The 72,089-nt window shown below is 40.4% G+C and overlaps 3 protein-coding genes across 6 annotated transcripts in view; all 3 read left to right on the top strand.

Moving 5' to 3' along the window:
• LOC109920625 (ribose-phosphate pyrophosphokinase 2) overlaps positions 1–11,220 on the top strand; it is a 34,032-nt gene extending 22,812 nt beyond the window's left edge. For both annotated transcript variants that reach the window (XM_020520667.2, XM_048602574.1), the window contains exons 6-7: positions 7,476–7,635; positions 7,713–11,220. In XM_020520667.2, coding sequence (XP_020376256.1) covers positions 7,476–7,635; positions 7,713–7,805 — 253 coding nt within the window. In that variant the 3' untranslated portion in view covers positions 7,806–11,220. The remainder of the gene's footprint in view (positions 1–7,475; positions 7,636–7,712) is intronic.
• A 28,344-nt stretch (positions 11,221–39,564) lies between these two features.
• On the top strand, positions 39,565–46,244 carry tlr7 (toll-like receptor 7). The gene is made up of 2 exons (XM_020520648.2): positions 39,565–39,612; positions 42,724–46,244. Exons 1-2 carry the CDS (start codon positions 39,565–39,567, stop codon positions 45,916–45,918), a joined length of 3,243 nt encoding a protein of 1,080 aa, XP_020376237.1. The 3' UTR covers positions 45,919–46,244.
• Positions 46,245–70,834: 24,590 nt separating this feature from the next.
• The window catches only part of LOC109920613 (toll-like receptor 7), a 24,750-nt gene continuing 23,495 nt past the window's right edge, over positions 70,835–72,089 (top strand). For all 3 annotated transcript variants that reach the window (XM_048602575.1, XM_020520658.2, XM_048602576.1), the window contains exon 1: positions 70,835–70,933. The gene's annotated coding sequence lies outside the window, so the exon portion shown is untranslated. The remainder of the gene's footprint in view (positions 70,934–72,089) is intronic.

Consider the following 72,089-nt stretch of genomic DNA (forward strand, 5'->3'; position numbering starts at 1 on the left):
ATTAATGGTGTGAATTGCCTTGTCATTGTGTGTCCGGTTAAAGAGATTGCTATGTAAAATCAATATGTAGAGTTAAAAGGGTTTAATTGAAACTACACCAAACTTGTAATTTATGTTTAGGCAACATTAACCTTGACACATTTCTTGAATGCTTTTCTTCACTTGTTCTGATGAACACCTCTAATAAGGAATAGCTTTTCACAACCATGTTTCTTCTTCCCTGGAGAGCAGGCTGCTAATCCAAGAATGGTATTCTTTCTCCTGCACAACCCTGAATATTACTTTCAAAGTGTGTTCTACAAAGCAAATAGTCATTCTTGTCTTTTCCACCACCATATTCAATACTTTTATGTGGTCCTTGATCTGTTTCAAAGGAGACACAATTTTGCTTGCATTTCATTGGTGTGTGGTTTTGGATCTATTCTTAATGAGACCACTGCACCTATTATCAATTTACCTAATTGCCTAGTAGGAGAATTGATTAATTATTTAAAATACATAGTCTTCTCAGTCTCTCTCAAAATCCATTTTGAATGCCCCTGAAGAGAGATGAAGTATGGCACTTATGATTTCACTGCTGCTGCACACCTAATGAGATACTGACCTTGAAATGTTTAAGATAGGCATCTGCTGCACTGCCTGTGTACAATGTGAGATGGAAGGTTAATTTACCCATGATGGAATCCCCATGGTGCCAATGGAAATAAAACTGATGGATCAGGTTTCACCCTTTAAACTTTCACTGTAACAAAGTATCTAAAAACAGCATAATTCAAACATCGATTAACAGCTAAAGGATATAGAACATAGAACATGGAACAGTACAGCACAGTACAGGCCCTTCGGCCCACGATGTTGTGCCAAACTTTTGCCCTAATCCTAAGGTCCATCTAACCTCCACCCCTACCTTATACTATCATCCATATGCCTATCTAATAGCTTCTTAAATGCCCCTAATGAGGCCGACTCTACTGCCATCTCCGGCAATGCATTTCACGCCCCGACCACTCTCTGAGTAAAGAATCTACCTCTGACGTCTCCCCTATATCTACCTCCACTGACTTTAAAACTATGCTCCCTCGTAATAACTACCTCCACCCGAGGCAAAAGTCTCTGGCTGTCTGTCTATACCTCTGATCGTTTTGTACACCTCTATCAAGTCAACTCGCATCCTTCGTCGTTCTAAAGAGAAAAGCCCTAGCGCTCTCAACCTTTCCTCATAAGACCTTCCCTCCGTTCCAGGCAACATCCTGGTAAATCTCCTCTGCATCTTTTCCAACGCTTCCACATCTTTTCTGTAATGAGGCAACCAGAACCGGACACAATACTCCAGATGTGGCCGAACCAGGGTTTTGTATAGCTGGAACATAACTTCATGGCTCTTGAACTCAATCCCTCTATTAATGAAAGCTAACACACCATACGCCTTCTTACCAACTCTATCCACCTGGGTGGCAGCTTCCAGGGAACTGTGGACATGAACCCCAAGATCCCTCTGCTCCTCCACACTGCCAAGAATCTTTCCGTTAACCGTGTATTCTGCTTTTGAGTTTGTCCTTCCAAGATGAATCACCTCACACTTTTCAGGGTTAAACTCCATCTGCCACTTCTCAGCCCAGCTCTGCATCCTGTCAATGTCCCTTTGTAACCTAGAACAGCCCTCTGCACTGTCCACAACTCGACCCACCTTCGTATAGTCCGTGAGCTTACTAATCCACCCTTCCAGTCCTTCATCCAACTCATCTACAAAAATCACAAATAGAAGAGGACCCAGAACAGATCCTTGTGGTACACCACTCGTAACTGAGCACCATGTTTAAAATTTTCCATCCATGACCACCCTTTATCTTCTAAGGGTCAGCCAGTTCTGAATCGAATCTGCCATATTTCCCCCTATCCCATGCCTCCTTACCACCTTCATGAGCCTACCATGGGGAACCTTATCAAATGCTTTACCTAAATCCATGTATACCACATCCACTGCTCTACCTTCATCCACGTGTTTGGTCACCTCTTCAAAGAATTCAATAAGATTTGTGAGACATGATCTACCCCTCACAAATCCATGCTGACTATCATGAATCAAACTGCCTTTCCAACTGTTCATAAACCCTATCTCTCAGAGCCCTATCCAATAATTTGCCCGCCACTAATGTAAGACTAACTGGCCTGTAATTTCCGGGGTTATCCCTATTCCCTTTTTTGAACAAGGGAATGACGTTTGCCTCTCTCCAATCTTCTGGCACTATACCCATGGACAGTGAGGACGAAAAGATCATCGCCAAAGGCCCTGTGATCTCTTCCCTCGCTTCCCATAGAATCCTTGGATAAATCCCATCAGGCCCGGGGGACTTATCTATCTTCAACTTCCTCAAAATTCCTAGTACATCTTCCTTACTAACATAGACCTCCTCTAGCTCCCAGCTTGTTTCACACTGTTCTCCTCTACAACCCGGTCCCTCTCAGCTGTGAATACCGAAGAAAAATATTAATTAAGGACCTCTCCTATCTCTTTAGGCTCCGTGCACAAATTTCCTTTACAATCCTTGATCAGCCCTATCGTTTCTCTGGTCATTCTCTTATTCCTCACGTACGTGTAAAAAGCCTTGGAGTTTTCCTTGATCCTATCTGCCAAAGTTTTCTCATGCCCCCTATTTTAAACAATAAGATAAATATCACTTTAAATAGTCAATACAGCAACATTACAGCTGACATCGTTGCAGCCACTTGCATTGTTTGGGCAAAAATGTGCTAGCATGAGCAATCTCTGTTTTGAAATCCAATTTTGTTTTGTACGATCTATTCCTCCTTTCCATCAAATTGTTTCAGTCCTTGAACCATGTTCACCAGCAGCTGTATTTTATCCAAAATCCATGGACATGGTAGCACCAACAAAGTACACAGCAAAGAGCCCTCTCTTAACAGGGAAATGGCATCATTGATCACATGAGTTCCTAAATAGTTCCTCTTTAACTTTTTAGTTGGTCTGATGGAGTTCACTGCCGAGTCAGTTTTGTCACCGAGTCTTATCCAATTTCCAGTTTCTTTCCACCTGTGTGACACAAAGTAACATAGACTCTATAGTCAATGACCTGCTTCAATACAAGGACCAAATTAAAATCTCCCAAACATAAAAGCTGTTTATTAAGCGAGAACCTTGCTCATTTTCTCTCGTGAAATTTGTGTTCTAAACTGTCAAACAGTAACATAGCTGAAACCCAACCCAACTGCAGTTAGCTTTCTATTTATCCTTGCTTCTCAAGCTCTTCATCCCCATGGCTACCTTGGGTCACATGGGTGTTTGTAACCTAAAGATGTTATAATCAGGAAACTTACCTTTCAATGTACTTCCCAGTCTGCCCTGATCTTAAAGGACATATTGCACAGAAAGAAAATGCAGGCCTTCCCGAAAGCACCTATTGTGAAGTGAATAAATGTTACAGAAACCTGCATTTACCTGACAAGTAGTCTTATTTCATAATGGATCTCTAGAGTCTAAAAGTGCCATCGTGGATCCTAAACAGAAGGAAAAGGAGCAAGATCTTGATTCTGGATATGCTGAAAAATCGAATCATTTGTTTAAACAAAATTAAATGAGTAGAATTTAAAAAGAAACACAGGACCCAATGTCTTACGCTTTCCCATGGTGACTGTCCTGTGCAGACAACTTCCTGGGAACCATAATGGGAAGATTGTTTTATAGTCACTGGACTATTACTCCAGAGGCTGAGGCTAATGCTCTTAGCATGCAAGTTTAAATCACACTGGCAGCTTGTGGAATTTAAATTAATTTAACAAAGTCTGGAATTCAAAGCTTGTCTCAATTAAATTAATCTCTCTTAAGGAAAGATATTTGCCATCTTGACATGTCTGGCCTTCACATGACTCCAGAACTTTGAACTTCAAGCTACTCCATTCAAGGTCAATTAGGAATCATTGGCAAGATAATTTTGAAAGTGATGGCTATTTCTGAAAGAACTTTTTAAAATGATACTTTACTCAAATGGTATCTGGTAAACAATGTGCTGTGGGATTTTTATAGGGAAGTCATATTATAAAGTTCTGGGAAGAGGCAGTAGAGAAAATTCTGTACTGAATTTTATCTGGAACTTCCTAAATCTAGTTTACTCCGATGGGGACAACTCTTTGTTCCTGAAAAGTAATTATGTCACTACAGAACTACTTGCTTGCCAAACGGCATAAGCAGCAAGTGATAGACAGAGCCCAAATGATCCTAAAGCCATCAGATCTGACATGAGCTTTGCAGTCATCCCACATCTAGTCATGAATGTTTGTGGACAATTAAACAACTTGAGGAGGAGGCTTCATGAATATCCTCATCCTCAGTGATAGAAGAGTCAGACACATGAATGCAAAACATAAGTCTGAAGTATTCGCAGAAGTCTTCAGCCAGAGGTGCTGAGTGGATGATCCATCTCGGCTTCCTCCGGTGGTCCCCAGCATTACAGATGCTAGTCGTCGGCCAATTTGATCCACTCCACACGATATCAAGAAATAGTTGAAGGCACGGGATACTGCAAAGGCTATGGACCCTGACAACATTCTAGCAATAGTACTGAAGGCCTGTGCTGCAAAACTTGCCACTCCCCTAAGCCAAGCCGTTCCAGTACAGTTACAACACTGACATCTACTCAACAATGTGGATAATTGCCCAAGTATTTTACCGTATGTTTAAAAGAAAAGAATAAATCAAACCAGCCGATTACTATCCCATCAATCTACTCTCAATCATCAGTAAAGTGATTGAAGGTGTCATCAACAGTGGTGTCAAGTGACATCCAGTTTGGGTTCCATCAAGACCACTCAGCTCCTGACCTTATGACCTCCTGACCTTGGTTCAAACATGGACAAAAATGCTGAACTGAGGAGTTAAGATGAGAGTGACAGCTGTCGATGTCAATGCTGCATTAATCTGAATGTGGCATCAAGGGGACACCCATTGATTCCAACTTTGCTAGGGAAAGGGGACAAATTCTCTGCTGGCTTGAGTCGTACCTGGCACATAGGAAGATGGTTGTGGTGGCTAGAGTTCAGTCATCTCTGCAGGAGTTCCTCAGGCTAGTGTCCTAGGCCCAACCATCTTCAGCTACTTCCCTGCATCGTAAGTCAGCGTGGGGACATTCACTGATTTGCACTATTTGATCCTTGAGATACTGAAGCAGTCCATGTTCAAATGCAACATCATCTGGACAATATCCCGGCTTGGGCCGACACCATGGCCAGTAACATTCATCCCACAAATGCCAGCCAATGACCATTTCCAGTATTCTAACGAACACCCCTGGACGTTTAATGGTGTTACCATCACTGAATACCCCTACCTGCCCAATCAACATTTGAGGGCTACACTACCACTGACCACAAATTCAACTAGACTTGCCACACTAGTCAGAGGCTAGAAATCTTCTGGCGAATAATTCATCTTCTGGCTCCCCATAGTCTTTCCACCATCTACAAGGCAAAAGTCAGGAGTATGATGGAATATTCCCCACTAGCCTGATAAGTGCAGCTCCAACAACACTTGAAACTTGACCCTATCCCCGAAAAAGCCAGTTTGATTGGCACTACATCCACAAGCATCCTTAATAGCAGCAGTGTACTATAAGATGCACTGCAGAAATTCAAAGATTGTTAGACAACACCTTCCAAACCCATAACCACTTCCATCTAGAAAGACAAGGGCAGCAGATATATAGGAACTGCAAGTTCCGCTCCAAGCTACTCACCATCCTGACTTGGAAATATCACTCTTCTTTCACCGTCACTGGGTCAAAATCTTGGAATTCTCTCCTTAACGGCATTGTCAGTCAACTTGCAGCACGTGGAGTGCAGCAGTTCAAGAAGGCAGCTCACTACCACGTTCTCAAGGGCCACTAGTGACTGGCAATAAATGCTAGCCACCCAGCGATGCCTATGTCCAAAGAGTGAATAAAATAAATTATATTCATGTTAAATTGGTCATTCCTGCTTTTATGGGTGAGGTATGGGCTGCTGTTGAAAACTTGAGCTGTCCAAAATGGTTATACTAATACAGATACTGAAATTGTATTTAAACAGAAGAATAGCGTTCCGGCTTGTCACTTCAGAAAATCCAGAGTTCTCATTCATAAGAGAATGATAGTTTGATCAAATGCCACTTTAAAAGGCGAAACTCCTGCATAAGTGGAATTTGAATATTATTTGTATTGTTATCAATAATTTTAGACTCCAGCTTCACTCATGGTTTGAATTTACTAAGATACTCTAACAGATTGCTTCTTGTGATTAGCTCATGGGTGACTTTTTTATTTTCTCTGACATGCCAGTCTGGAAAAACGAGGAGCAGGAGTAGGCCTTTTAGCCCTTTTGTGTTTGCTCTGCCATTCAATAGGATCATGACTGATCCTCTTTCTCAATGTCATATTCCCACCTACCCATGCCCCTTTATCTATCTTTTTCTTGAGTATATGCAGTGATTTGGCCTTGACAGCTTCTGTGGTAGAGAATTCCACAGGTTCAGTACTCTGTCAAAAAAAAATTCCTCATCCAAATCCTAAATAGTCTGCCCTGTATCCTGAGACTCCATCCCCTGGTTCTACATTTCCCAACTGCGGAAAATAGCCTCCCTGCATCTCTTCTGTGCAGCCCTGTTAGAATTTTATATATTTCAATCAGGTCCCCTCTCCTGCTTCTAAAACTCTAGTAAATACAGGCCCAGTTGAACCTATCTGTTCTCATAGAGCAGTTTTGCCATCCTGGATATCAATGTAGTGACCCTCTACTGCAGTGCTTCTACAGTAAGTATATCATTTCTTAAATAGGGGGACTAAAACTGCTTTCAGTACTCCTGATGTGGTCTCACTAAGGCCTTGTGTAAAGGCAATAAGACAGCCCTACTATTGAACACATTCTGTTGGACCGAAGGCAAATGATATATTGGCCTATCTACTTGAATTGACTGGTGTCCAAAACCACTCAGATCCCTGTGTACTTTGCACTTCGCACTTCCCAATATATCACCACTTAAATAATACCCTTCCTTTCTGTTTTTCACATCCAAGTGTAGAGCTTCACATTTAGCCACATTGCATCTGCCGTTTGTCTGTCCACTCACTCAACTTGTCTAAATCACTTTGAAACATCCTTGCTGCCTCCTCTCAATTCTCAATTGTGCTCAGTCTTGTGACATCAACACACTTAAATTTTGCATTTGGCTCGATCCAAGTTGTTTATATATCAGAATAGAAGCATTGATGGTTCTGGTAATGAAAGTGGAAATATAAATCATCTACCTTGTTGATCACTGCCTCAAAGCAAGTGCACTATTGTTTGTAAACAGTGTGTCTTGATTTCTGGTAACAAACCCACAAAATGTTAAACCTTATGGACGTTAATTTTTTGTTTAAATATCTTTGCAATACTTTATATTGTATTGTTCCTGTAGATTTTAGTCTCCTTTGTGTTTTGTTCTTCAGGTTGCTGTGTGCTGGTGCTACCAAAGTTTATGCTATCCTTACTCACGGTATCTTCTCTGGCCCTGCCATTAGTCGAATAAATAATGCTGCATTTGAAGCTATTGTTGTTACAAACACCATTCCACAAGAAGAAAAAATGAAAATTTGCTCAAAAGTTCGGGTAAGATTGATCTTTGGATTTAATTTGAAAGAATGTATTGAATACAAAACCACTTAGTCTGGTTTCTTTCCTTTCAGGTGATTGATATATCGATGATCCTTGCTGAGGCAATACGCAGGACCCACAATGGAGAATCTGTGTCATATCTTTTCAGCCATGTTCCCCTGTAAGGTGACGAGACTTCAGATCTACTGAGTAGTTCTGGTCTGAAAGTTGCTCTGTTTGCATATCTGAGGAACCCATCATTTACGTACTGGAATACTGCACACCCAATAAGAAAGGGCCCACTGCTGTATCAAACTGGAAGTTACATCCATATTTGCAAGTTGAAAACATAAAAACATAACTATTTCAAATGTCACGGACTGGATTTTATTTCTCTCAATGCACAGTGGAAGGATGGCCGATCTGTTTTTTGTACTTTTGAAAATATAATCTTTCATGAAGTGAATTTCTATGAAATCTCAAACTTGTTAATGGCTATGTGGCTTCCTTATACCAGTGCACAAGTCTGTTAAATATTTGTGGCTATGTGCTGATATTGTTTATTTTATGAGGAAACAAATTTTTGAGGTGCAACCATAGTAATAATTGCCAACAGACATTCCATAAGATATTAAAACTGATTTGAACTTTCAGACATGGTCAAATATTTGCATTCCGCAGCAAGAGCGAAACTGGCCAATGAACTTTTTAGTTGGTTAATAAGTGAATTCCACTACCAATATAATTTTGAAGTCTAAATACAGATCTTGCAGCCAAATTGCAGTGTGTCAAGTGGTTTAAATAAAATATCTCTGCAGAAACAGTAGCTCTTCAATAATGTGCTGTCTTTGTCCAGAATGCAGATGTGCAGAAGCTCATAACAATATAAGAAACGCATTCTTTAGTGCTGCAGCTTCATAGAGAGCAAAGCACAAGTCCAGCCTCTTCCCGTTTGCAATTGCTAACGTACAGCTGCTTCTGATAAACAGGGTGTTGATTTTAAAGAGCATTAGTCCCTTTAGAGAATAGGCAGCTTCTGAGCTCTTGTTTGAATTTTGCACATGGCCTTTTTTATCTTGGTGAGCAACCTCTTTCAAAAACTATTCAAATACATGATTTGGGATGACTCAAAATAAAGTTGAAGCTCTTTGTTTCACTGTATGTGCTAATTAACAATACCGCAGTGCTGTGGGTCCAGATGTCAGAGGAAAAGGTTTTCTGACAAATGCAAAGCTGTTTTGTTTTAAGTGTGGGGTAAGGGATATCTATGCAGCGAATGTGCAAGGCACTTTTGTCCTTTGTTGGCTTCCTCACCTCATTAAAGTAATAATGTACAATTCTGAATTCAACTCTTATTTTGTCTTTAACCTTGCAATGTCTACACAAGGTAAAATGCTTCAGACGACCATACCAGCAGATCACCTTTTGGTACTGTGTATGTTGGCTGGGGGTTTACATTCAAAAATATGTTACACTGCTAAAGTTCTGTGGAACTTTGTGATCCCTTCAAGGTCTCAAGATGTAACTGTTTTGTTCCTTGTTAGTGGCTATTTGCTCTTAGCAAATACTCAACTCCAGCAAAAATCAAACCAGCTTGCAAATTTTTATTTTTATGCTATGTAATTTATTAAGTTAGCTGAATAAGCGAAATTTTTGTAAAGCATGTTGGAATTGTTTGCTGTTCAAATTCAAATTATCATCACTATTTTGTGGGGATTCTAAATTGTCCTTGATAATTGTCTGTTTACGCATGTACTCCTGTTTTATGTTGCTATTTGCAGAATACAGAGGCAAAAGACAAAGGATGGTCTAAGCAGTTGGGCAAATGTGACATGACTCAATATTTGCCTCTGGCTTTTTTGTGACAGTGGGACAGGACTGATGGAGAGATGGCAAACCACTTAAGTTTTAGTAATCATAGTTTCTAGACATGCTCGTGATAAGTTTGAGCTGTGGCAGGAGAAATCTTGAGGTACAAACACTTTGGGAGGGAGATGAATTGAGAATGGGAAGTGAGGCTGGAAATGGAAGTACTAGAAAAAAAATTGGGAGAAATAGATGACATTCTAATATTTAAGGCCAATGGAAATACCTAGTGAGGTTTAGGAACAGTAGCTGCATTGTCAACGTGGAGCATTTGAAAGGAGGTAAAAGTATAAGATATAGGAACAGAAGTAGGCCATTCAGCCCATCAAGTCTGTTCTGCCATTCAATATTTTCAATAAAATCATATCTGATCATCCTCAAATCCACTTTCCTGCCTCTTCCCTATAACCCTTGATTTCCTTACTGATTAAAAATCTATCTCTGCCTTGAATACTCTTAGCAAGCAGTCCAGTCTCAACAGTCCTCTGTGGTAAAGAATTCTACAGATTCACTACCCTCAGAAGAAACTGCTGCTCATCTGTCTCAATTGTGACCATAAATCACCCTTTCTCCACCCGTCCCTGCTCCTGGACTCTTTTTCATGTTGAAGTAACTTGTCAGCATTTATCCTGTCAATTTCCCCTAAGGATCTATCATTTCATTACAGTCTCCTCTCATTCTTCTACATTCCAGTGTGTACAAGCCCAATCTGCTTAATCTCTCCTTATAAAGTTCCTCAATATGAGATCAATGTAGTGAACTTTTTCGATTTTGATTTATTACAGTCACGTACTGAGATACAGTGAAAAGTGTCTTCATGTATAGCAGGGCAATCAAACAATGCAGAATGTAGTGTTGAGGTGCATGGGTGTAGCATTATTAGGAGAAATATTCTATGATTTGGGAGCCCTGTCATGTAAATACTGTGGGTGGGGTTGTGAGGAGAAATGTGGAGTGTAGTAGTAGTCGAGGTCAGTTTTGGGAAGGTGATTTAAAGAATTTAGGAGGGTTGTTTAGAATGAGGTGGGCTGCTTAGGTAATAGGAATGAAGGTGCCTGCTTTTTTTTTTGGGGGAGTGGGTAGTAGAAAATTGAGTCTTTATGGGTAATCCTATCCCCACCAATGATAATTCCAGTACGTGAGCTCTAAAGGTTAAGTGTTGATATCTCTGACAACTTCAGATTATATATTGCCACTTGGCAATTTCAACATAAACTAGCTATGCACTAATTTAAATGCCACTATTTTTTTACTGCTCCTGACTTGAGAGTTATGAAAAATGTTTGCCGGAACCTGCTACTACTCGGGGAGGTGGCGGGGGGAAGAAGCTATACAGTCACTTCCCTGATCACCGGTCAGCAAGTGGTTTATTAAAATACTTTAATTACAATTTCAGCCAGGGATTTGATCATTTTCATCCTGGACACATGGCAAACTGTGTTAGAACAGTACAGATAATGTAGTGGCAACTGGAACAATTCAATCAAGGCTATATAGCTTTTGTGTGCCTGGCATAATTAAGTGTAAAAAGAGATAACCAATTATACTTCAAACAGGGCATGCATTTTTGCACAAGCTTTTTGATAGAGCTAGATAGGAGTGTTAAAGATGGATGTAACTCACTGTGGACAAATCTTAGCATTTTGAAAGCTACATGATGGATGAAGCTTTGTGAATTCACTGTATGATGCCATTCCAGGATATTAAAGTTGCAGAATATTGCTATGAACCAAATACTGGACTTTTAAAAATGTTTTTATTTGATCTAGCAACTAAAGAAGTTGCACATACATAGTTCCCTTTGCATCCTCTGAGGATCCAATGTGCTTTGCAGCTAATGAATTATTTATAACATACAAACAATGGTTTGTAGGCAACATCCAAGATTGCACAAGTAAGCAAGAAAATGAAATCACCTAATAGACTGTTGTTTGATAATAGATTAATATTAAGCCTGGTAGATTTCTTCAAACAGTTGAATGGGATGTATTCAGAGCAAACAGGACTTTACATGAAAAATATCATATTGACATCTGGGAGGTGTTAAAAGAACAAAAAGATCTAGGGGTACAGGTTCATAGCTCCTTGAAAGTGGAGTCACAGGGTGGTGAAGGTGGCTTGCAGCATGCAAGCTTTCATCGGCTAGAGCATTGAGTATAGGAGTTGGGTTGTTTTGTTGCAGTTGTACGTTTGGAGTACTGCATGCAGTTTCTGGCTGCCTTGCTACAGATGGGATATTATTAAATTAGAAAGAGTGCAGAAAAGATTTACTCGGATGCTACCTGAACTGGAAGGCTTGAGTTATAAAGAGATATTGGATAAGCTGGGACTTTTTTCCTGGAGCACAGGAGACTGAGAGGTCACCCTTTTATAGATGTCTATAATGAGAGGCATTGATATGGTAGGTAGCCAACAGCTTTTCCCCATGGTAGGGGAGTCTAAACCTAGAGGGCATAGGTTTAAGGTGAGAGGGGAGAGATGCAAAAGGGTCTAGAGGTGAGTGTCTGGAACGGGATGCTCGAGGTCATGGTGGCAGCGAGTACAATTTCATCATTGAAGAAACATTATGGAGGTACATGGATGGGATAGGTATGGAGCGATATTGACCAAACACAAGCAAATGGGACTTAGTTTATGAAAACTGGGCAGCATAGGCAAGTTAGGCTGAAGGGCCCATATCTATGCTGTAGACCTCTGACTCTATGTCATCAACATACCTTAAAGCACTTGCCGGGATCTGTATAGAGGATTTCATGAGATCTGTGAAAATTAACCAGATAATGTGCAAAATAGAATCATGCTGTGCTAAATAGACAAATAAGGATCTGAATTGGGACAAGAGATGCCTAAACTACCTTTTAATCACTGGGTGAAGTCAACTGAGAGTCAATCAGAGCCATATATACATGTTCACAGAGATTTTGGTTGAATTGGTTGGGATCAGCCATGTTACATGATAGCAGCAGTAACATTGATGTTTAGAAAAAGACACTGAGGAAAGGGATTGAAGTGGGACAAGGAGATTAAACTTGCATACATAAGACAAAGAACTGTGGATGCTGGAAATCTTTTAAAAAGACAAATTGCCAGAGAAACACAACAACATGTCTGGCTACATCTGTGGAGAGAATAAAAGCAATTCTGAAGGAGGATCACTGGACTCGAAATGTTAACTCTTCTCTCCACAGAAGTTGCCAGACCTCCTGAGTTTCTCCAGCAATTTGTCTTTTTATAAGATTTCCAGCATCCAGGTTTTTTTTGTTTGAAATATGTAAGTTTATCTCCTTGCCCCGCTTCAATCCCTTTCCTCAGAGTGTCTTTGCCCAGCTCAATTCTAAGTACTGTAGAACAATTAAATATTTATCTTCTGTAAAATTGCACAACTCATTTCAATAGTGTAACTTTTATTTTGCAGAAAAACATACTTAAGGAGATATCTGCTTTGATTTATAACAAGGAAAGGGGGGCCTCCAGCAATTACTGATGGGGTATTTTTGTAGCAAGATTTAGAGTAAGATCCTGCCTTCTGATTTAAGGAATCTGGGTGATGGCACATTTATTGCTCAGCTTCAGTTACCCTGAGAGATTGGTGGCATTGAATTGTTTGCAGTTCAGCTTTACAAAACGTTGCTCCCATCAATGAAGGAATGGCAAGTCGGGATGATGTGTGACTTGCAGCTCATGGAGTTCCCACGATCTTCCTATTTTCTTTTGGGGTGTTGATTAAAGGACTAAAAAGATGGTGAATAAAGTATGGAGAGTTGCTCCGGTCATACTGCTAACTAATTACTGCACATGATGTATGTGTTGAAAGAATTTTGAGTTTACTGGTAAGAAAGTAAAGCCAATGAATAATGTGCTTTATGTTGGATGGTTTTGAGGCTCTTGAAATGCCTCAGCCTCAATTGCAGCATTTATAATTCCTGTCCGGATATGTGGTGATCCACCCATGACGCCCAAACCAGAATTTGTCGCAGTCCAGACCATGGATTTCGGAACTGTGGGTCATAGTTTGGGATTCTGAGCTATGAGGCAGTAATGCACACCTGGAGCTCAGACCCAGTTTTGACAGCTGTGATATCTATAAATGTTGATGTTTTCTTCTGTTAGCTTGGCTGAATCATTTGTTTTGAGGATTGATTGATGCTGCTACCACAGCCAGTAAAATGGGGTGTGTCTGTCTTTTTAACCCTCTCCCACAAAAAAATAGTCACACAAAATGTGAAAACCTTAGAACAAGATCAACATGGCAAAAAGTTTGTGAAATGCTAGCCTCAGCCTTGGCTGCACTGATTTTGACCATTGCGTTAACGTAGAGATGTTAATTCTCATATGGGGAAAGATCTGAGCATTTATTATACCTCTGTTAGAGAGGTGTAAATAAAATTAGTCACTAATGGCTGTATGCTGTGAATCCACATGCCTCAATGCAACACAACAGTAATGGTCACAAGTCAAGGATTGAATTTGGTTTTGCATTTTTGTTTGAGAAATTACATGCTGAAGAATATTAAGGCACATTTTTGGAACTCGTGAAGTTGACTTTGAGGCAGTTTGAACAATTTGAAAGATTTCTGCTTGTGCATGTCATGTTCATGCACAAAATGAGTCTGTACAGTATGTAACTGAAGCAATAGGTACTTAAGAGACAACAGGGAGTTCAAGCCGAATGAAGAGGGCTGATGTAATCAAGAATGAAGGCTTCAGATTTGGTTGAAGGTGAATAAAGGAAATGTTTGTGTCTCCATGCTGTGGCCAAATACTTTTGATGTAGTTTTTAACCCATGCTGCCCCAGAAACCCTGGATCAATACAATATGCTGAAATTCTGAACTCCCCATGACCTAACTAAGAATGAGCATGCGCTAAGAGTTGTATTCCATCGAAAGAAACAGTTGTCATTTGAGATTGTTAGAGATTACATTCTCAAATTAATGAAACTCACAGTAGGTGATTTAGAAATCAACCTTAGTTTGTAGGATACTTCAAGAACAATAAAATCTAGGCCAAGTTTTTCAGCAAAGACAATAAGCTGGCACAGGAGGAGGTCATAGTAATGGAAATGGCAGAGGTGGTTCCAAGAGAGTTCATTCCCTGTTCCAACAGGGTAAGTCCTCCAGATTTCATTGAGTTCATGGCCATGTTTACAGTTTGACTCAGAAATGCAGTTGTCCATTTTTTGGCAGTAAATAACTAGTTAAATGTCACCATGTCCAGTCCATGTGATATGCCCATGGAAAAGTTAGTCAGGTCCAGGCAGTTTGCAAGGAGTGTAGCAGACGATAATATTCCAGTTTGTGGTAAAACTCTGGTTCATCACCATGTATAAAGTCGCAGTCATAGTAGATCCAAAGGTAGTTTGGAAAACCTTGAGTGTACATAGGATTTGGAAACAGAAATTGATTTATTGAGCATGAAGATCTGACTGAGGAAGAGCATAAGTAACTTTGTCGTCCAAATTCCTACCAAATGGAAGTAAGAAAGAAAGTTAATGAGAGTCACAAAGTACTGAATGATATCACGGGATCCATCAGTAGAGCAAAGTGAATCAGGGTCTTTGAATTAAGACCAAACAATATCACTGTGCCAACCGTTAAGTGGAATTGATAGTCAGAGTTGGGAGTTGACACAGTTGGAGATGTTGAGAGAGAAGAATTAAGCAGAAGCTAATAGAAATTGAAGGAGAGAGCCAGACATAAAGAGAAAGAAGCCAAATAGGTTAATTGAAAATAGGAAGGAAAAAGAAATAAACTCTTCTCATGAATAAAAATATTATTATTTGGCAAAAAATAAAGACCTACTGATGTCAAAGTGAAGCAATTTTCACTTGAAAAATCACAATCAGCCATATGTCTGGTTGTGATTACAGTAAAAACAAATATGCAAGCAAATTTGTAATGTTTTCAGGTATTGTTGATGGTTTAGGCATTATATTCTAGGAACCTATGTACATGTATCATTTTACATTTTAAAAGACAAGTTTTTTTAAACAGGGGAGGAAGTGTAGTATATTGCAAGTTCTGACCATAATGTTATATTGTTCTCTGTTGCCCTCTAGGTTGTAGAGACGTGAATGAAGTTATTCATTAATGGCTGTCTGCACTGCATCCATGTCTTTTTTTTCTCTCGGTGCAATCTACAATATTACTGACCGCTTTAATTAAAGCAGTGTCGATGAACACGTTCTCCAGTAATTTTGCAGAAGGGAAAAGAGGCTGGTATGGGTACAAGATGAATGTCCAGATTTGTTCACTTAAATTATTGACAGGAATTTTGACCTTTTTTTAGTTTGTCAAATGACTAAATTTAGTATTTGATGCAAAGAAAGTTCATTAGGATTGAGTTTAATGTAACATATCATAGATCAGAAAGCACAGAAGACCATTTGGCTCATCATGCTCATGTATGTTCTTTTAAAGAACAATTCAGTTCAGACATCAAGAGATTCCCCATCTCATAGATATATACAGCAGGGAAACAGACCCTTTGGTCCAAATCCTCCATACCGACCAGATATCCTATATAAATCTCGAATTATTTGCCAGCATTTGACCCATATCCTTCTAAACCCTTCCTGTTCATGCACCCATCCAGATGCCTTTTAAATCTTGTAACTGTAGCAGCCTCCACCATTTCCTCTGGCAGCTTGTTCCATACATGCATCACCCTCTGCGTGGGAAAAAAGTTGCCCCTAAGGTCCCTTTTATACCTTTTTCCTTTCATCTTAAACTTATGTCCTCTCGTGTTAGACTCCACCACCATGGGAAAAGACCTTGCCTATTTACCCTATCCATGCCCCCCATGATTTTATAAACCTCTATAGAGTCACCCCATCAGCCTCCGATGCTCCTTCAGTCCCTCAAGCAAAATCCTTTTTTTAATACTTTCACTGAATCGTTACAGAGTTGAAATCTCAACTTCTGTCCTGGTATCTGTATCAGGATGTGTACAGCATGTTCAGGGAGATTCAGACTATCGGTCAATCTTTGGACCAAAAGGGTCACAACAATAGAAAATGATAGCACTGACAAATAGCACAAACCCAAATGGACCAAGTATTTTAATAATGTTCTGGTCAGGGAAGCAGCTTTCATTTCTTTATAACATTGCAAGGTTTAATTTTAGAGAATTGATTCTTGTGCATGGCGGGCTAAAAAAATACAATGGGAGAGTAAATTTTGCTAAGTGTATTTACATTGACCCAGTTCATAGTTTCACAGGCTGTGGCACAGAATTCTCTTTGTATTGAATGCTACTCTGTTTAATAAAATATGTTCATGCAAGATGTTGGTATTTGTTGATATTTCGCAGAAAAATAATTGCCTTGCGTAGAATATAAAATTAAAGACAAATGGCTTTTTTATTCATTCACAGGATGAGGGCATCACTGGCTAGGTGAGCATTAATTACCCATCCCTAATTGCCCAGAGGCATTTAAGAGTCAACTGCATTGCTGAGGGTCTGGAATCAGACCAGGTAAGGATGGCAGTTTCCTTCCTTAAAGGATATTAGTCAACCGGATGGGTTTTTCCCCCCCAAAATTAGCAATAGTTTCATGGCAATCATTAGACTCTTAGTTCCAGATTTTTTATTGAATTCAAATTATATTATCTGCCATGGCAGGATTCAAACTCAGGACCCCAGATCATTACCTGGGTCTCTGGATTAACAGTTCAGCAATAATGCTACTCGGCTGTCACCTCCCTTGTAATTTTATTTGTAATTGTAATCAAAATGGAATATGCAGATTTAAATTTAGACAATTAATGAGCTCTGTTTATAAAGTGACTTCCCAGATGTATTCATATTATAGATAAAGCATATATACAAAGTTAAGGAAATAAATACAGTTCATCAGAATTTGTAGGTAAAAGATCCTTTTGCAAGAGACTCAGGCCATCAAGTATTCTTTCTGACTCTGTTAGCAGTTGACTTTGTTACAAGTCACATTGGTTTTAGTTATGTCTGAGTTGTAATGAGAATCTGATCATTGATTCATCTGAATATGAAACAGTAATCTATTTAGGGCTATGTAATTTTATTATACATTACCATCATCTACTGACACTGTGTGGAAATAATTTTTTAAAAAATCATTCATGAGATGTAGGCATCACTGGGTGGGCCAGCATTTATTGCCTATCTTTAGTTGCCCTTGAAAAGGTAGAGGTGAGCTGCCTTCTTGATCCACTTCGTGTAGATAGACCCACATGCCATTAGAGGGGGAGTTCTAATGAACAACGTGAACTTATGAACAATAAATGAACAAAATATCTTAAGAACACTTATCTTACTCATCATATACACTATATTCTATCACATCCTTTTCTTTGATAAAGTTGCAAGATTTTCACTAACAAATCAGTCATATGAATAAAACTAAACAAGTATCCGACAGGGTTGATGAGGGTATTGCTATTGAAATGTATGTGAACTTTCGAAAGGTATTTGATGAAATACCACATGATAAAATTGTTCACAAAATTGAAGCTCATGGGATTAAAGAGACAGTGGCAATGAGGACATAAAATTTAAAGGTTAGGAAACAGAATGTGGTAAAACGTTTGAGAGAAATATGCAGTGGTGTTCCTTAGGGATCAGTGTTACAGTTACTGCGTTATTTATGTATATATCCACACATAGATAAATGACATGAACATGAAGATAATTTCAACATTTTTAAGTGACACAAAACTTTGAAGTGTAATAGTAGACTTCAGGAAGATTTAGTGTGGTGAAATAGGTAGATACATTGGAAAATTAACAGCTTGCATTTATATAGAATCTTTATCATAATGAAATGCACTGGGCTGAGGTGATATATATATCATTCTCAATTTAAGAATGTAAACTAATTGATACCAATTGAAATAGGGTGTAAGAACAGAGAAACCTGGCAGTGCACACTTGAAGGTGTTAGGACAACTTAAGAAGACAGCCATGATAATTGTTTTTATTGCTAATAACAACTCACAGCACCTTTAATAAAACATTGTAAGATGCTTTACAGGAATATTATAAAACAAAGTATGATACCAAGCCATAAAGAGATGTTAAGTCACATGACCAAAAGTTCAGTCAAAAGGTGCAGTAAGTTTGTTAGAGCTTCTCAAAGAAGAAAAATAAGGCACAGAGGTGTAGGGAGGGCATTCCTGAGTTTAACTTCTGGGCAACTGAGGATATGGCCACCTATGGTGCAGTGATTGAAATTTAGGATGTTCAAGATGGCAGAATGAGATGAGTGCAGAAAACTCCCAGGATATCTGGGATATCTCCGATATCTGTGGGGCTGGAGGAGATTGCAGAAATGGGACGAGGTGGAAATAAAGATGGATTTGATAACAAGGATGGGAAGTTTTAAAATTAAGACATAGCGTATCCTTGATACTATTATGTAATATCTGACTTGACAGCTTTTACAGAAATATATTGCAAGGTGACCAAGACAGGAAACTTGATATTGAAGCCTTTTGATGTTCCAGCAGGAAAGGCAAAAAGGTAAAGTAGGTGTGGTAGTTTGGTAAATGAAATAAGTTACAGTGCTGTAGTGACTGGTTTTATAGGCACAATAGGCGTAGGTGAGGTGACGGCCTAATGCTATTAGCTCTGGTCTGTTAATCCAGAGACCTAGTAAATGTTTTCTCAGGTTTGAATCCTGCCATGGCAGATAGTGGAATGTGAATTCAATAAAAAATCTGGAATTAAGAATCTAACAGTGACCATGAATCCATTGCTGATTGTCAGGAAAAAAAAAATCTCGTTCACAAATGTTGTTTAGAGAAGGAAACTGCCAATCCTTACCTGGTCTGGCTACATGTGACTCCAGATCCATAGCAATGTGGTTGTCAATTAACTGACCTTTGGGATGGGCAATAAATACTGGCCTAGTCAGTGATGCCCCCATCCCATGAATGAATAAAACAAAGCCATGAAGTGGAACTGTTTGCATGAAAATAAGTGAAGGCAAGGAAATTAAGTCATGGGTAGGAGTCATCTATATGACCTTGAAGAGTTGCTGCACTATAGGACAAAGTATACATCAGGAATTAATGGAGACATACCAGAAAGGCACTAACAATAGCCATGGGTGAATGTAATTTGCATATTGACTGACTGGACAAATTAGATGGGCAAGGAAAACATGGAAGACAAATTTGATCAATGATTCAGGAATCGTTTCTTAGTGCAGTATGTTGCAGAAGTGACTTAGAAATAGGTTATTTTAAAGGTTATTATCTAGTAATATATAACGTGGTAGGATTAACAGGAGATCTCATAATTGAAGATAACAATCATAACACTGTAGAATTACAAATTCAGTTTGAGGGAAAGTAAATCAGATTTCAAAGCGGTGTTCTCAACTTAACCGAGGGCAATTACAGATGTATGATAAAAGTTTTGCCCAAAGCAAGCAGATAAAGTAGACTAAGAGGAAAGTTGGTGGATGATCAGTGGCAAGTATTTTAAGTAGATAAATTCACAACAAAAGTTGCTAAGCAAAAGTTTATTCTGATCAAAAAGTTGATGAGAAGGTTGAACCACCTGTAGCTAACAAAGGCAGTCAAGGAGAGTATCCAATTAAAAACAAAGGCATACTAAGTGGCAGACCAAAGGATTAGGATTTTTTTAGAAACAAGTGGCATATGATTAAAAAATTAAAATAATGATAAAGGGAGAAAATCGATTATGAAACTATCATGAAGTATAAAGAAATGAGAAAAGCAGTTACAGCTTCCACAGTTTATATATAAAGAGAGTAGCCAAAGTAAGTGGAATCCTCAGACGATGCAACCAGAAAACTGACAATGGAGAGCAGGGTAATTGTAGATAACTGAAACCAATATTTTGCATCAGTCTTCATCATGGAGGACACTATAAAAATTCCAAAGATAATAGATAAGCAGGATGCTAATCAGTGAAAAGATTTTGTAGCAGTTCTAATATGAGGAACAAAAGATTTGATAAACTAAACTAAATTAGTGGGGGAATTTCAAACTAGTTACAAAACAAAAGGGTCCTCATTTAAAATTGAAATGTGAAATAATTTCTTCCAGAAGGTTGTAAATGACTGGAACTCTACTCCAGAGAGTTGTGGAGAAGATCACTGAAAGGATTTCAAGAGAAAGTAGATAGATTTTTGAAATTTTGAAAAGTTGAGAGCTATGAGGAGATGGCGTGAAAGAAGGGTCAAAGCTTGGGGTAGATCAGCCATGATCTTGTAGGAGCAAATTACTACAGATGCTGCAGAACTGCATGTCCTTCTCAAATGACTGAAATGAGAACTGGTTGAATTGTTTAAATGTGCAATTCTTTGAGTCTAAAGTCAGTTGCTGTTTGACCTCTCTGGACTTGTTCTTTCTTTGTGTACATATATATCCTCTGATACTGTTCCCTTGTCTAATGTGACAGCATAGCTGCGGAAGTAAATTATAAAGGAAAATTTAGAATGCTGTCCTCGTGTGGGAAAGACTTGAAGGACATGTACTGATTCCCTGTGCTTTGGCCCAGTCTTGGTTCGCAATGGTACCAATCCAACAAATTTCTAAGTCAAGAAGCTGTGATTGTTGCAAATGTTTTAAAGTGTGAATGCAGACATTAACTTAAGCAATTTTCACAAGAATGATGAGTTAAATCAAGATCAACATGCTGTCTGAAGAAAATCACCAATAACAAAGGTGAAGAACTGCAAACGGCAAAGGAATTTCAGCAAAGGTTGTGGATAAAACTTGAAGGAATAGTCCAAGCACGAAATGGTGAGTTTCTTTTATTCGTTCACAGGATGAAGGCATTGCTGGTTAGACCAGCATTTATTGCTCATTCTAGAGGACAGTTAAGAGTCAACCAAATTGCTGTGGGTCTGGAGTGACATGTAAGCCAGACCAGGTAAGGATGGCAGTTTTCCTCTCCAAAGGGCACGAACAAACCAGATTTTTTTCCCCCCAACCATCGACAATGGATTCATGGTCATCATTCTACCATTTGCCATGGCAAGACTTAAACCTGGATCCCCAGAACGTTAACAATCCAGTGATTATACCACCAGGCCACCACCTTCCCTAATAAGTACCCCTTTAAATACAGCCAGAAATTGGCATCAACACTGCATCTACTCCCTATCAGTCGGTCACTGGTACAAGTGGATGTCAGGACAGCTGACAGCCATCAAAGTGATGTGCAGCCTAATGAGCACTAACAGGATTCTAAATGGAAATCAATCCCTTTACAAGCCTTCAGGTGACTGCTCTTAGTGCAAGTATCAACAGTTTTTCCATGGTCCTGTTGTGGTACAGTGATACTGTCCATACCTTTGGACTAGGAGGCCTGGGAATGAGTCCCACTTGCTCCAGAAGTGTTGATAGCAACAGGTTCATTAGAAAATGAAAGATATCAGTAGAAAATAAAAGCTATCAATTCCTTTTTCCAAAATGGTATATGCAAGCTAAATCAGTGTTTCAGCTATGATGACCCACCTGGATCAAATATTAGTACCTGACCTCCGAAATGACTTTCTTTTTAAAATATCAGTTCATCTTTATTCCACTCTGTATTTTCTCAGGAGCAATAAAGACCCATTTTAATTGACAAGCGGGTATGCTTAGTTTCTGATAGTCAAAAATGGAATGAATAAAGAAGTTAATGAAGAGCAGAGTACCCTTGTAATCAACCTCAGGAACACCTTAACTTTAATGTCAGCAGATCTCTAATGGCTTTGGTTCAGATTAAATAAGGCCTAGTTATGATGTTCAGATGTAATCTCTGTCTCTTTAAGGCTAACCAACCGAAAACAAAAAGAGGAAGGGTATACAAGACAGTGCACTTAATTCCAGACAAATTCAGCCTTGCAGGTACTGGAGCATTGGGTTTCACTGCCATTGATAGATTACCCCAAGTGCAAGGCATCATTGTTTGTACCCAGTAACCACCCGGTCATATTTAACAACAGGAAGTGTTCCATTGCCCTCAATGTTCAGCTGGTCTGCCATCACAGCAAAAAATTTTGTGCTTGCTTTCCTGGCAGGTACCATGACTGCTTCATTGTCTGCCTATTAAGCATGGCACAGCTCTTCATTGCACCATCATCCCCAAACTCAGTAAATTCCAAAGCATAAGGATTATCCTTTAAGAGATGGTTATTGACCCCTCTGAGACCCTAATGGAAGAGCAGAAGCAATATATCAATGGCCGTCTACTCACAAGGACCACCATTGAGCACAGCATTGGTTGATGCTGTTCTGGTGCTAGGAAACATTGGGTAGTGCCCTGCATTACCCTCCTGTAAGAAACTTAGTCATTGTGGTTCTCTGCTGAGCTGCCCATAGAATGGCCCTGTAGAAACCTGTGCATTTTCCAGTGGGTGAGGCCTTGTGACATTATAGATCAGCAGAGGAAGAACAGGTAGAGGGGAAAGACACTGAGGTGCCCTAGGTGACCAAGTCTAGCATGTGCTTCAAGATCTTTTTAAATTGCTATAAACACTTCAATTCAGGATCAATTCAGGATCATTTGAACAGAGCCATTCTGGTCCATAATAATCAATATGGTCTTGAAGCCACTTTGAGCTGCTTCTCTGAGTACTGCTACTGAAGACTGTAATTGTGAATGAAAAATGCACATCTCAGAGATGTTTCAACATCATCAGTGATGAATCCTTACTCTCCTCCACCACCTCATCATCTTATTTTCCTATTAGTTCATTGTCCTCATAAACACAAATAGTGCCCAGTTACAGGCTGGAAAACACACTCTCTGTGCAACCTTAGCCATTTGACCCTCTTCACTCATCCACTCCCACATGATGCTCCTCTTGTGACCTTGGAGGTGATGAAAGCACCCTTGTGTTTGCTTGCAGCTGATATTTAGGTGCTGGCCACCCTCTTCATGGAGACTCCAATGTAAGTATCTTCAGAGGCTGGTGCACCAGAATCATTGCAGAGCCAGCCTCCATCATTGCTGCATAAATGCTCCCTCCATCAAAGGGATAATACTATCTTATGAGGAGTGGCACCTTCCTTCTCTTTTGTGACATCTTTAGCCCTTGTTTAGTCCTCCAGACAATTACTGGTGTGGTTCAATTGGTACCTGCTCCACTTATCTCTTCAACATCTCTGGCATTGCCACTGTCTGGCCCAAGTAAGATAGTGTGACATGCATCCTGCAAACACCACTGTGTAGTGCCTGCATGAACTCCAAGTGCTGCTCCTCATAAGTGGCGCCTCTTTCACAATGGAGAGTCGTATGTGCTCATAGTCCTAAGCAGTGGTGGTCACAAGAGCTGGATGGACTCCCATATTCTGAGCCACGACCTTAGACTGAATTCTGACATGTCATAGAATCAAAGAGTCCCTACAGTGTGCAAGCAGGCCATTTGGCCCATTGAGTCCACACCGTGTACCTCCGAAGAGCATCCTACCTAGACACACCATCCTACCAGATGTGGAGCGCATCTGTTGTAGCTTGGCTAAGTTGGATCTCCTTTTCAGTGGCTTCTGAGATCTTGCATGTATGCCCACCTGAGCAGGGCTGTGTTTCCTGTAAGAAGGCTACTCAAAGCTCCATCTGACTCTGACACTTCCTCCTGCATATCACCCCACCAACATCCATTCCAGCCCAGCCCAGCCCATCCCTTCACTCAATGCCACCCTATCTAATCACTCACCAGAATCCACTTGAGGTGAGAAGTGCACTTCTTTGTTGAGATGACCCTTTTTCACTCTTGTGCTGTTACACTACAGCCATGGACAAAGCAGGTGTCCTTGATGGTTGACTTTCTGCTGCCATCTGCTAAAAAGAGAGTCTCTTACAGCATTCAAGATTACCTTCAGATTCAAGGTGTAATATAATGGAATAAGAAAATAATAGATGACTCAACTGAAGATGTTACTCTGACATCAACAGAGTGGAAAAGAAAATATCAGATTAGAAAGAAGCATGTTAAAAGAACTCCTAAATACTATAGTTCAGAGCTGTATTCAGTGACATGTAATGCATAGATATAAATAAAAAGTGTTTCCAAAAGGAGTGAGAAAGCCATACTTTAAGATAAGTAGCCAATAGCCTCTAATAGTGTAAATGTGGACATCTACATTCAAGAAGGTACTAAGGAGAAGTATCTAACTATGCTAGAAGCAGTGCTAGCCTAAAGCATTGAATAGAACATGGATGACTGCCGTGTCCCTGGTTTCAAGTTTTTGGCTTTCCTGAGACAGTCCTAAATTGGTTCTAACCTAATTTTTTTATGACAAAGCTCTTGGCAAAGTTCCACAATTTATTATGATTCTAGACAGAACACCCCAAATCGTTAAGCTCCCAAGTGAGACAGGACGTACTGGCTCACATTCTTCATTCATGTTATCCTCAATTGATCAGAACAAGCTTGATGTAAAAAGCATCCTTTCCCTTTCCCTTGTGGATGCTTTTCTCCCAGAACAATTGAATTCATATTTTAAACCTAACTAATTTGACCAGGCTTTCTTGACTTAATAAAAAAGTAAGTTTAGTCATTGTGAAAAATGAGAAAAAATAATAACACAACACATACGTGCAAATTAGAAATAAGTGACTTGAAAAAAACCGTGAAGTGGAAAGATCCGTGGAAAGGTCTGCAGGTTGTTTGTGAAGAGTAAATAATGAAATGTTTTGGCTGATAAATTAGGTGGTACAGCAGCGTTAAGATTTGTAGTCAAACAGTTGATTTTCAGATTTTTTGCATTGCAGGTCAGCTGAAATCCTTTTGTCTTGTTTCTTTTCAATGTGGGCTACATTGCAGCAAAGAAAGTGAGAAAGTTTGATTTGTCAGGGTTCTGATCCTTTATCATAATGGCCTTCTAAACTCCAGCGACTACACTCTCATGGCAAATATAGTAATTGCTGCTGTGGACCGATTAAATCAAGTCTGCATTTGAGTAAAACTTCCCACCTTCTCACAACATGTCAAACCTCTTTCCACGTCAATTAAGTGGGTGCCATTATGAAACTTTTGGGTTATCACTGTTTCCCTGTGGGTGGGATAAAGAAAGTGAGACAATCGTAGAAATGATCTTGATTTCCATTTTCTCTCCCAGCAGCAAAAACTCTGCCTTCTTCATATTTCCATCCCATTGTATGGAATAATGTATCTGAGCCTAACTTAATGTGGTTCATTTCTTTTCTGGTTTATCAATCAAATTGAGCACAAATTAATATCCACAATACTGTTGTCTTTTAGTTTCCAACTTAGTTTCTGATTTAGGAACAGAAAAAAAAAGCAATAAAAATTTAGAAACTCCTGTACGTAATGTGTAAAACCCATAATGTGTATTATAATCAGCCATTATACCCATGACTACAGTTTATTAACCAAGCAAAACGTTTTGTTTAATGCTATCTTTGGAGAGGTGGAACTAATAATTCAGTTTCAATTTCATTCTTCTGATACAAGTGAAACTTTATTTGACATGAAGTTCATACTTACTCCTGGATATACCTAATCCTAGATCTACAGTAGGTAATACACTGTACACACTCTATTTTAAAAAAAAACTTTAATTGCTGATAGAATGAGATAATGTTGAAAACATTGTTATTCCAACAATATTCTATCAGTTTCTTTTGTAAGAAGATGGAAAGTTACTGAGACAAACGTGGAGACTCTTAGCTACAGCAGAAAAAATGGTAGGTGTTGTATCACTTCCACTTTTTTTTAACCATGTGTTGTTCTTTGGAGGTTTTTAAGTAATCTAGTACATTTTATTTTCTTTTACATCTCACGTTTATATGTTGGGTTTTCAGGAGATATTTTGTACTTCAATTTCAAAATGTTATACTTGAGTTTAGAGGCAGCCTAGCTTTCAGCAATGAATATTTTCTTGGGCTGTGTGGGTCTTCAATATTGCATTGAGGAGAATCTATTCAGTTTTGCATACAATGTAGAACAAAACGTAAGTTTTCATCGCTGAACAGAAACACAATGGATAGAGGAGTTATCTGAAAGGATGCTCACTTCTCTTCAGTGAGGAGAACTTACATTAAGTAAGTATTTGCTGAATATGTACTGTTAAGAAAGTGGTTCGAATCGATGTTTTTGATCTCACTGGTGCACTGCATCAGACAGGATTGTACTATATTTGTTGTCCCTTTCATCAGGGCTAGGGAGCTGGAAGACAAGCCGAGTTTTGAATACTTAATCAGATCTGTATTGGAAATATTTGTGGAAGACAGGTTCAGGTCTAACTGCAATGTCACCAGAAACAGACTAGCTCGTCATGTTCAATGCCTAGAGGGCTGTAATTCTTCATAAATGAATGCTTTGAGAAGAGGAGGCAAAGAAATTAATTTTTCTGGAGTTAAAAGAAATATGAGTATTTGAGTTTATCTTTCATAAAAATTCTTGTGTAAAATTAGATTTTAAGGTTGTTCTAAAACTGTAACATCTGTGATTTAAAAGAATGGTTTGCAATCTTAAAAACTTACCAGTACATTATGATGCGGTCATTAAAACATTCATTGTGGTTTCTTTTTCTTTATTTGGGGGATGTGGGCATTTCAAGCTAAGTCAGCCTTTATTGCCCATCCCTATTCGTCTAGAAGGCAGGAAGAGTCAACCACATTGCTGTGGGTCTGGAGTCACATGTAGGCCAGACCGAGTAAGTATGACAGATTTCTTTCCCTAAAGGACATTAGTGAACCAGACTGGTTTTTATAGCAATCAACTAAAGTGGTTCCATGGTCAGCATTAGGCTATTTTTTTTTCTTTATTCCATATTTCATTGAATTCAAATTTCACCATCTGCTATGTTGAGATTCAAACTCAGTTCAGCAGAACACTGGCCTAGGATTCTGGTTATATCTAGAGGACTGAAGTATAAGGATGCAGAGGTTATGCTGTAGCTATACAAAGCTCTAGTTAGACCCCAGTTGGAGTACCATGAGCAGATCTGAGCACCACACCTTAGGAAGGATATATTAACCCTAGAGAGAGTACAACACAGGTTTACAAGAATAATACCTGGACTTCAGGGGTTAAATTATGAGAAAAGATTATAAAAATTAAACCTGTTTTCTCTAGAATTTAGAAGGTAAAGGGCTGATCTGATTGAAGATTTCATGATATTAATAGTAAAAGACAGGATAGATAAAAATACATTTTTTTCCAATGATTGGAGATTCTAGAACTAAGGCGTATAGTCTAAAAGGTAGGGGCAGACTGTTCAGGGGAGATGTTAGGAAGCACTTTTACACACAGAGCGCGGTAGAGGTTTGGAACTCTCTTCGAGATCTGTTGTTAATTTTAAATCTGAGATAGATAATATTTTTGCTTAACAAAAATCTAAGGGATATAGGTCAAAAACAGGTACATGGAGTTAGCCACAAATCAGCCACAATCTCATTGAATGGCAGAACAGGCTCAAGGAGCTGAATTGCCTACTCCCATTCCTATGGATTATTAGTCCAATGACATTACTACAATGCAACTGTCTGCCTTCAAGAGATTTTAGCAATAAGAATGTTCACAATCCCAAAACAATGTTAAAAATAACCTGAAAATATTGGACATGCAGAAAAAGTATTTCCAAGAATGGTGCACAAAATATAAACACGTGTGTTCATTTGTAATCACTAAGCAATTTATTTAACATTAATTTTTTTTAACAGGAGTCACTACAAATTGTTCATTAATAGTAATAATATCAGGAGAATATTTTCCCTGGTTTATGAGTTAGACACATTGGAGGTACACCTAATAGAAAGATCTTCCATGTTCTCTATTTCTAAAGTCAAAACGGATTTGTGATTTTACCAAAACTAAAGATCATATGCAATCTTCCTCATAGTTGGTTTACTGAGTCAAAGTCATAGAATCACACAGCATGGAAACAGACCCTTTAGTCCAACCAGTCCGTGATGACCATAATCCTAAACTAAACTAATCCTACCTACCTGCACTTGGCCCAAATCCATCCATTCCTCATTCATGTACTGAGCCAAATGTCTTTTAAACATAGTAACTGTACCCACATCCATCACTTCCTCTGGAAGTTCGTTTTGCACACGAACCACCCTCTGTGTAAAAAAAGTTGCCCCTTTTAAAACTTTCTCCTCTCATCTTAAAAACATGTCCCCAAGTTTTGAACTCTCCACCCTCAGGAAAAGATCTTTGCTATTCACCTAATCTATGCCCCTCATGATTTTGTCAACCTCTACACGGTCACCCTCAATCTCCCATGCTCCAGCGAAAAAAGTCCCAGCCTATCCAACCTCTCCTTATTACTCAGGTGTGTAAATAGATTACCAGATTGTAGCATTCAAGTTGAAATATAGTTAACAGCTAATCTTCTGGTTTATGTAATCTGGAACTAATTCAATATTTATATCGTTGTGGTATTTTCTACTATAGCTGTTGCCTGACACCATTGCAAGCAGTATTTTTCCTAACTGCACTGTACAGTGGCAATGGGATAGATCTTCATAAAGCATGCTATAGGAGAAAAGCAATATGGTCAATTGAGAAATAATTACATTTACTTTAGAAAAGAATGATTCTGTATACATTTTTCTGAAGAATAAAAATGCATTCACAAAGCTCAACATAATTCCATGTTGGAACAATTTACACACTTTAACTGAAATTAATCATGAGTCTCAAATCGCTGTTTTTGTGTGGGCCCCTTTACTATACACTTATTTTGGAAGTGAACCAGAAATTGGAAATAATTGCAGCAATTTAACCTGGTTTGAAACAGAATCCACCATGAATTTTCTGTGTATATGGAGCCTACCTTTGTAATTGTGATGGGATAAATATTGGTAAATATTCTGTTCAAGGTGAAGGATGTCACCACTTGAAAATGGAATCATTTCCACTGTCGATTTAGGGCAGTTTTTGTTTTTATTCTGGGCTTCTATCCAATTTGAATTGGTTTTAGACAGCCTTTTCACAGCAACAGACTTCATCCCATCAAAGTGAATTAGTTTTAAAACCCAATCATGAGCAGGAATGGGCAGATTATCAACAGACTGTACTACCACCCTGACATAACTTTAACTGTACCAGGCAGCATACATTCAAGCAAACTCAGATCATTCAATGGATATTAAATAATAGGGAATGAAAGATTTTTAAGGGGATTTACCTGGTAGAGGTTTTCATAATTACAAATGGCTACAATAAGGTGTGGTAAGGTCTGTGAGATGACAAAATAGGGAACAAATCTAAGATAACATTAAGAATTGAAGGGAAGTTAAAATATTTACTTTATGTATATTTGGAATGTAAAATTCTCTGCCACAAACAAGGAAGTAGATACCTGATAAAAACAGAAAGAACTGTGGTTGCTGTAAATCAGAAACAAAAACAAAAATTGCTGGAAAGGCTCAGCAGGTCTGGCAGCATTTGTGGAGAGAAATCAGAGTTAACATTTCAGGTTGAGTGACCCAGTTCTGAGGAAGGGTCATTCAACCCAAAACATTAACTCTGATTTCTCTCCACAGGTGCTGCCAGATCTGCTGAGCTTTTCCAGAAATTTCTGTTTTTGTTTGTGAAGTAGATACCTGCTTAGATTTCAAGTAAATTATAGGTTTGGGGAGCAGACTGTGAGATTAGATTTAGTGGCTCATGCAGACAAACAGAATTGCAGACTTCACGAGCCAAATAGCCTGTTTCTATGCTGTAAGCTATATGATGCCAAATGTCAGAATCACAACATCTCCAATCTGTTGGTGAATTCCCAATTACATAGAAACTGCAGAGAAGTATGAAGAACTGCATGTAAAAGCTGAAAATGGATAGAAGAATATTAATAGCCTTAGCACTCAACATATTCGACATTTGCAAAATAGCAACCTAGCAAAGCCTACATAATAATGAATCGTGCAGCCAAAATCATAGACAATACTTTGCAGAAAGTTGTGATCAAACTAAAGTGTTCCAGTCCTGTTACATCATGAATATTCCTTCCCAATGTGTTTGTTAAGAAGCAAAGAATAGACTCAAATGCTCTGAGATGTGGAAGAAAGCTTCTTGGCCTCAACATTATGAATTATGATGAATGGGATAACCATAGATTTCCCAACAACTCAAGAGATTATTTAAGTAGAGGATAGAATGGAATGGTAAAGAAAAGAATAATGGACCAGACTTTGCTATGGGGGTGATGAAGGATAAACTTCAAGTGATAGCAATTTCAGGAGTCCACTCATGTACAGAATACTAGGGAAATTGAGATGTTACTGTGTGTTAGCACTCTTCTATGGGTACATGAGAAAGGTTTCCACAGACTATCAAATGATAGCAAATTGATAAGAACATCTACTTCAAATGTGCTGTAGAACTCCTTGAACGCTGTGAAGAATTGAGGTTTGAAGAGTCATACTGTACTCGAAATGTTAACTGTTTCTTTCTACACAGATGTTGCCAGAGTTGCTGAGCTTTTCCAGCATTCTCTCTGCTTGTTTCAGATTTCCATCATCCATTGCATTTTACTTTCAGAGTTCATCACAGTCATTAGGCTATGCCTCGTATACCACAGTTAATTTACATAGCAGATTCTTTGACTGTGAGACTGTGTGGTTCAGTGGTAGTGTCCCAAACCAGGAGCCCTATGTTCAAGTTCCACCTGCTCCAGAGATGTGTGTGCAATAACATCTCTGAACAGGTTGATTAGAAAAATAGGTAAAACAGCCTGTGGAGGTAGAAAGTGGTGGGAGATGACAACAGTTCTTTTCTAGTCAAGACTGTGCTTTTTCTGAAATGTCATACAAAGATGTGCCAGTTGCCCCGATCACTCCCATTGAGTCCCTAAGGGACCAAGAGTCTTGGTCAAAATCTATTTTTGTCCTGCTATTTGGTAGAAATTAGGTTTGGAAAGCATTATTGAGGGAAGCTTGGCAAGTTCCTGTAGTCCCACTACACACTTTTTTTTTGCTTTTAATTGTACTCTGAAATGAGAAAAGAACTGTTTAAAACTAAGAATTGCTGGAGGATTGGTGCATGTTTTGAAAGCAAGTAATCTGACAAATTGCAAGCATCATTTTTACTCATGCTTGTGTAAGTAGTAATTGAAGTATATCTTGCAGGCAAGCTAGAGTTGAGGACAGTGTACAAATGGAGAAATAGCCAGCAACAAGCAGATGTAAACTAGTGACCAGTTATCAGTGACAAAGGCTTTCTGCCTGTCAGCAACTGTGTGATTGGTTCTCACTTTTCTGTGGGTGCTGTGCTGGAGAGGCATGATGTTCCATTGATCCCAAGGGCGATGGCATTAGGAGTTCTCAACGCTTGGAAGGGCTGCCCAGGACAGTCAGGTCAGAGGGGAGGACTTGGACAGAACTCAATAATCAAGTTCTCATTGGCGATCCAGATGGAAGATATTCATGTGATATCTTGGCTGTGATATCTTAGCTGCAGCAGTAGAGCAATATCCTGTCAACCAGTTTCCCTTTCCACTGGAACTGGATGTACCTTTTGTCGAGGACCATGTGTCTTCCAATGTGGAATGGCATTCCCAAGTTAAAAGATGTCCCACTCAAGGCATCTACCAATAGAAAATAAAGTGTGGTTGGAGATGTGGCTCTTGGATCAGACACATCAGCCATGCAAGTACTCACAGAACTCATGATCAGTGACACAGGATTTCCGAAGTGAAAATCATCCTAGTTAGCCAGTGATTGCCACCACTGCCAACAATTGGTTCTCGGGTTAACAAGATGAGTGCAAGCCTTCAGACCTTCATCAGCTTAGAAGCTGTCTGTTGTAAAAACCACTCAAAGCCTGAAAAAAAAACTATAAGTGGTGCTAATGTGTGAACCAGTCTTCTGTGCTCTGCAAACTTCTGAAATCTTTCAGACAAAACCAAGGAAGTGTTCAACCAGCACAGGAATAATTTTATTAAACCTATGCACAGAAACCACTGACCTGCTTTCTCAGTCTTTTCCTCTGTCACAACACCTTTTTCTGCCTGTGTCTGTGTGCATGTGTAAGGGAAGTTTATAATGGGATTAGACTTTTAAATAGTAGTTATATGCCTATAGCTCATAATTGTTTACCCATAGCGAGAGTTTAATTACTTACAATAAATAATAATTCTTGTTAAGTACAGAAAACAGATCCATCCATCCACATCTTTAAAAAAAAAAATCTTTTTTGCGATAACTCTGGAAATAGCGACACTGGATTTGTAATGTGTTATTCGAGTGACATGTGAGAACATAGTGCAAAGCATGCATGTTTAAGGTGGGGAAAATGGTGCCAATCAAGGGGCTATTTGTCCTACCTATTATGGAGCTTAATTGTATTGGTCCTGTACCCATTTAGGTAATTGGGGAGTTTTCCATCACACTTTTGATTTGTGCCTTCGTAAGTGATGAATAGGCATTGGGGGTTTAAGAGGCAAGTTACTGCTGCAGAATTGCTAACGTCTGTTACCACTCTATTTATATGGCTGGTCAAACTAAGTTTCCAGTCAATGGCACTCCTGAATGTTGATAGTTGGGGATTCAGTGATAGTAATGTCATTAATGTAAAAGGATATTGGAAAATTCTCTCTTGTTGAAGATGGTCATTACCTGGCACCTGTGATGGGGCCCATGTTGTTTGTCCCATTAATAATTTGGAATTAATGTGAGAGGTATGACTTTTGCAGATGACATGAAAATTGATAGTGTGATAAATAATGAGGATGCACTGAATACTATCAATTAACTGGTCAGCTGGACAGAGCAGTGGCAAATGAAATTCAGTGCAGAGAAGTCTGATACAATGCACCTGCAGATGGTTAACAAGGAATCACACAGTGAATTGTAGGACTTGAAAAGTATTTAAGAACAGAGAGACTTTATTGTGCATATCTAAAGATCTCAGAGGAAGGTAATGTAGCAGCTAGATAAGGTAATTAAACTATATGGAATTATTGCCCTTACTAGACGAGATATAGAATACAAGAGCAAGGAGTCTATTAGAACTGGTTAAAATATTGGTTGGGTCACAACTGGAGTACTGTGTGCAGTTCTGGTCACCACATTATAAGGAATGCAGCCTGGGCTGGATATTCCGAACTAAATTGAAAGATTGGATAAGCTAAGGTTATTTTCCTTAGAGTGGGGAAAGTTTAGATGTAACATAAGGGCATAAGATTGAGAGAAACACAGTGGATTGGAAAGCACTTTTTTCCATTAGCAGGACAGTGGGCACAGATTTAAAGGGTATAAGTCTAAGAGGAGCGTGGAAAATCTTTTTTCACTGATGATGGAAATTTGAAACTCATTGCTTGAAAGGGTGCTTGAATCATAATATTTCGGTATTATTTAGATCTTCACTTGGGGGTGTGTTGCCATAGCATCCAAAGTTATTTTCCAAAAGCTGAAAAATGGGATTAGTGTAGTCAGATCTTTATTAATTAAGATGTGGAGGTGCGAGTGTTGGACTGGGGTGGACAACGTCAAAACTCACATAGCTCCAGGTTATAATCCAACAGGTTTATTTGAAATCACAAGCTTTCACAGTGCTGCTCCTTTGTCAGTGCTTTGAAAACTTGTGATTTCCAATAAACCTGATGGACTATAATCTGGTGTCATGTGGCTTCTGATTTTGTTTTTTAAAAATTAGCACAGGACCGGGGTTTGCTTCTACCCTTGGGCAACAGTCTGTATGCAGTTTGCACATTCTCACCATGTCTGCATTGGTTTCCTTGCACAGTCCAAAGATGTGCTGATTTAGATAGATTAGTCATGGGAAATGCAGGATTATAGGATGCTCTTAAAAGGTGTAGATCCAATGTGCCAAATGTCCTGTTTCCACACTAGGGATTTTATGAACAAAACCTGCCAAATGGTCTCCTCAGCACTGTTAACATCATTTCTTCTTCAATAATCACAGGTGTCTTCCTTTGAATTAAGTATTACTCCAACCAAATGGAGAGCATTTACCGATTTTTTTTCTTTTTTTTTTTCTTTTCTTTTCTTCTTCTTCCTCTTCTCTTCTCTTCTCTTTCCTTTTCTTTCTTTTTCTTTTTTCACTGGCCTCACATTTATTGAGCTCCATGATGCCACGTTCAGGCAATGCTGCCATGATATCAAAGCAGTTACACTCATATCAGCTCTGAAATTCAGCTCTGCTGTCTTTCAAACAACGTTGCAATGAATTTGGAGAAGAGTTGCCAGGGGAAAGTGTCACTTAATAATACAATCTATGATATTTTCCATCACTTTACTGATGATTAAAAGTTGACTGATGGAGTAGTAATTAGCTATGTTGGATTTGTACTATTTTGTTTGGCAGGTTATACATCAGTGAGAGATTCGGTTAGATGCAGAGTGGAGCCAATAGCATAGGTTCAATTCCTGCACTAGCTGACATTACCATGAGGGCCTTTCCTTCTCAATCTTGAGTCCTGTCTGAGGTGCGGTGACCCTCGGATTAAACCGGCACCAGTTGTATCTCTAATGAGAAAGCCCTATGATTTGGTATGACTATGGTGACTTTGCATTAACCATGGGCAATTTACCACATTGCAGAAGAAATGCCGGTATTATAGCAATACTTGAACAGCTTGGTTAGAAGTGCTGTTAATTGTGGAGCACAAGCCTTCAGTACTACTGTTGGAATATTGACAGCAACTGTAGACTTTGCAATATGCAGTGTCTTCAACCATTTGTTGTTGTCCCATAGTGAATTGCATATGACCCTATGAATTAGCAAGTGTAAGCCTGAATTGAATTGGCTGAAGAATGGCATCTGTGATACCAAGATTCTCAGGAAGAGTCTGAAATAGATCATCTCAAGTTTGTTGCTTCAGCCTCGTCTTTTGCATTTATTTGTTGGAATGTACTGTTTGTGGTTCGCTAGATCCATATCAAACTGCATACAAAACACCCTTCCCTTTTATTTCAATACTGCCCTTCTCAACGCAGATACATCCAACAATTGTAACAATTATACAAACATTGTAGCTCATATATGTACATCATCTTGAATATTTACAAGAGACATGGAAAAAGAAAACAACCCTTCCACTATCTATGTTGACATGATCAGTCTCTCAGGTGATGGTGACTCTTTTTTAGGCAGTCTCCTGGGCTTCCAGCTACTACTACAGTTCCGCAGATACATTCCTCTCTGATTAGCTGTTGTTGCCCTGTAACACTGCTGTTGTCTCTTCCCTGGGTATAGCCAACACTGGCTTGGAGACACATAACTTGACTGACACCACTAGTCCCATCTGGACCAGTTTGATATTCTGAGGGACATCCCCACTGATGAAGTGCAGTGACCAGCTCGTTCACAAAATTCCTCCAGACAGCTGCTCTGACTGTCAGCATCTGATTTCGTATGAATAGACTGAGAGAGCCAGTACCCATCTCTGTAGGCGCGCTGCTGCCATTGATGGTACATGCACCAAAAAATAGAGGGTAGTGGCCTGTGCTCTGAAAGCAGCACAAAGTGCCTGCCATAAAGTAAATGGGCGAACTTCTCAACACCCAACACAATGCCCAATCTTTCCTTTTCCACTTGAGCATACTTCTCCTCCGTCTTCATCAGTCACCTTGATGTGAAAGCAACAGGCCTTTCCTCTACATTCAGCAAAATGTGTAACAATGCAGCACTAATCTCATAGGGCGAGGTATTGCACACCAACTGAAGTGGCAATTTTGGGTCAAAATAAGTCAACACTTCCAGACATTTTAGGGCTTGCTTCACCTCCCCATATTCCTGAGTTTATTTTCACAGTCACCCTTTTCCCAGCAACCATGCAGAAATTTTAGCACGGTTGCCAGATCAAACACAAATTTAAAATCGTAAAGTCATACAGCACAGAAACAGACCCTTTGGCCCAACTCGTCCATACCGACCAAGTTTCCTAAACTGAAGTAATCCCATTTGCCTAAATTTGGCCCATATCCCTCTAAACCTTTCCTATCCATGTACCTGTCCAAAATGTCTTTTAAATGTTGTAATTGTTGTTGCCTCTATCACTTCTCTGACAGCTCATTCTATGTACGGACCACCTTCTGTATGAAAAAGTTGTCCCACAGGTCTCTTTTAAATTGCTCCCCTCACCTTAAACCTATGCCCTCTAGTTTTGGACTCGTTATAATAATTTGAGTCCCCAGAACAATCTCAATTGAGACACATTCTCTGCTCTTAGAGGCCTTCGTGAAAGTCTACAGCTTCTTGGGTGCCCAATGTAGTCTCTTGCCATCAATTACATGGCCCTGATCCTCTATGGAGTCTCTTTTAAAAAAAAAACTCACATTGGTCCCTTTTTTACTTGTAGACCATGCTCCTGCAACCTTTTTAGGATCTTTCCTAGGTTTTTCAGATGCTCCTCTTTGAAGGATCCAGTACTTAAAATGTCAATAAGATGACACTGAACACCTGGCAATACACTCAAAATTTGGTCATGCCCCTCCAGAATAGTGTTAACACTGGTGTGATGCCAAAAGAAAGTTGTTTGTAGTGGAAGAATCCCATGTGTAACTATTGTCAGCAGCAGCTGGGACTCCTTTGCATGCCCCATGTGCAAGAAAGCTTGTGACAGATCCGTTTTTTGAGAATCTTTCCCCCAGGCAGTCCACTGAAAAGGTCATCAGTGTGTGGAAATGGGTATTGATCCACACACAGGGTTGGGTTAACTGTACCTTAAAAGTCACCACAAATCCTCACTGTGCCATCTGTTTCTTAAGAATGGAATGATTAGAATGGCCCCTTCACTGGTGGTTACTGGTTCCAAAGCTCCCAGATTCTCCAGCCAAATAATGCAGGGTTGTTGCCTTTCATTACAGTCATACTGGTCCCTTAGCTTTACTTTTGCCAGCACATTGTCCTCAGTGTCATGTGTTCTGTGTATATCCGTAGTGTAACCCTGACAAACCTCAATACCAGTGCCTTTTACTTTTCCCTATATCTTGACTCGGGAATCAGAGACGCTGCTGCACCCATTTCCACTTCTATCTTTAGTGTTTTCTCCTCTGTTCCTGGGCATTTCCTAAATTAATCAGCTTCACCCTGTACCAACAGGGTGTTTAACCAAAACTCTGATACTCTAGGCCTCCTGCTTCTCTAGGCCACCTGCTTCTTCTGCAGACCTGCCTGACTCCCAGTCTACTCCCTCACCAGAGCCATGTACCTTATGCCTTGTCCTCTATACTGTCTCCTTCAGACACCCCTCCTCTTGTTAGAGTTGTACCTGGCATTGTCACACAATATGGCCCATTTACTTACACCTGCAGTACTGGACTGCTCAAATCCAACATGTTGACTCCTTGTGGATGGTACCACACTCTGCTGAGTATCCGCTACTTTATGCATTTGGTTGTCGTCACTCAATTGTATTGCTTCTCTGGCAGCCAACATCATCAAGGTAGCAATTTCAAAAACTGCCTTGAAATCTGGGTATCTCCTTGTTAGTAGCTACTGTTGGATGGCTTCCTGTCAGAGACCTCAAACCAAACAGCCCCACTAAGCATCTTGGAGGAACCCTCTGAAATCATATCCTCCTAACCACTGAAATGTAGCCACAAATTGGGCAATGGACTCTCCTTCATGCTCCTGTTTATAAAATTGCCCTGTGATCATCAATGCCTTTGGTACAAAATAACTCCCCAATACTTCACATAGTTCTTGATATGGTTTCCCTGGTTTATCTGGTTGCAACAGACTCCTTAGAATTACAAAGGTCTTGCTCCCAATAGTACCCAAGAAAACCAGTACCATTATGTCTTCAGCCACTTTGTTCACCTTTAAGTACGCATTAACGTGTTTGATGTATAAATTCCAACTGTCTCTTCATCAAACGGTCCCATTGCTCTGAACTGCCCATTTGTTTTCCCACTGGTTGGAACTTTTCTTGCTCCTTGAGTCTAGTAGCTATTCACAGCCTGAGACCCCTCAGTGAACACTCTCTGCATTGGTTGCTCCCTCACAGACTGTGTTAGCGTACTGTTCTTCCCTGCTGTGACCTTCAGACTGAGTCCTATCACAACCACTCTCCATGACTTCAGTAAGCTTCCACATGAGTACACCACTCTTCGAATGGCCTGAGTCCACTCACAGCCACTGCTCTCAGCCATCTCCATGGTGCATACCATTCTTCCCTGGCATTGATTGCAGCCCAAATCCCCTCGCTTCCCACAATGTTACCTCCACAAACATGCACCATTTTTGTGGGTCAGAACCAACTTTGTTGCTAGTTATTATGATTGTGGTTCAGGAGAAAATGCATAGTAAACTTGGAATAGGGAATACTTTATTGTGCCTCCTTGCAGTTCCACAGTCAGTTTAAGACTTGACGTTGAGGCCCAACCAGTCAGCGAATAAGACCCTCCAGAGTGCCCAAGGTAGTGACCAGTATCCAGGACCCCACTGGATGCATCCACGTGCCTTCTGGAATGGCAGACTACCTACATTAACTCCCCGGCCTGACCAGAAGCTGCCACTTAGCCAGGAAACATTGGAGACATTGGCCTGCAGATGAGACTGAACAGTGCAGTTTCAAGTCTGCCCTCCCCAGCATATTCCTGGCAAATGTACAAGCTGCTAAAAACAAGCCGGATAAACTTAAAAGTTAGACTCACCTATCAAACGGAATCAAAAGGCTGCTGTGTGCTCCAGTTTACATTGACCTTACTGTGCCTTACAACCTGAGGGTTTCTCAATTCATCAGACGGATGTGTCCTTAGGCAGGGCAAGGGGTAGAGGGGACTGCCTCCAAATCAACACCTCTTGGTGCTCAGACGTGACAACTCCGGTGAGTTACTGCTCCCCAGACCTAGAATATCTAATGGAGAAGTGCCATCCCTATGACCTGCTGGGGGATTACACTTCTGCTATCCTGATTGGAGTTTACATCTCACCCCATGCGGAAGTGTAAGAATGCACTTGATGAAATATACACCACTTTAATTAGCCTTGAAACAATATACCCCAAAGCCTTGTTCATCGTAGTTGGTGACTTTGACCAGGCCAAACTCCAGTGTGCTACCGTGTGCTACCAAGATACCGTCAACATGTCCCAAATAAGGCCAAAACACCCTTGCCCATTGCTACACAGCCAAAGATGCCCACCATTCCAAGCCCCATCTGCGCTTTGGAAAATAAGACCATAAAGCCATGCTCATTCTCCTGGTTTACAAGCAGAAACTGGAACGCGAAAATCTGGTACAAAAAGTCGTACAATATTGATCTGAGGTAATGGATGAGCTCCTACCTGACTGCTTGCAGTTGGTAGACTGGTCCATATTCAAGAACTCAGCACCCAATGTAAAAGAATGTGCCACTACCATCCTAGATTTCATCAGTAAGTGTGTAGAGGACTGCGTGCCAAAGAAGTTAATCTGAGCGTTCCCCAACTGGAAACAATGGATGAACCTGAAGATGCACCCCCTACTGAAGTTCAGGTCTGAGACATTCAAATTGGTTGACCCTGATCTCCACAGGAAATCTAGGTACAACCTTCACAAAGCCATCAGGGATGCCAAGAGATAATACCAGCTTAGGTTACCACAAAGGTTCTCCTTCTCAACCTCTCCCCTTGCCTGAAGTGGGGTGGCACTGAAGTTTAGCGGGTGGCATCGTGGCGCAGTGGTTAGCACTGCAGCCTCAGTGTCAAGAACTGGGTTCAATTCCACCCTGAGGCAACTGTCTGTGGAATTTGCAGATCCTCCTCGTGTCTGCATGAGTTTCCTCTGGGTGCTCCAGTTGCCTCGCACGGTCCAAAGATGTGTAGGTTAGGTGGATTAGCCATGGGAAATGTGGGGTTACAGGGATAGGGCAGGTGGATGGATCTAAGTGAGATGCTCATCAGAGGGTCAGTGCGGACTTGATGGGCAGAATGGCCTGCTTCCACTCTGTAGACAATCTATGATTCTATATCTGTTCTCTATGAATCTATGCCTATATCTACCAGACAAAACTACAGTCCCAGACTAACCACACAAACACCCATCAGTTGTGGCAAGGCTTGCGTGATATAAACCTAGGTTGAGAGAATCCCTGGCAATGATGCATCCCTCCCCAATGAGCTCAATTCAGTCAATGCTTGTTTTGAACAGAAGGTCAGTGAAAATACGTCACTTGTCCCCATAGTCTCAAGTGCACCTGTACCCACAGTCAAAGCCACAGATGTCAAATCTGCCTTCTTGAGAGTGAATGCATGGAAACCCACTGATCTGGTTGGAGACCCCAGCCACGCATTCAGGTCCTGCACAGACCAGCTGGCAGGAGTATCTGCAGGCATCTTTAATCTCTCCTTACTCTGATCTGAAGTCCCTGGCTTTGATGCCAGACTGGGCTGCTGCTGCCTCGCTGAGAGTCCCACACCAGATGCTTTCTCCACCATGTCACTTTCTCTGCTGCCACTGACAGAGAGATGAAGAAAAAGAATAAGGAAAGAAGAGAGGAGGCCACTGGTCTGGAGTGGATGGGCCGAGGAGTCCGAAATCTGCTTATCTTGCTGGCGCTGTCATCTTGGAAAAATGTGATGTACTTGTCAGGCTATTGATCTTGTTATTTGTCCTCCTCCAGTCACAACTGGATGTGACATTACTGCAAAACTTTGTTCTGATCCACAATTTCAGAGATTGATTATCCCTGTCTATTTTGTATATCACCTCCACTGCTTCAACCTACATCAAGTCTTGAACGTAACCTCACTGGGGTTAGCTCTTCCTTATAGGTGTTATGACAGTACTAATCCTGGTAACTTCTCCTACACTTTTCATTTCAGGCAACATTCATTGAGCTAGTAGTGTCACAGAAAAGAATGAAGAGTATTTTTAGTGTGAAGATAGGACATCTTTCATTCAATAGTTATTAATTAAATGTATACTCCCCAGCTGCTGTGGTGGGATCTGAACACCTTGGAGACTCAGTCAGAGCTTCTGAATTAAAAGCTCAGTAACATTAATCACAATGCTACCATCCCCACAACAACTTATTCCATGATGAAATAACACAATCAAACAAGATGACAAGTTCAGGGTTGTGAAAGAAGTCAGGAAGAATTTTACATGCAGTTTGTGTTCCAAATGGCTGAACAGTCTGGAAAGCTCTTGAATGTCCTTATTTAGAGATGAAAAACACCATTGTTCTAGAATTCATATCAAGTAGACTGAAAGACCTTCTTCATTCAGATCTACTTTGGTGAACTGAAATTTCAAAAGATCCACACAAAGCAATCATATTTTTCACACTGAACATTTTTTTTTAAAATCTCAGCCTTGGCTTAACGGTAACAACTTTGTTTGAATTCAAAATTATTGAAAATCTTAAGCATCCAAACCAAAGTGAGCACTGGTGGTCTTCAGGCAGTACTGCATGTGAATAGTGTTACTGAGAGATACATAGGTCAGCACATTCTTCTTGAAGAAACTTCTTTACATTGTAACATCAAAATATTATGGGAAAGGTAAAGCCATTTAGCCAAAGTGCATTTAGCCTACCCTTGCAAACAGCTCAATTTTCTTACCAAATTCTACCTAATATTCATGCAACTCAATTTCCAATGATTTCCTAGGGAGGTGATGACATTCTAATATTATCACTGTACTTTAGCCTAATGCCTTGAGGGCATGAATTCAAACCCCAAGGCAGCTGGTGGAATGTAAATTTATTGTAATAAAGACCTGGAATTGTAAGTTCCTTACTATCAATTGTTGAGAATCAGTTGGATTTTCACTATCATCCTTTAAGGAAGGAAACCTGCTTCCCTTACCAGTTGTCTGATCTATATGTGACTCTAAATCCACAACATTGTTGAGTTTTAATGTCCTCTAAAATAACTTAACAGTACATTCAGTTCCTGGACAGTTAGGTTCAGCAACAAATGGTGACCTTCCTAGTGATGGTCACATTCATGAAAAACATTGTTAAAAATTATCCAGTATCTCCTTTCAAACTTAATCTTTTGAGTTCTTTGGAAATCATACCAGACTCAATAAGTTAACTGTTCTCCTCTCTGCACAGATGCTGCCAGACCTCCTGAGTGTTTCCAGTATCCTGTCTGCTTGTTTCAGTATTTTGCTTTTATCTGAAATTCATTTTAGGTCATGCCGCTTTATATGCTGCAGTTAAATTTAAGTACCTGATCCATTGACTTTGATTTGAAAGAATGAATTATTTGTGAAATTGAATAAAACTGAGCCTGCAGAGTCAAAGGGTGGTGGGAGGTTACAACAGCTCTTTGGTTGTCAAAATTGTCCTTTCATTGAAATTTTATGCAAACTTTAAGACGTGCCAGTTGCTTAAATCATTTTTCTCTTTCCTTTTTAGGTGGTTGTGAACAGTGCACGTGCCCTGCTGCTTCATGTCCTCTTTCTATTTATCTCAGTTTCAAAATCAACTGCAAACATATGGTTTCCAAAAAGTCTCCCTTGTGACGTGACAAAAAATGGCCCTGCAGTGGTTGTGGACTGCAGTGAACGTGAACTTACACATATACCAACTGGCTTTCCCTCTAATGCCACCAACATCAGCCTGACTATTAATCACATCCTTGAAGTTCATAGCACGTCTTTTTCTGGATTAAGTAACCTCACTGAGATCGACTTAAGGTGTAACTGTGTGCCTGTCAGACTTGGTCCCAAAGACAGAGTGTGCACTAAGCCCTTGAGGGTCCAAAAAGGGGCCTTCTCCTCCTTACCAGCCTTGAGATCACTCTACTTGGATGGGAACCAGCTAAATGAGCTGCCTCAAGGCTTGCCCCATACTCTGACAATGCTGAGTCTAGAAGCCAACAGCATCTTTGTCCTGACCAAAGCAAACCTTTCAGTGATGTCAAACCTGGAGGCCATTTATCTAGGTCAGAACTGCTACTATCGCAACCCCTGCAACATCTCGTACCAGATTGAACAGGATGCTTTCTATGGCCTTAGCAACCTCACCACCCTGTCGCTCAAAGACAACAACTTGACCTATATACCTGGAAAACTGCCATCCAGTTTAAAGCTGCTTCTTCTGTACAATAACGTGATCAAGAAAGTCAATGATAAGGACTTTGCTGAGCTGCCTGAGCTGGAGATCCTAGACTTGAGTGGGAACTGTCCCCGCTGCTACAATGCTCCATACCCTTGCCAGCCATGCCAGTCTCCAAGTTATATCCAAATACACCCTAATGCTTTCCAAACACTAAATAAATTAAAAATTCTGCGTCTGCAAAGCAATTCGCTCTCAACAGTGTCCAGTTCTTGGTTCAAAAACACTTCCAACCTGCAAATACTGGACTTGTCCGAGAATTTTCTGTTAAAGGAAATCGGCAATGCCGCTTTTCTGAAATATCTGACCAAACTAGAGGTAATAGATCTGTCCTTTAACTACGAGCTAAAGCTGTACGCAAAGTATCTGAATCTTTCCAAGAACTTTTCCAAGCTCAAGTCTCTCCAAAGTTTAAGAATCAGGGGCTATGTTTTCAAAAGTTTGAAGGACGAGTATCTGAAGCCGCTGTGGAAGCTCAGGAACCTCAAGCTCTTGGACCTGGGCACGAACTTCATCAAAGTGGCCAACCTGCAGATCTTCAACAAGTTCGAGGGTCTGAAACTGCTCGACCTGTCGGAGAACAAAATCTCGCCTTCCTCCGGCGAGTCATTGAGTGCCTGGTGTGGGTCCAATGAGCCTAGCCAGGCGGCTGGCGCCTTTTACGACTGGTCCGATCAGATGCATTACTTCCGCTATGACGGCTATGGCCGGAGCTGCAAGTTCAAGGCGGAGAAGGAGGCCAGCTACCCGTTTGTGCCGTCCCGCCAGACCGAGTGCGGTAGCTACAGCTCCACCTTGGACCTGAGCAGGAACAACATCTTTTTCGTGGGGCCTACGCTCTTCGAAGGTCTCTCTTCCCTGCGGTGCCTCAACCTGTCCGGCAACGCCCTCAGCCAGACCCTCAACGGCAGCGAGTTTCAGCACCTGCCAGACCTCCTCTACCTCGACCTGTCCAACAACCGCATCGACCTGCTGTACGAGACAGCCTTCCAGGAGCTCAAGAAGCTGCGGGTGCTCGACCTCAGCCACAACAGCCACTACTTCGAGATGGAGGGCCTGACCCACCGCCTGGGCTTCATCCAGAATCTGACGGCACTGTCCAAGCTCTTCCTGAACGGGAACGCCATCCACTCGTCGGCCGACACGGTGCTGAGGAGCCGCTCGCTCCAGGTGCTGGAGTTCCGCGGTAACCGCCTGGACTACATGTGGAGGGACGGCACCAAGCGCTACCTGCGCCTCTTCGGAGGCCTCGATAACCTGACTCGCCTCGACCTGTCGTCCAATCTCCTCACCTTCGTGCCATCTCCCGTCTTCGAGCATCTGCCGCCGCAGCTGGAGGAGCTGGTGCTGGCCACCAACCGACTGCGCTCCTTTCATTGGTCTGGCCTGCGGCTCCTCAACTCGCTGCGCCTGCTCGACCTGGGCGGCAACCAGCTGAGCTGCGTGCCCAGGTCGCTCTCCGACTACGCGACCGGTCTCCGCTGCCTGGTGCTGGCCGGCAACCGCATCGCCCACTTGGGGCGCTATTTCTTGCGGGGCGCTGCCTCGCTCAGGGAGCTCGACCTGAGCAGCAACCGCCTGCGGACTATCGACGCGTCGAGCCTGCCGCCGCCTCGACCGTTGGAAGAGGCGGGGAAGGGCTCGTGGGCGGGGCTGCGCGTGCTGCGGCTGGACGGCAACCCGTTCGCGTGCAACTGCGACGCCGCCTCCTGGTTGGCCTGGTGGCTCAACCGCACGAGCGTGCACGTGCCCCGCCTGGCCACCGGCGTGACGTGCGCGTCGCCGCGGGTGCACCTGGGCCGCAGCGTGCTGAGCCTGGACCGGCGCGCGTGCGAGCTGGACTCGCTCGGCGCCGGCCTGCACGCCGCCACCGCCGCCCTCACCCTTTTGCTGCTCTTGGTGTCGCTGGCGGCCCGTCGTCTCTCCTGGCACGCCCGCTACGCCTACTACCTGTGCGGCGCCAAGCTGAGGGGCTACCGGCGCCTGCCCTCGTCGCCGACCGAGAGCACCCCTTACGCAGCCTTCGTGGCCTACGACACCCACGACTCACTGGTCACCGACTGGGTCCTGAAGGAGCTGATCACCCACTTGGAGGAGTCAGGCGACAGGCGCCTTTGCCTATGCCTGGAGGACAGGGACTGGGTGCCGGGCCGCTTGGTCTTGGAGAACCTCTCGCACAGTATCCACCGCAGCCGGAAGACCGTCTTCATCCTCACCCGGCCTTACGTTGCTACCGGGCAGTTCCGCACCGCCTTCCACATGGCCTACCAGCGGCTGCTGGATGAGAAGCTGGACGTGATCGTGCTGGTCTTGCTGGACAAGGTTTGGCAGCGCTCCCGCTACCTGCGGCTGAAGAAGAGGCTGAGCCGCCACTCGGTGCTCGAGTGGCCCCGCAATCCCCGCGCCCAGCCCCTCTTCTGGCAGCGCCTGAGGAACACCCTGACCACCGACAGCCGCCTACAGCGTGGCAAACTCTTCAACGAAATCGTCTAGCTTGCCTGCAAGTGTGAGTGTGCCACATGAACCAACGTCTGCTGTAGACCTGAAATGTCCAAAATTATACCTGATAAACACTCACTATATTTAAAATGGTTATAAAACCCACACAGTGAATACGTGAGAGGTTATATTTCACTGTCAGCACATCTGGTTATGAGCTAGTTGATACACAATAGAGTTTTAACAGCGTGGAAAGAGACCCTTTAAGCCCATTGTATCCGTGCCAGTCAACAAACATTCGTCTATTTTCATCTCATGGTCCAACACTTACATAAGAACATAAGAACTAGGAGCAGGAGTAGGCCATCTGGCCCTTTGAGCCCGCCCCGCCATTTAATAAGATCATGGCTGATCTTTCTGAGACTCAGCTCCACTTACCCGCCCACTCACCACAACCCTTAATTCCTTTACTGTTCAAAAATTTATCTAGCCTTGCCTTAAAAACATTCAGCGAGGTAGCTTCAACCGCTTCACTGAGCAGGGAATTCCACAGATTCACAACCCTTTGGGTGAAGAAGTTCCTCCTGACCTCAGTCCTACATCTGCTTCCCTTTATTTTGGGGCGATGCCCTCTAGTCCTAGTTTCACCTGCTAACGGAAACAACCTCCCTGCTTCCACCTTATCTATTGGCTTCATAATCTTATACGTTTCTATAAGATCTCCCCTCATTCTTCTGAATTCCAATGAGTATAATCCCAGTCTACTCAGTCTCTCCTCATAATCCAACCCTCTCAACTCTGGAATCAACCAAGTGAATCTACTCTGCACCCCCTCCAGTGCTAGTATCCCTCTTCTCAAGTAAGGAGACGAAAACTGCACACAGTACTCCAGGTGTGGCCTCACTAGGACCCTGTACAGCTGCAGCATAGCCTCCCTGTTTTTAAACTCCATCCCTCTAGCAATGGCGGACAAAATTCCATTTGCCTTTTTAATTACCTGCTGCACCTGCAATCCTACTTTTAGCGATTCATGCACAAGGACACCCAAATCCCTCTGCACAGCACCATGCTGCAATTTTTTACCACTTAAAACATAGTCCCTATTGCTGTTATTCCTACCAAAATGGATGACCTCACACTTATCAGCATTGTACTCCATCTGCCAGACCTTTGCCCACTCACTTAGACTATCTATATCCCTCTGCAGACTTTCAGTGTCTTCTGCACACTTTGCTCTACCACTCACCTTAGTGTCATCTGCAGATTTTGATACACCACACTTCGTCCCCAACTCCAAATCATCTATGTAAATTGTAAACAATTGCGGTCCCAACACTGATCCCTGAGGCACGCCACTAGCCACTGACCGCCAACCAGAAAAACACCCATTTACCCCTACTCTTTGCTTTCTACTGGTCAACCAATCCTCTATCCATGCCAATACATTACCTGTAATACCGTGCAACTTTATCTTATGTAGCAGCCTTTGGTGTGGCACCTAGTCAAATGCCTTCTGGAAATCCAGATACACCACATCCACAGGTTCCCCATTGTCCACCATGCAAGTAATGTCCTCAAAGAATTCCACCAAATTAGTTAAACATGATCTACCCTTCATGAACCCATGCTGGGTGTTCCCAATGGGACAGTTTATATCCAGATGTCTTGCTATTTCTTCCTTAATGATAGATCAAGCATTTTCCCCACTACCAAAGTTAAGCTAACTGGCCTATAGTTACCTGCTTTTTGTCTACTTCCTTTTTTAAACAGTGGCGTCACACTGGCTGTTTTCCAATCTGCGGGAACCACCCCAGAGTCCAGTGAATTTTGGTAAATAATTACTAGTGCATTTGCTATTTCCCCTGTCACCTCTTTTAGTACCCTGGGATGCATTTCATCAGGGCCAGGAGACTTGTCTACCTTTAGCCCCATTAGCTTGCCCAGCACTGCCTCTTTAGTGATAATGATAGTTTCTAGGTCCTCACCTGCTACATCTTCTTGCAATTAGTTTTTGGGATGTTATTTGTGTCTTCCACTGTGAAGACCGACACAAAATAACTGTGTAATGTCTTGGCTATTTCCTCATTCCCAGTTATTAAATTGGCCTTCTCATCCTCTAAAGGACCAGTGTTTATCTTCGCCACTCTTTTTACGATTTACATATTTATAGAAACTTTTGCTGCCTGTTTTTATATTCTGAGCGAGTTTACTCTCATAATCTATCTTACTTTTCTTTATAACTTTTTTTGTGGCATCCTGTTGGCCTTTAAAAATTTCCCAGTCTACTAGTTTCCCACTACTCTTTGCTTTTTTGTATGTGTTTTTTTTTCAATCTGATACTTTCCTTTATTTCTTTCGACATCCATGGCTGGCTCTCTCTTTTCCTACAGTTCTTCCTTATCACTGGAATATACTTCTGCTGAGCACTGTGAAAAATCGTTTTGAAAGTCCTCCTGAACTGACCAACCATAAAGTTTTTGCTCCCATTCTACCTTAGCAAACTCCTCCATCATTCCTTCATAGTCTCCTTTGTTTAAGCACAGGACATAGGTACTGGATTTAACCTTCTCACGCTCCATCTGTATTTTAAATTCGACCATACTGTGATCGCTCCTTCTGAGAGGATCCCTAACCCTATGGGTGAAAATGTATTTCCTTAAATCACCTCTCAGCCTCCTGCTTCCTGTCTTAAAACTGTGCCCCCGGTTACTGACTGCTCAATCACATCCTTCCTATAGTGTAATGATCAGAACTGCTTACTACACCAGTTATGGCTCAAGTAATCTCTTACATAAATCCATCATAATCTCCTTGCTGTTGTATTCAATGTCTTGACTGATAAAACAAACATCCAATTTATTTTCTTAATCATCTGACCTATCTGTTTTGCTCTTCTTAAAGATATATGGTCAGGCACACCAAGGCCCTTCTGATCTTCTGTACTACTAGGGACCTCCCATTCAATGTGTACTATCTTGCCTGGTTATTTTTCTCAAAACACATCACCTCATACTCTTCGGGACTAAATTTCATTGCTACCGACTGTGAATGTTTTTCGAATGCGAATGTTTTTCGACTGCTCCCCTACCGCAGATGTTAGACCCACTGGCCCATAGTTCCCTACAACCTTTTTTGAATAATGGTTCCACATTAGCTATCCTCTGGTACCTCTCTTGTGGCCAGAGAGGAATTGAAAGTTAATGTCAAAACCCTTGAAATCACCTACAATAGTAGAAATTGCTGGAGAAACACGAAGGTTTGGCAGATTCAATGGAAAGAAAGCAGAGTTATTGTTTGAAGTCCGGTGACCCTTCTTCAGAAACGAAGGTAGCTAGGAAAAGGTGATATTTATGCTGAAGAGGAGGGTAGGGGTTAAGGAGTTAGGCATAGGTCAAGATGGAGCCTGGAGAGAAATAATGACAATTAGGCAAAAGGATGGATGATAGTATGGAGAAAGAAAAGCTGCTAGTGGGGTCCATAAGTAGCTGAAAATGCATTGTACTTGATAGTGAGTTCTGAAGGCTGCAGGGTCCCCAACCGGAAAATGAGATGCTGTTCTCCCAGCTTGTGCTGAGCCTTGCTGGAACACTGCAGTAGGCCTGAGACAGAAATGTTGGCCGGGGAACATGGTGATGCGTTGAAATGGCACGCAATTGGAAGCTTGATAATTTTTGTGGACAGAACATATGTGTTCAATAAAGTGGTCACTTTATTGTAGAGGAGACTACACTGAACAGTAAATACAGTGCACCAGATTGAATGAAGTGCAGGTAAAGCCCTGTATCACCTGAAAGGTGTGTCTGGAGCCTTGCATGTTGAGGAGAGAGGACATAAGTGGGCAGATATTGCACCTTCTGTGATCACGTGGAAAGGTGCCATGGGACATGGGGTGTGTTGGGAGTGAAGGAGGAGTAGACCAGGGCGTCTTAGAGGAGATGGTCCCTGTGAAATGCTGACAAGAACGGGGATTATGTTGTCTAGCGGTGGAATCCTGCTGGAGCTGGCAGAAATGGTAGGGTGGAAAGTAACCCTGAAATGAGTCATACAGCAATGAAACAGATACTTCAGTCCAACCATTCCATACCGACCAAAATCCAAAACTAAACTAGTCCCACCTGCCTGTGGTTGGCCCGTATCTCTCCAAACATTTCTTATTCATGTACTAATCCAAATGTCTTTTAAATGTTGTAACTGTACCCACATCCACCACTTCCTGTGGAAATTCATTCCACACACAAACCACTCTCTGTGTACAAGAATTCCCTCTCATGTCTTCTTTAAATCTTTTTCCTCTCAACTTAAAAAATGCCCCCCTCATTTTGAAATCCCCCACCCTAGGGAAAAGATACCTGCCATTCACCTTATCTATTTCCCTCATAATTTTGTAAACCTCTATAAGGTCACCCCTCAGCCTCCAGTGAAATAAGTCCCAGCCTATCCAGCCTCTCATTATAAATCAAACCCTCCATTCCTGGAAACATCCTGATGAATCTCTTCTGAACCCTCTCCAGCTTAATAATATCCTTCCTATAACAGGGAGACCAGAAGAGGCCTCACCAACCTCCTGTACAACCTCAACATGACATCCCAACTCCTATACTCAACTCCTATCTAACTTTATTAATTAGTATACCATGTGGAACCTTGTCAAAGGTTCTACTAAAGTCCAAGTAAAAAAGTGTCTACCACTCTGCCCCCAATCTTCTTTGTTACTTCCTCAAAAAACTCAATCAAGATTGTGAGACATGACTTCTCTCTCAAAAACATGCTGACTATCCCTAATCATTCCTTGTCTTTACAAATGCATATAAATCCTATCACTCAGAATCACTTCTAACAACTTACCCACCACCGAATTCAGACTCACAGGTCTCCTTATATTTCTTCTTAAAACAAAGGCACAACATTAGCCACTCTCCAGTCTTCCGGCACCTCACCCGTAGTTGTAGATGATACAAATATTTCTGCAAGAGGCTCCCTAACTTCCCACAACGTCCTGAGATACACTAGATCAGGTCCTGAAGATTTATCCATCTTTGTATTTTCTAAGACTTCCAGCATGTCGTCTTCTGCAAGGTGAACTGTTTTCAAAACATCAATATAGAATTAGAATAGAATCCATAGAATCCCTACAGTGTGGAAACAGACCATTCGGCCCAATCGGTCCACACTGACCATCCGAAGAGCATTCCACCCAGACCCATCCTGTCCCTATAATCCTGCATTTCCCATTCAAACCCACCAGCACCCCTGAACACTATGGGCAATTTAGCATGGTCAATCCACCTATTTCCCTGAGTTTAGCTTCCTTTTCTTTCTCCACACTAAAAACTAACACAAAATATTCATTTACTAACTTTCCCATTTCCTGAGGTTCAACAAAAAAGATTACCTCTTTGACCTTTAAAGGGCCCTACTCTGTCTCTAGTTGCTCTCTTGCTCTTAATGTGCTTGTAGAATCTCTTTGGATTATCTTTAACCTTATTTGCCAAGGCTATCTCATATCCTGTATTTACCTTCCTGATCTCCCTCATAAGAATGCCTCAATACTCTTTATACTGTTCAAGGGATTCATTTGAACCCAGTTGTCTATATCTGAAGTATGATTCTTTTTTGGTTTTGACTAGAACCTCAATATCTTTATTCATCCATTGTTCTCTAATCCTACCAGCTTCACCTTTCACTCTAACATAATGACTCTGACCTCTTGTTATCACACTTTTGAAACCCTTCCGGTTATCAGATGTCCCTTTACCTGCGAAGTTTACTTCAACCAGCTTTTGAAAGTTCTTGTCTCGTACCATTAAAATTTGCCTTACTCCGATTAAAAGCTTTAATCTTTATGGAAGGTTTATTTTGTTCCATAACTATTTTAAAAAAGATAGAATTGTGATCTCTAGACACAAAGTGTTTCCCTACTATCACTTCAGTGACTTGTCCTGGCTTATTACCCAATAGAAGGTTGAGTTTTGCTCCTTCCCTAGTAGGAGCATTTACATATTGATAAAGAAAATTTTGTTGAACACATTTGACTGCTTCTTCACCATCCAAATCTTTAACACTATGGTAGTCCCAGTCAATGTTTGGAAATTAAAATCACCTATTATTACAACCTTATTATTCTTGAATTTCCCTCTGACTATTGGGTGGGGTGGTCGATACTACAATCCCATCAAGGTGATCATCCCTTTTTTATTTTTAATTTCAACCCATATATTTTCACAAATATCTTCTCCAGTCACAGCAATACTGTTTTCCTTAATCAAAAACACCACCCCCTCTCCTCTTTTGCCTGTCTTTCTATCCTTCCTCTAGCATCTGAAACCAGGAACGTTGAGATGTCAGTCCTGTCCATCCCTCAGCCAAGTTTATGTAATAGCTATGACATCCCAATCCCATGTTCCTAAACATGCCCTGAGTTTATCAGCCTTACTTGTAAGACCCCTCACAGTGAAATAAATGCCATTTAATTCTTCAGTTACTTCATTCTCTGACATGCTCTTGTCTGTCTTTTCTAATTAACTTGTTCTATTCAGATTCAAAATCATCCTCATCAGTCTTTCTATACTCTGCTAATTATAATCCCTCCACCCCCTCTCTCTAATAGTTTACAGTATCCCTTAATAGAATTAGCAAATCTTCCCAGTAGATTATTGCTCCCTTTCCAGTACAGGTGAAACCCATTCTTTTTGAACAGGTCTTTTCTGCCTCAGAAGTGATCATAATGATCACAGAACCTGAATCCATGAACATTACACCACTTCTTTAGCCGTTGATTTATCTCCTTTACCTTATTATTTCCCTCATTTGAGTTTGGTCGTGGGAGTAAACCAGAGATTACTACTTCTGAGCTTCTGAGTTTTAATATTCTGCTGAACCTCTTATATTCACTCTGTAAAGTCATAATCTTTTCCCTAACTATATCATTCCTATCAATGTTCATAATAACTTCCAGTTTCTCGCTGTCCCCTTTAAAAATACGTTTCTCCCTTGCCTCCCACAACAGCCTGGGATACATTGTATCTGAGCCTGGGGATTTTCAAGCCTGCTAAAACCTCTAATACCTCCTCTCAGTACTAATTTGTTCAAGTTGACCACCATCCCCCTCCCTGTTTTCTATACTTACTTTGTCCTTCTCTTTGTTAGAAAGGAATTTTAAGTTGTGGGGTTGGTTAAAATTTAAACCACATGACTATTTGGGACAAAAGATGCAAACCTCCTGGTTTACTTTTCCACTGATAATTGTGCCCCGTTTGTATGCATCTTGAATTTTTAATTGCAGGAAATGTGACTATCCAGCAACTGAAATTCTTCATAGCTCCTTAAATCTCTTGTACAGCCAAATCATTAAATGTCTATTGCACAAATCTTTGTACTATCTTATTAAATAAAGAATTTGTATTGATGGAAAGTTATATTGTGTAATACAGTGCTAATCTATTTTGTGCCTTGAATACCACCAATAATCATGACTCATTAATAACCATGATGTTACTCCATTATTATAACTGAAGAAGGAGCTATGAATACTTAATTCAAAAACTCTCTGTTAATACATTACAAATGCTTTGAATTGCATGTTTGCGAATATTCAATATACAGAGACAGACTGAAGATATCTCACTTTGGATCACTTGTGGACCAAAGATTTTTTTTCAGAGGCTAGAAATCCTGAAGTGAGTAACACACCTTCTGACTCTGAAGTTGCTCTACCATGGACAAGATATTAATCAGGAGTATGATGGAATGTACCCCACTTGCCTGGATGAGCACAGCTCCAACTCCAGAAGTTTGATACCATCTATTATTATTTTCAACTTCAACCCATATATTTTCACTGGATGATTTTTCGGAAGTATCTACTCCATTCGCAGCAGTAATGTTTATCTCATTTTTTTAATTCTTTCCCTCATTCGAGTTTGGCAGGGGGAGTAAACTGGAGATTACTACTTCTGAGGTTCTGATTTTTAATATTCCACCAAACCTCTTATATTCACTCTAAATTCATAATCTTTTCCCTAACTATAGACAAGGGACCCCACTTGATTGGCACCATATTTGTAAACATTCACAACATTCATGATTGATGCACAGTAGCAGCAGTGTGTATGATTTTCAAGGTGGACTGCAGAAATCCACCAAGAACAACAGAATGTCACAATAATGATGTAAACAGGAGTTCAAACAACAATACTTTAATTGGAAAGAGACAAGTCAAAATAGACTAGGTGGATCTCTTGTAACTACAAAGATACTGATGGGCTGATAACCCTCTGCTTAACAAGTTATGCTGACCCAAACTGCAGATACATTTTGTATTTTTCCCTTTGAAGAATATACTGGGATGGGTTAAAGAGCAAAATGGCACCAGGTGCACGACAACACCAGCTCCTTCAATTCATCTCCACCTCCAAGCCACTCCTATCCTGACTCAGAAATATACTGTCATTCCTTCACTGTCACCAAGTCAAGATCCTGGAACTCCCTTCCTAACAACATTGTGAGTGTGCACACACCAAATGGACTGCTGCAGTTTAAAAAGTCACCTTAGCACCAGCTTCTCAAAGATAACGAGGAGGCACAATGAATAGCCCACCAGAGAAGCCCACATCTCCTGAATTAATAAAAAACTATACATATTGCTACATTAAACACTTGCAGCTTTCTGATGTACAGATGCATTCATATAAGTGTTACATTTGTGTATTTCTTAATTAAGTCTTTCAGTGGCAACTTATCTTTTGGCTGATTCCTTATTGAACAGGGCAGATAATTTCATTCCAGCTAATGTTTCAATTTAATTGAATTGGAGATTTGAATGGCAAGTTTCAACACACCATTATTGGAATAACTTGAATTACGTTTAAGCCCAAGGTGCAGGATCAAGAACTGGATTTTGAGGATTGTTTTGAGGTAAATTCATAATTAACCAATTAATTGTTTTCAATGTAACACCAAATACTGGACAAGACACTACAGGGAGCTGACAGCCTGCAATCAAAAAATGGCAAAGGAATTTCATTATCACAGCTAAGCAATTACTTTTCGAGTGTTATTGCTTGGGAAAGATACATAGCATATCTTTTATACATAGCCATGTTCCAAAAACATTAATGAGATAACCAGTTGATCTAAACTGGTGGTCTTAATTGAGGGATCAATTTAACTAGAGAACAGGGAGAACACTATAATCTCAAAAAATTCAATTCTTTGCTCCACACAAGCCAACCCCGTTCATCATAACTTTGTAATCCTTTCTCCATCATTGGTTTATCTAATTTCCCTGCTTAATGCTATTTACCTTAACCACTCTCATTATATCCTGTTCCACATTAGAAACTCTCTTTGCTAAAGAAGCTCCTTCTGAATTCTCTTTTGGGTATATCAGTTGCATTTCTAGTATATCAGTTGCATTTCTAGAATTATGACCCTTCAATTTGTCTTTCCCAAGTAGAAAATGTGGTCTAGGCCTACCCTCTCAAACATTTTAATAATCTTAAAGAATTGTATTAAATTCCCCTCAGTATTCCAGTTATCCAGGTAAAGTACATCAGCTTGTTCACTCTTCATTCACAATTATTACCTCTTAAGTCTTGTATCATCCTAGAAAAATTGCTTACACCTTCTCCAGTACTTCTATATACTTTTTATAATAAGGACATTCGAATTGTGCATGATAGTTTAGCCATTGGCTGAATATTTCGTAGCAAGTTTAACATACTACTGCTCCCTAGACGTCTCACTTAGAAATAAACCCCAGTGATTTTTTAGGCCTTATTAACTTGAGTTTGTTTCATTGATTAGTGTGTCTATACCCTTCAATTCCTTTGCTCCTCTATTTACCTTATTATGTTTTAAGGTTTTGAGGTCTTCATTTTCTTCATTCCATTTGTCTACATTGAAATTGCATGTCCATTTGCAATTTATTAATGTCCATCTGTATTTTGTTACTGAACTCCTCTGCAGTTACTAGAACATGTTTTTGTAAATGGCAAACAATGATACTCCCAGCACCTGATCTTTTGATGACTTTTGCCGATCCGATAAACTATCTTTAGCCCTACGCTTATTTTTTTCTTCAAGCTAGCTTACCACCCGCTCTGCTACCTTTTTTCTAGAGAAATTAAAGTGCAAATTTTAAGGCATTAACAATTATTGTTACAGAGATACTGGAAATGATGAGGTATCAGTAGATTAGAAACAAACTAACAAAGTGCCCATGTTCAGAAAACCCGACTAAAAGATCTATGTTAAATGACCGCATCTTGGCTGCATCTCTCGCGTTTCCCGCAACTCATCCCTCACACCTCCTCCCCGCAATAACAACAAAAACAGAATCCCCCTCATCCACACGTACCATCCCACCAACTTCCAGATCCAACACATCATTCTCCGCCACTTCCGCCAACTGCAATCTGACCCCACTCCCAAGGACATTTTTCCCTCCCCACCCTTATCTGCCTTCCGGAGGCACCACTCTCTCCGTGACTCCCTTGTCCACTTCACACTCCCCTCCAGCCTCACCACACCCGGCACTTTTCCCTGCAACCGCAGGAAGTGATACACCTGCTCCTACACCTCCCCCCTCACCCCCATCCCAGGCCCTAAGAAGACCTTGCACATCAAGCAGATGTTCACCTGCACGTGGTATACTGTATCTGCTGTTCCCGATGTGGCCTCCTCTACATTGGAGAAACCAAGCGGAGGCTTGGAGACCGCTTTGTGGAACACCTATGCTCGGTTCACTACAAACGACTGCACCTCTCATTCGTGAACCACTTCAACTCCCCTCCCACTCCTTGGACGACATGTCCATCCTGGGCCTCGTCCAGTGCCACAACAATGCCACCCGAAGGTTGCAGGAACAGCACCTCATATTTCGCTTGGGAACCCTGCAGCTCAATGGTATCAATGTGGACTTCACAAGCTTCAAAATCTCCCCGCCCCCGACCGCATCCCAAAACCAGCCCAGCTCGTCTCTGCCTCCCTAACCTGTCTGTCCTTTCTCCCACCTATCCACTTCTCCCACCTCAACCCCCACCCCCACCTCCTACCAACCAGCCTCATCCCCGCCTCCTTGACTTTCCGTCTTCCCTTGACTGACCAACCCCCACCCTAACTACTCACCTACACTCACCTTTACTGGCTCCATCCCCGCCTCCTTGACCTGTCCATCTCCTCTCCACATATCTGCTCCTTTATCCATCTTCCATCCGCCTCCCCGTCTCTCTCTATTTATTTCAGAATCCCCTTCCCCTCCCCCATTTCTGAAGAAGGGTCCAGACCCGAAATGTCAGTTTTCCTGCTCCTCTGATGCTGCTTGGCCTACTGTGTTCATCCAGCTCTACAACTTGTTATCTCAGATTCTCCAGCATCGGCAGTTCCTACTATCTCTAAAAGATCTATGTCTTAATTTTTTGCAAAATAATAGAATCAGTTATCAGAGTAAACTTGAAGATAATATGTATGATAACTATTTTGTCAACAATAGTCAGTGTGAATGAGAAGGAGAAAATGCTGCCTGATCGACTTTCCTAATTCCATTGAGGAAATAAAAATCTGAGTAGACCGGGGAAAGCCCTCAGATGTGGTGTTCTTATAACTTCTAAGACGTAGTGGACCAAGTTCCACACTAGTGAATTTTATTTCAAGCTGTGAGGATAGCAAGCTTTGGGAATTAACAGAAATTAGCTGAAGGGTGAAAAACTATGTATGTTTCTTGGAAAAATTATGTTTTGATGAGGGAAGTCTCATTGTGTGGTGTGCCCTAGGGATCATTGTTAGAATTACTGTTGTTAATATAAATTACTTGGAATCATATACTCAGTTGTTCAAAATTACAGTTGGTCTCAAACCTGAAGGGAGAGGTTGAAATCAGAAAATAATCTCAGAGATTGCATTTGGAGAAGGTATGCCTTTTAGCTTTCCTACAATTCCTTGACTGACCATTGGTCATCACCCCGCTAATTGCTGAGGTCTGCGCTCTGGAACATTTTTCTTCAACATTTTTGCCTTTCCCGCTCAATTTTTTTCTTTAAAACCTAACTCTTTGACCAAGTTTTTGGTCACATGCTGTACTGCCTCCTTTAACTTGGTGTCATTTTTTTTGGTTGATTATGGTACATCAGTATGATGTGTCTTAGGCTGTTTTGCCATGTTAAGGCATTATTTTTAAAAATGCAAGATTTGTTGCTGCTATCATTTAGTTATTTTCTCTATTCACTTTTCAAATCATATCTAAGCATGGTGGCTCAGTGGTTAGCACTGCTGCCTCACAGCACCAGGGACCTGGATTTGATTCCACCCTCGGCTATTCTCTTTGTGGAGTTTGCACATTCTCCCAGTGTCTGGGCGCTCTGGTTTCTTCCCACAGTCCAAAGACGTGCAAGTTAAATTGCCCAGGGATGTGTAGGCTAGGTGAATTAGCCATGGGAGATGCAGGGTTATGGGGGAATGGGTTTGGGTGGGATACTGTTCAGAGGATCAGTATGGGCCGAATAACCTTCTTCCACACGGTAGCGATTCTACAAATTGATAAGTATGTGTGACATTTTTAACTGATTTCTTTCTTTTCCTGTACTTCTTTTCCAAAGAATTAAATATTGTAAGTTGAATAAAAAAACTGTCAATATTTTAAAACCAAGGTTAAAATATGCCAATTTAAAAAAAGAAAACACCTTATGCTTGCTTTTGCAGTAATTCAGGAGTGATATAAATTGTCAAACAAGTTGCAGGATTGTATGCTGGTGACCTAATTTTGCAACCTTAATTTTCATATTAAAATTTAGAATATGTGAAAAATTAATACATTTACAATATTTCATCACATCTCCTTGAAACACTCTCCAACCACATTACAAATAATTATATTCTATGAAATGCAAAGTTACAATTTAGATAAATGTAGCTGCCACATTGTGTTCAATAATGTGCTTTAAACAACTATCCGATAACCATTTCATCTGTTTTTGGCTCAAGCTAGAATTTTTGAATGCTTTGCATTGTATCATAGAACCTTTTAGTGGTCAGCCAAACAAACAAACAGATTAGAAATTATAAGGAGATTCAGATTCTAATTTAGAGATTTAACTGCAAAATTGGCCAACAAAACCATGGCAGTCTCAAAGCAGGGAAAAAATAAGTATTAATGCAATTCACGTCAACGCTGACAGATTTGAGAGTAAGGCAAACATTGTACACCAGGGGGCACTAAGCAACTTCACAGGATGTAAATGAACTATATATGCATTGCTAAATTACACAATTGATAAACAAAGCTTATTTTTAAACAACATTTTATTATGAATTCTATAATTATTAGTAGTTAATTTAAACAATTCAGGACATATTTCAAAACACTGCAAACAAGATCTTCATTCCTCTCAATCTTCCATTTTCTGTACAAAATGCAAATATTCAAAGTCAATTTTAATATAATCAAATAATATTTTATTTATCTAATCTTCTCTCCCAGTCTTTCTAATCTTGGTTATGCATTTTTTTTTTAAACTTAGCCCTTCACATACATTTCTGAATGTGAAAGCACAGCAGATTGACAGTTTATTATAATCTTGCTTTTAGGAAATCATACATACATTCTTGCATACATATACATGTAGTATGCTAACAATAAATGAATCACAATGTCCTTAACAGACCCAACAAGCACTAACAGAATTGATGAAATTCTAACAGCCTTAATCAGAACCTAACAGAAAATAATATACATAATTAGATTATAATAGATCCCATTAAACCACAAAAGAACCAAACTGAACCAAACAGGCCAAAACAGACACAAACACACCCTAACCAGAACAAATTGTCTCAACCAGAGCCTGACTTACTCCAACAAAACCAAACGGACCATGACAGATCCAAACACAAAGAACCAATCCTAATAGACACAAACAGAGCCAAACTGATCTTAACAAATCCAAAAATATATTGACAAACAGAACTAAACCAATATTAACAGAACTAAACAGACCATAACATGATCTAATAGAACTAATTCTAATAGATCTTAATGATAATAAAACATAACAGACCCTGACAAAGCCTAACAAATTGTAATAGACCATAACAGACCTAAATAGAGACAAACAGAGACGAACTGATCCTAGCAGATGCTAACATAATGTAAGAACATAAAATTCAGAGCTGTAACTGTGTTTAGCGCCTCAAGCCTACTCTGCTATCCAATAAGATATGGTTAATCTGACCATAACCTCCCTATTACTCTGGACTCCCTGTGGTTCTCTTTCATCTAGCTTCAATTTTGTTTTTTTTAATTCATGGGAGGTGGGCATAACTGGCAAGGCCAGCGTTTGTTGTTCATCCCCAATTGCTCTTGAACTGAATGGCTTGCTGAGCCATTTCAAAGGCCAGGTAAGAGTCATTGCTGTGGTTCTGGCATAATAGATTGACCAGAACAAGCAAGGAAAGCAGATATTCCTCCCTGATGTGTCTTGGTGAACCAGATAGGTTTTTCCAAACAACAATTGCTAATAGAAAATTGTTAGTTACGATTACTGATATACAAGATTTTTTAACTGAATTTAAATTCTGCAACTGTAGTGATAGGATGAGCCCCTGCCCTGTCTCCAGAGCATTAGGCTGGACCTGATATTACCACTAGGTGTCAGACATATTCAAACATCTATTCCTCACTGCTGTCTGTGGAAGAGAATTCCAAAAACTAACAGTGCTCTGACGACTTGGATGGAGTGACTGCTCATATTGTATATACTGATTGGGTAAAGAGTTCCTAAAAAAATTCCAATCTTCTGGTGAATCACTAATCTTCTCGGCATTGTAAACCATCTCTTTCAATTTGATGCAATCTTGAACATTCTCAGTTAGTCACTATTGGTGCATCCTTGTCATGGAGTTTTCTGTTTCAATGGAATTTGTCAATGAATTATAACTTGTTACGAATAATGCATTATCTCCTTAAATTTCTGTTTATCTACCTTCTTAAATTTTAATCAATTTACCAAATTCATTTCAGCCAATTCTGCATTCATATGCTTATCACTGCATTTATTTACATTTAAGACACTAGGTTTAGACACATGTTATTCAACCTCAAAATGAATGAAATTCCATCATGTTATTATTATCCCTGTCTAGACGATTCTTTATTGCAAGCTCATTAACTAATTCTGTCTCATTTCACATTTTCAGGTTCAATATAGCCAGCTACCTGGATGGTTCCAGAATGTATTATTCAAAGAAACTACCCTAAAAAACACTTTATGAAATTCAGGATATTTGTCAATTTCATTCATTCTATATGAAATATAAAATCACTCACAATTACAGCAATATCTTTCCTGCAAATTCCTATATTTTATTGACTTATACTCAGTCCTGCAGTATAACTATTGTTAAGGGTCTATAAATTATTTCCACCATTGACTTGCTTTCTTTGCTATTTATTATCTCCAACAAAACTGATTCTACATTTTGATCCTTTAACCAAGTTCATTTTTCTCCACTGTGCTGATATCATTGTTTATTAACAGACTCATCCAATCTCCTTTTCCATTCATTCTGTCCTTCCAAAATATCAAATGTCCTTGAAAATTCATATCCTAGTTTTGGCCACCTTGCAACCCCATCTCTGTAACGGCTATCATACTATACTCATTTATTTCTTTATTGCTATTTCCATCTTGTTCTATGAAAACTTCATGGTTGCTATTACAATAGGTTAAAGTCTTCACTGCAGTTATTATCTATGGTATGGTGCAGCTAAACCATCTGGAAGTCTTAGGTAGATTCGCCATTTAAGCCATTTCAGAGGGCGGTTAAGAATCAACAATATTATGTGAACTCTTCATATGCTGTTAGATAAGGTAAGGATGATAGATTTCCTTCCGTAAAATACATATAATTGATGATAGTTCCATGGTTACCAATGCCATGGTAGTCTCAAATCTAGTTTTTTTCATTCATTTGAATTTAAATTCCATCTGGTGCCATGGTAGGATGTGAACTCATGTCCCCAAGGCATTAGCCCAGAAATCTGAATTACAGACCCCTATGACATTACCATTACATCACCATCACCCCATAGCAGTAAATGATGGTCAACAGGTTGTAAAATCTGTTACAGATGGCCCAGAATGAACCTTTCATAGGCAACAGAAAATCTTTTGCTGCCTACCACACACAGTGGATTCACCCTGAAACAGTATTTCATGCAAATGTCTACACTCTGAAATATAAGAAAAATTTGAATTCAAGAAAATCTGGAATTTAAAGCCAGCCTAATGATGACCATGACCTGTTAACTATTGGGGAAAAAAATCTAGTTCAATAATCTCCTTCAGGAAGGTAAGCTAGTCCTTACCTGGTCTAGCCTGTATGTAACTCCAGCCCTACATCAACGTGGTTGGCTCTGGGCAATTATGGATGGGTAATAAATGTTTATCTAGCCAGTGAGGCTAGCAAGCGAGGAACTCTGAGATGCAGCCTGGTTCAGTCTGTGAGCTGGGTGGTTGTCCCAGAATACAAAGTGTTCTTGTAGCAGTATTGCAATGAAAAAAAACCAGTAAGCATCAAAGTGCAGCACTGAAATGCGGAAGTGTGCTGTAAGCAAGTCAGAGATGTGCCTTGGTGGTGTAGAAGGCTGTTTTGTGTCAATTGTTAGTGTTTGTGGATTGGGATGCATGTTGCCACTGCCTATGAATCATGCCCTGAGATGTTGCACCAGGTACCAAAGGTGGAGCTCCAGAGGTGCAAGCAATGAACTGGAGTCACCAGGTACCCACTCTGACTTACATGTCGGGAATTTTTGGCATCAAGTTTCTATCCAATGGATGGTAGATTGAGAACTTACATATTAATAGGGCAAGATTAAGTAGTCCTAGTAATGGGGTTCTAGCTGCTCATGAACAAGAATCTCATCTCGATGACCAGTATTTAGTTGGAAAATGTGATTTGTTGCCCTTGGCTTTGAGAAGGATTTTTCTTAAGTAGTTTTCAGTCGGTGCAAACTTGATGGGCTGAAGGGCCTCTTCTGTACTGTATGATTCTATGACTACTCAAGTGATTCTCTCAAGTTTTTGCCATAGCCTATGTCATTCAGGGGCTAGGCAAATTCCTCCCAATGAAACCTTAACAAACCCAATCAGACTAACAGACCCGCTCATTCTTCAACAATCCAAGCAAACCGTAAAAGACGCTAATAGACTCAAACAAAACAATCAGAACCTAATAGAACCTAATAAGGCCCTAAACTGACCCCAACAGGCCCTGACAGTTTCTTTCTGACACAAATAGACCCAACCTTATCACCATTATCTCCAGTTTGAAATGGAGACTGCAATATATCATCAGGTAAAATCTGAGCTAGTGAACTGACAACTTTGATCAGAGTGTGGAGAGAGGATGGAAGCAGGGAAAGAGAGAAGAAACTAAAGTTTCAAGAATCACCTTTAGATTATCAATTCATAAATAAAGGAATTAATAGGCATGGCAAATTATTTCTATCTCGTTTATCTTATGGTTTTACTTCTTTTAAATTCAAAACTACATAAATAATAATACTTCTATGCATTCTAGAATTTGCTCTGATAACTACTGCAAGCACTTTATGGTATCTGTCATCTCTGCCAGTATGGGGCACATGGTAAGCAATGTTTGAGGTAGTTTGCTATCATTGATCCTCTTTTGTCTATACTGTGTCTAAGGCCTATCTGTCAATCAGTGATGGAGGATGCACCACTGTAGACACTTTATGGAAGAGGCACATGTCTTAGTTAACAATGCATGATAGCTATAAGTTCAACTACACTGTTAGACATAATTACTAGGACACTGTGGAGCTAATCAGAATACGTCTCCACTCTGGAAGAGCTAGCATAAAGCTCCCTGACTTCATGCAAATACTGTATGAAATCTTCATATAGGATGGAACTCAATACAGCTTATCATTATTTCTTTCAGAACTGTTATCCTATATGACATGCATCTCCATATCATTCACATCTGAATTTCTCATTAGAGTTTCTGGAATGACTTGTCTAAACAACCATTTTATTGGTTAATACATATAATATTTCCTCTAAAAATACTTATTACTTGATTTACCACTCTTTGGTACTCAGTTCACATTCATTTACTGGCGTGAAATTGTACTACATAATACTGTACTCCTTTATTGTGCTTTACAAAAGCAAGTCACTTCTTTTGCTTTAAGCTGTAGCTGGAAAAATGGTAATTAATTGGAAAGGCAAAAAAGAAAGTGATTGACAAACATTTTAGTAAAATCAAAGAGAACCTTAATTATTTTCTGCTTTTTCACTGTTGTCATAAGCAGTGATAAAGTAATAAATTTGTGTGATTCTGCTGCCTACAGATAACTTATTAGAAATAAACATATGTGATACAATTAGGAGTAAATTGCTAAAATCTCTGCATCTAATGAGATGTAAAGAGACAGTACCTTGCAAAATTATAATATAGGCTAGAATATCGGATATAAGCTCGGAAGGGTAACTCATTCAAATTCCGCAAGACCTCACTGTAAAACTGAAACAAGCAGGTCAAATTGTCAGATATTTAAGCATTATGGTTATTCCGTCACCTACTGGAGAAATCTCTGTGGTCAATCAGGTTAACACCCATGAAACAGTCAAAAGGTGACATAGTTTGGCGCTTGATTATGGAATTAGATTGCACTGGTTTCACTGATAGTGGGCTCTATTTGTTTTATCAAGCATAGAAAGGAGCGGGTTAGATTTCACTTTCATTGAGAATTTGAAAGACAGATTGTGGCAATCTACAAGATCACAATATGCTGAGGATGCAAGGAAAAGCCATGGATTTTACTTTATTTTAATTGTCATAATGACTTTATCACCTTCCAGAATAAACATAGTTACAAACAATGGGGTGACATGGTGGCTCAGTGGATAGCACTGCTGCCTCACAGCACCAGGGACCTGGGTTTCATTCCACCCTCGGGCAACTGCCTGTGTGGAGTTTGTACATACTCCCTGTGTCTGCGTGGGTTTCCTGTGGGTGCTCTGGTTTCCTCCCACAGTCCAAAGATGTGCAGGCTAGGTGGATTGGCTATGCTAAATTGCCTGTAGTGTTCAGGGATGTGTAGAATAGGTGGGTTATGGGGGATGGGTCTGGGGGGGATGCTGTGATGGTCAGTGTGGACTTGTTGGGCCGAAGGGCCTGTTTCTACACTGTAGGGATTCTATGAAACTGTACAGAGGAAAGCCACTGACAAAATTACATATTGACCCAACTTCCTCATGCCTGGGTGCAAACAAGGATGTGGTTTGCTGTTTTCTCGAGGAAGGTGAAGGTGTTCCTCACTTTTTCATACATTTCTTGTGAAGCGATGAACCAAAGCACAAACCTAAGATTAGAACTTCCATGCCCTCTGGGTCTAGCTATTTGAAGCATTGTGTACAACCTTTGCTATTCCGCAAAAAATATTTTCATTGTACTGAGGCTGCCTGGTATCCTATTGCTGCAGGTGGCGATGGTAGCTGATGGACTGCTAATGTCTGCTCCCCTCCCATTAAGGGTATTATCAATGAGATTAATGCTCATGTTTGAACAGATGAAGTCCTGTTGTCCTTTGAGACATCCACCCAGCATTTCTTCACTTCAATTAATGTAGCCACAAGCATATAGAATATTTTTGCTATCATAATATTCTCTATTCTAATACCTCACAAAAATGTCCATTCTTTACATTTGTGTTTCACTTGGACCAAGCTATTTTGTTAGTTATCTTGAATTATTTGCTTTGTAAATCTATTGGCCATTTTCATTCATCGCATAAAACTTCCAAGCATTTTGATTAATTGCTGTCATAATCTGTTACTGAGTAATTCTGCCATTAAAAAAATTACTTCAAAGCATATTGGTTATGATTGGCAAACCCTAATTACTCTTGAGAACCACCGCAGTCCATCTAATGTGGGCACACTCCTAGTGCTATTCAGATTACAGTCCCAAGATTTTAATCCAAAGACAGGGAAGAAGCAGCAATATTATTCTAAGTCAGAATACGTGTCACTTGCAGCATCATACTGCCATGTTCTTTTGGGTGGAAGATGTCACAAACTTAGAAGGTACAATCAAAGTAATCTTGAGGAGATGCTGCAGTGCATTTTGTAACTAGTACAAACTGCTGTCATTTTGCATCAGTTGGTGAAGGTAGTGAACATTTAAGATTGCAGATGGGTCCTAGTCAAGTGGGATGCTTTGTCCAAATAATGTCAAGCTTCTTGTGTTGTTGGAGATGCACTCATCCAGGCAAGAAGGAATGGCCCTCCAAAATTCCAACTGGTACTTTGTAGGGTGGACAGGCTTCGGGAGCCAGGAGGTGAGTTACTTGCCGCAGAATTCTCAGCTGTTGACTGCCCTTATAGTCACATTATTTATCTTATTATTTCCATTCTTGGTCTTCCTCTTATCCTGTCTATAAGAATCTGTTTATACTCTAGTTTGCTCCAAAGGTTGTTATAAGATTTAAGGAGTACAAGTTTTCTGTCCAGTCATTTCTTTAGACACATGCCTTTAGAGTGTTCAAGGTCCATGCCTAATAAAATGTGCCTTACAATACTAGTTATCTTACCCTTTTTAAATGGCCTTTTTACAAAATCTTATTTAATTCTCAGTACAGTTGGCTGATATGACTCTGCAGGAGTGTTACTGGCATCAAAACCTCATCTTCAGGAAGACCTCATCTTCAGGAAGCCTTTAGCCTGTTGCACAAAGTACCTGGTGGAAGCATGAAAGCATTATATTTACTATGCTCCATCTGAAGATTTTATAAAGATATTGCAAGCCATGTTCATGGATGTAACCCTTTGTTTTCCAGCAGTTTTCCCTGTATGGATCTTGGAAGGAGGCAGGAATATATGAGCTCTCTAGTGTGTAGAAGTCACGGCAGCTCCCTAGAATTCTGGCATAGACCTTCAGGATTTGTCATTGATGGTTATATATAATTTAAACATTGATGGAGTGGAAATCTTTTCTGTTGAAGAACTCTGCAGGTTGGTGAAAGGGCACTCTCAAAGCAATATAGGTACAATTGATATCACCTGCATTTGGGATAAATCAACAGTGGTGGAGAATCATATTGTCCAAGATGTCTGACTCTTCTGGTCATGAATAAAAGATATTCAGATCTGTGCTCTGGTGAAAATGGCATCAATAACTTTCTGGATGCATTTATGGGTCAAGAATTAGGAAATGACATATAAGCTGTGTGTTAACCATGGAAGGTTGCTATTCTTGCTGAACTTGCTGATGAAGTATTAATTATTAAGTTTTTCTACATTGTCTTCAGAGGAGCATCAAGGACACAATTGCTCCAGCAATGATGTTGTTCATGTGAGATCTGCAAGGAGTTAGTCCTTGGGGAATGTCAGTGAAATAACAATTTTATTGAAGGACTTCCTGAATTCTCACATCCATCACAATGAAGCCTCATGTTATACCCTCACATGGAGGCTTTCCAGAGAGGTCATTGTCATGGCTTAATAAGGAGTTCTAATTTATGGCACTTTATCGAATGTTCTCCTGCACACCAAAATTTTCAATGTCCATTGGGAGTTGATTGCTACATCCTTCCAAGGAAAAGGCTCCTTCAAGTTTTACTTTTAATTAACCTGTTCTTATTACTGTTGCTTTGCCGACATGATAAGAAGGCAATTAATTTGCTCCATATAGTGGCAATGATTGCCCAAGGTGGTAAGTTTTCATTTGGATTCATGGACAATGAATGACTTGCCGGTGAAATACCAGTTTAAGTCAGATGGGCGACATTACTGAATTAGCAGCAACATGATTACTGTAATACCCACTGTAGGCCCACCACTTCCAAGAGTTTCATTCTGTCATTTAAAGGAAATAAACAGCAAAATACTCAGTCCACTTTGCTCATGTTGTCTGCCATTTTGAATTTTATCCTCAATCTGACATGATATGGTTCCAATTTAACTTGTTTGTCAACGACTTGCAGATCCCATTTTGAAGTACACATTTTCCCCAACATTCATAACTCCTTTTATGCTGGTGTCCCCGGGACCCTTATAACCTTTCACACTACTCAGTTTCCATAGAGACCCTTTATATACCTATTACTGTCCCAACTTTATGCCCAGAACCCTTGACGTTGAAAATTCCCAGGGCTTTGTTGGCCATACATTTTCCCAATGTACATACAAGAGTCAATGTGACCTGTTTGAATCCCTCTCTCCAAAACCTTCCAAAACTCCCAGTCTCCTGCCATTCATTATGAGGTTCCATCCTACTACAATTGTCCCCTATAAATGTCATCACTCTCGCTCTCTGAGTGATCCATTCCCAGTTGAAAGCCCATTCCCAGACCTGATCTGTCCATTTTCTCCAGGATGCTATGAACTGCTCCCTGATAAATCCCCTGATCATTTTGACCAAATCCCCATGACTGACCTGGACCCCATCACCGAACTGAAAGACAGGACAGTTAAGCCTGAAAGGACAGCCCTGAAAGATCCCAGCGCACCCCTAGACTGATGTCTCCATAACACCTTGACTAAGTTACTCGAATTTCCCAGCACTTGAATTATAGCACTGACTGCTGCCCTATCCGTGGCCTGCAAGGACATGGACCCTCAGATTCCAGTAGGATCAAGTCCCTGAGTGAATGTGGTCAGCCCCCAGACTGGAATTGAATGAGTGCCTTTACAGAAAATGGTAGTTTCCCCGATTGATTGTCATCCTTGTTACTCCATTGTGTGCAGCTCATTTTCACTTTCACACGTAGCCATTTGTTTGAAGCACATGCAGTGTGTTTGTGGCATAAACTGCTGGCACAGTTGCTGGTTTGAAGTAGTAAAGTGTCATTTAGCAACATGTCCATGTCCTTGACTGTTCAGTGCTGCCCAGCATCACAAACTACCTGACTCTTCCTCTGCACTAATAAAACAATGCATGCCACAGAGGTTGACAGCCTGTAACTAAACACTAAAGACTCTGTGCTAAGAAATTAATATGACCCAAACAGATGCTTGCAGACCACAAATCAGTGCTGAAGCCAACTAGTGTGTTCTAAGAAAGAAAAATGTAATATAAAGAGGCTGGCAACTTCCGAATAACCTCAAAGTGAGTGAAAGGTAAGCAATATAAGCTATAAGATGCATCCTGTGCAGATGCATAAAATACAGATGTGTGTCTGCACACGAAGCAACGTGGCAAAACAATGCAAGTCCAGGTATTTCTGACCTCTAAAGTAAAGTATTAAATGGATGAAGTGGTATGTGAATTGATCTGAGAGCAGGGACGATGATGTGGTGAAGCTGGTGGTTTGCCAATGCCTAATGCTTGGGCAAAATGTCAAGGAGGTGGCATTAATGGAGAATGCCAGGATGTTATTGTGAAGGCGCAATTGCTACATGATGGGCAGGACAAACATTCAACAAGCAGGAGCTGCCAGATTGTGTACTGATTTACGTGTTGCGTCATTTAGATTCTTGATGAAGGAGAGGCGAATTGGAAGTGGCATGTACTTGCCACTCAATGACAAGATTCTTGGAGTCATTATTTAAGGCTTGAAGGACAAGTCAAAAAGTTTTTTCCTGATGTAGAGGCACAGATTATTCCACTTTCACTGTATATTCCTATCTTTATTGCAATCACTAACGTCATACCAGGAAGAGGACAACTCCACACTTGTTTTCTGTCTAATCGACTGACTTGGATCTGAATTGACAGAGGATATTGGATTAGGCTGTAATAAGGTCTGGAGCTGAATCAATCTGACAAAATCACTACTGATAATTGAAAGTGTACTGATAATGCAGTAATTGGCTGGATTTTACTTATCTTATTTTTTGGTAGAAAATACCTTCATGATTTTCCACATTGTAAAGTAGATAGCAGTTTTGTTACTGGAATTCCTTGGTCTAAATTTGACCTCTTTTGATGCTTTCCATTAATGTTTATGACTTATTTTCTACAATAATTAAAGTCAATCTTAAAGTACTTCTTGGCTCATCCAGTGTGCCGCCCGCGGTATTTTTTGGCTAATTTTAGGTACATCAGGTAGAACATAGATCATAGAACATTACAGCGCAGTACAGGCCATTCGGCCCTCAATGTTGCGCCGACCTGTGAAACCAATCTGAAGCCCATCTAACCTAAACTATTCCATTATCATCCATATGTTTATCCAAAGACCATTTAAATGCCCTTAAAGTTGGCAAGTCTACTACTTTTGCAGGCAGGGCATTCCACGCCCTTACTACTCTCTGAGTAAAGAACCTACCTCTGACATCTGTCCTATATCTATCACCCCTCAATTTAAAGCTTTGTCCCCTCGTGCTAGCCATCACCATCCGAGGAAAAAGGCTCCCACTGTCCACCCTATCTGATCCTCCGATCATCTTGTATGTCTCTATTAAGTCACCTCTTAATCTTCTTCTCTCTAACGAAAACAGCCTCAAGTCCCTCAGCCTTTCCTCATAAGACCTTCCCTCCATACCAGGCAACATCCTGGTAAATCTCCACTGCACCCTTTCCAATGCTTCCACATCCTTCCTATAATGCGGTGACCAGAACTGTACGCAATACTCCAAGTGCAGCCGCACCAGAGTTTTGTACAGCTGCAACATGACGTCATGGCTCCGAAACTCAATCCCTCTACCGATAAAACCTAAAACACCGTACACCTTCTTAACAATGCTATCAACCTGGGTGGCAACTTTCAGTGATCTATGCACATGGACACCGAGATCTCTCTGCTCATCCACACTACCAAGAATCTTACCATTAGCCCAGTACTCTGTATTCCTGTTACTCCTTCCAAAGTGAATTACCTCACAAATTTCTCACAGTATTTCACAATATTTTGTCACATTTGTTAAATGGGAACACTGCGGTCACAAATAAAGCATTGCATTTTGAGAATATGATGAGCTCAACAGTTTGCATTGTTCCTCTGCGATCGGGTGGGAACTTCTCCATTTCCACACCAACAGTCATCTGCTAAAATATAGTGCCCCTGAAGAACACGTTGGAAGACTTTAATACATACTCTGTCGTGGTGAGTGAAATATTTCCTTTTCTTCAATCATTTATAAGAGTAAACATAGTGAAAATATGTATTTTGATATGTATTTTAAGTGGCAACAATTATTAGTGTATTGATTATAATAACTTAATTGTCTGTCAAAGGTTATAGGCTTGCATCTAATTAAAAAGATGATATGAAATCATTGCATTGCAATCCATATAATGATCCAATCAGTTACACAGAAAAATGTTATCTGACACTATGATTTAGGAGACAATTTATGTTGGATGTTGTGACGTTTTCCTGTTTCAAATGTTAGGAATCTCTGCATTATATAGAAAATGATAGAAAAGTAAGGACAATAATAACTTTTTAAAATTGACTCTGTCATTGTTCTCTAGGAGCAGTTTTCTGCTTTACTAAAACACGGCAGGTTTATGGGAAATGCAGAACATTAAAAAAAATTTAAAAGGACATTTACACTCCTTGTTTTGTAAATTGAAAATTAGAGCTGTAAAGCCTACCAGGATTATAAAAGTAATTAATACTGATCATTGTACAATCAATATCCTGCATCTATGGATCATCACACGTACAATTGCCTCAGGCTTCTGAAAGGTTAATTGTAAAGAAGCATGTAATTTCTTTGAAAATAACGAGAAGCTATTCGTTCTTTTAAGCATTATTTTATATGAGGGAAGTGGAACAACATCACGTGATGATAGCATACTTCATTTTACCTTGGAACAAATTCAATGATCAAGAAGCTAAGATTGCAATTTTAAACATAGAATTAATAAGATAATTTCCTGTCAAACACGTTTATGTTGAAACAACCTAAAAATGCCATTTCACTTTTTAATGAACCGTGATTAAAAATAGTATAATATGTGACTCAACAAGTAAAGACTTTTAACTATTGAAACAGCTTAGTTTTATTCTCAATGGTAACAGAAAGTGAACAAAAGACACAAGAGCTAGTCATAGAATCCTTGCACTGTGGAAACAGGCCATTTGGCCCATTAAGTCCACACCAATCCTTTTAAGAGCATCCTACTCCTCTACCCTATTCCCACATTTACCATGCTAACCCTATAGACACTATGGATAATTTAGCATGGCCAATTCACCTAACCTGCATGTCTTTGGGCTGGATGGAAACCAGAACACTCAGAAGAAACCCATG

The sequence above is a fragment of the Rhincodon typus genome, chromosome 11 (genome assembly GCF_021869965.1).
Source record: "Rhincodon typus isolate 14 chromosome 11, sRhiTyp1.1, whole genome shotgun sequence".
Taxonomy (NCBI): domain Eukaryota; kingdom Metazoa; phylum Chordata; class Chondrichthyes; order Orectolobiformes; family Rhincodontidae; genus Rhincodon; species Rhincodon typus.

What these genes read in the sequence shown, in the direction of transcription:
- tlr7 (XM_020520648.2), top strand. Translation starts at nt 39,565, where the DNA reads ATGCTCATTCTCCTGGTTTACAAGCAGAAACTGGAACGCGAAAATCTG. An exon ending in AACTGGAACGCGAAAATCTG is followed by an intron (nt 39,613 to 42,723) that starts GTACAAAAAGTC and finishes TTTCCTTTTTAG; the next exon opens with GTGGTTGTGAACAGTGCACG.